General features: G+C 51.7%; 1 protein-coding gene, 6 non-coding genes and 1 pseudogene across 7 annotated transcripts; 4 read left to right on the forward strand and 4 right to left on the reverse strand.

Moving 5' to 3' along the window:
* Positions 1-4,847: 4,847 nt before the first annotated feature.
* Positions 4,848-24,800, forward strand: LOC120375404 (zinc finger protein 345-like; the record flags this gene model as incomplete). The annotated part of the gene is made up of 3 exons (XM_039496024.1): positions 4,848-4,941; positions 17,897-18,557; positions 24,395-24,800. Coding segments are annotated over exons 1-3 (1,161 nt in total), but the record flags the coding sequence as incomplete, so codon positions are not given.
* A 5,489-nt stretch (positions 24,801-30,289) lies between these two features.
* TRNAC-GCA lies at positions 30,290-30,361 on the reverse strand. Its single transcript has one exon. It is a non-coding gene; the product is annotated as a tRNA-Cys (tRNA).
* A 5,261-nt stretch (positions 30,362-35,622) lies between these two features.
* On the forward strand, positions 35,623-35,744 carry LOC120375949 (annotated as a pseudogene).
* Positions 35,745-42,880: 7,136 nt separating this feature from the next.
* Positions 42,881-42,952, forward strand: TRNAI-UAU. The gene has a single exon. It is a non-coding gene; the product is annotated as a tRNA-Ile (tRNA).
* Positions 42,953-43,725: 773 nt separating this feature from the next.
* On the reverse strand, positions 43,726-43,799 carry TRNAN-GUU. Its single transcript has one exon. It is a non-coding gene; the product is annotated as a tRNA-Asn (tRNA).
* Positions 43,800-56,671: 12,872 nt separating this feature from the next.
* On the reverse strand, positions 56,672-56,744 carry TRNAK-CUU. Its single transcript has one exon. It is a non-coding gene; the product is annotated as a tRNA-Lys (tRNA).
* Positions 56,745-63,672: 6,928 nt separating this feature from the next.
* On the reverse strand, positions 63,673-63,746 carry TRNAI-AAU. Its single transcript has one exon. It is a non-coding gene; the product is annotated as a tRNA-Ile (tRNA).
* A 112-nt stretch (positions 63,747-63,858) lies between these two features.
* Positions 63,859-63,931, forward strand: TRNAA-CGC. The gene has a single exon. It is a non-coding gene; the product is annotated as a tRNA-Ala (tRNA).
* Positions 63,932-70,235: the final 6,304 nt, after the last annotated feature.

Consider the following 70,235-nt stretch of genomic DNA (forward strand, 5'->3'; position numbering starts at 1 on the left):
ATGAAATGTGGGCTGCAGAGATGGAGGATTTGGCTCAGTGCACGTTGATGAGGTTTCGGGGAGAAGTGTCCCTCCTGTTGGTGATGTACAGCTCACCCCGGCCCTGATCCCGCCTCCCTTCCTGGGATAAATGAACTTCCCATCCCCCACTGCAAGAGAACTCGTGTTCTGGTAAATGACTCTGCCACCCGCCCCGAGGCGCATTTATGATTTTCCCCAGTTACCGAGCAGGTGAATTTCAGTGTTGATAAATGCAAAATAATGCACATTGGAAAAGATAATACCAAATGGACATAAACTGATGGGGTCTAAATTAGCTGTTACCGCTCAAGAAAGAGATTTTGGAGTCACTGTGGATAGTTCTCTGGAAACATCCATGCAATGTGCAGCGACAGTCAAAAAAGCAAACAGAATGTGGGGAATCATTAGGAAAGGGATAGACGATAAAACAGAAAATATCATATTGCCTGTATATACATCCATGGTATGTCCACACCTTGAATACTGCCTGCAGATCTGGTCACCCCATCTCAAAAAAAAAAAAAAAAAAAAAAAAAAACAACCATTGGAATTGGAAAAGGTTCAGAGAAGGCCAACAAAAATGATGAAGGGTGCGGAACAGCTTCCGTATGAGGAGAGATGAATAAGACTGAGGCTATGGCTACACGCCGCAGCTTTTAGCAACACGGCTGTGCCGCTACAGCCGTGCCGCTAACAGGCGCACAGAGTAGCTGCTGTTTGTTGGCAGGAGAGACGTGCCAGTGTAGACAAAGCCTGAGACTGTTCAGCTTGGACAAGAGACTACTGGGGGGGGCGGGGTGGATTTGGTAGAGGTCTATAAAATCGTGACTTGTGTGGTGAAAGTAAATAAGGAAGTGTTATTTACTCCTCATAACACAAGAACTAGGGGTCACCCAGTGAAATGAATAGGCAGCAGGTTTAAAACAAACAAAAGGAAGTATTTCTTCACACAACGCACAGTCAACCTGTGGAACTCCTTGCCAGGGGATGTTGTGAAGGCCAAGACACTAACAGGGTTCAAAAAAGAACTAGATAAGTTCATGGAGGACAGGTCCATCAGTGGCTATTAGCCAGGATGGGCAGGGATGGTGTCCCTAGCCTCTGTTTGCCAGAAGCTGGGAATGGGTGACAGGGGATGGATCACTTGATCCATGGGACACCTGGCATTGGCCACTGTCGGTAGACAGGATACTGGGCTAGATGGACCTTTGGTCTGACCCAGTCTGGCCGTTCTTATGTTCTATGTTCCCCTGTTACTGAGCCGCCCTCTCCCTGTTGCAGAAACAGACGGCAGCCGAGAGGCAGAAGATCGTCTGGGAGTGGCAGGAGCTGCGAGGGTTTCTGGAGGAGCAGGAGCAGCGGCTGCTGGCCCGGCTGGAAGAGCTAGAGAGAGCCATTGTCCAGAGAAGGGATGAGGGCGTCTGCAGCCTGTCCTGGGAGATTTCCCTGCTCAGCGAGAGGGGAGGAGAGAAGGGGCAGCAGCCGCTGAGCCAACCCCTGCAGGTCAGGCTGTCATTGCAATGATCATACGCAGCATTTCTATAGGCACTTCTGAGCCCTGGACCCCAAAGCACTTTACAGAGTGGGGTCAGGGGCATTATCCCTCTGGGACAAATGGGGAAAGTGAGGCAGAGGGAGGGGCAGAGCCCTGCCCAAGGTCACACAGTGAGTCTGGCAGCGGCGCCAGGGATGGGCCCTGGGAGTCCTGGATGCTGCAGCCCCAAGACCTTCTCTCCTGGAAATGTCTCTCTGCATTTGCACTTGGAGGGTGAAATCCCCTCCCCCACCATGCTGAGGTCCCGAGCCAGGCCCAAGGCCCCTGTCACTGCAGGTTAATGGGTTTAGTGGGGCCAGGGGCCTTCTGGGTCTCTCAGCACTGGGGGGAATTTGATTCTCAATGCAGAGAAATATCTTCTGCCCGTAAAGTGCCCGGGGAGAAGATTCCCGCAGTGGCGACCTGCCCGCAGGGATTGCTGGGGCTGCGTAGGGGAAAGTCCCTGGGGGGGGGTCTTCTGCTCTGGGAATGTAAACCTGAAATTCCCCTACTGCCCGAGGCCTCAGTGGTGACCCCTGCAGAGCAGGAGGCCTCCCCACCCAGGGACACTCCCCCTGACGGCCTCCTCTTTCTCCCCCTCTTTAGGGTGCTGGGAGCACTGGGGGCAGGTAAGTCCTGGGCTCCATTTCGCTCCCCCTCATGGGTCGTTAGGTTTGATAACTGCACTGAATAGGAAGCTGCCCCCTGCCCTGGGGGCGTGTGATTCTGGCTCCCCTAGTGGCTGACTCAGGTAGGAGACGAGCCGGTTACTGTCTGATCGCTCATGAGGTCACAGCAGGGCTGCTAGACCCAGGGCCGATGGGACGGACCAGGCCTGTCTCCTGGACTGATGTGGCCGCGTCACGTATTCCGAGGGTGCAGAATCTCAGCTTTCACATTTGTTAAAGTGAGTTGCTGGCCCTCAGCACCTCCCCAGTGTAAACGGAGACAGCGTTGCCTTGCTGGGGCTGCCAGCAGCCTGAAGCCGTAGCTCTGAGAGCGTGAACTCTCCTGTCCCCTGTTAATGTCATCGGGGTGTCAACTGAAATAACAACACTTTGATGTCAACATTGAATGTTCCCTGGTGATCACCTGAGCAGGTGGATCAGGGAGAGGGCGGGAGTGAAACCTTTGCAGGGTGGGAATAGGGGGTTGCTGTAGGGAAGGAAGAACAGAGGAGAGACACAACAACAAGGAAGCAAGAGAGAAATGGAGAAAGGAGGGTGGGAAAGGCAGTAAAACACAGGGAAGAACCAGCAGGGCCCTACAGGGTGTCCGGGAAGGGGCTGTTTTCCTCCTGAGTGACACTGAGTGTGACAGACAAAGACTTGGCAAAATACTAAGAACTAAAATTTTATTTCTGATGCGAAGGGCAGATTCTCCCCTTGTTCCTCGTACGTGGGTGTCCCATGGGGAGCAGTGGGTGTTCTGCTGTGAATGGAACAGGGCACAGAGTCCTAACCTGATGCCCGGGCCACTGGCCGTAACGGACAGGGCAATGTGGCCCCCTCTGCGAATGAGCTGGACACCCCAGGGTTACTGCTTCAGCTGAAGGGTTCGGGGGATTTGGTGTTTAAGGGGCCAGGCTCATTCCCTGCTGGAGCCCTGAGCTCTGTCTGTGGCCACTGTCAGCATGTAGGACCTGCCCACTCTCTGCTCTGTGTCTCCTCCCTTTCCACATGATCCCCGTGCTGGTGCCCCTTGTTCCTGCAGTAACCCAGCGTAGGGGGTGGCTCTGCCCCCCACAGAACCAGTGTGTCCCTGAGAAAGCTCCTGAACAATGTCTCCGTTCCCTGCTCTAGTGTCTCCCCACTTCCCGTCTCTCTGGGGAGCACAGGGCTTAGGTGACTCTCCATGACAACGACCATCTCAGGCTGCAAAGCTCAGATCCAGGTTTCCTGGAGTTTGGGGGTTGCTGGGCTCAAGGTCTGGGGCTCAGGCCTTTTTCTCACCCCTCCTTTCCCCAGCAGGGAGGATGGGACGTTTCGGAAGCCAGAGCCGTCGTTTGTGGAGCTGGAGAAGAGACTCAGTGATTTCTCTCTGCAAAGTGCCATGCTGCAGGAGGTGCTGCTGGGATTCAAAGGTAATTGGAGTCTGCGGGTGGCGTCTCCTCTGGTTAGAGCGACCCTCGCCCTGGGGAGGAGTCGGGGACTCTAGTGATGTCACTGATCCTCGGCTCCATCTCACAGCCCAGCTCAGCGAGTCGCCCTTCCCCATGGAGCAGCCCTGTGGGGCTGGCTCTGTCTGCAGCGGCTGCGTTATCGGCCTCTGATCTCTGTCACCATCTCGTAGTTAACAGCAGTTCCATTAATAAGCAATGGGGATTTCTCCATGAATGCGAGGGACTGAATTCTCACCTCTCCCATCTTCTCCTTCCCTTAGAGACACTGCGACGGGGGCTGGGGAGCGACACAGGTACGTGTCTGTCTCTGACTGGCCATGGAGAGATTTCAGACCAATAACGATGTTAACGACAGGGGATCACAGCCTCCAGCACCTGGAAGCTGTGTAACAATGGGAAGGGATGTTACTTTGTTCTTGCACCACTATATTTTCAACTGACTTGTCTCTTAAATATTTTAGCTCATCAATGTCACGTAAGCTTTTAAAGCGTTTTGCAGGTTTTTTAGTACTCATTAATTGTTTTTCCTTTACTTTCTTTAATTATTGCATTTTTTACTGACTACATTAATTTTAAGAATTTTTTTGCCCTTTTAATTGCAGTAATATTAATAGTGTTTTAATTAAGTTTGCGTAGTCTGATTTTAAAGCTTTTTTTAAAAAGACCACTAAGGTCTTTGACAACTTTTCCTATGTTTGAGTGCCTGCTTGATACTTTTTTTAAAAAAAATACAAAGGCTGAGTATAGTTAGTTTTTTAAAAAATATAGACTTTTTTTGTTGTGACTCTAAATTGGTAATGTAGTCACATTTTTAACTTATTATTATTTTAGTGCACTATTTACCTCTTGTGACACAGGTTGTAGCTGATTTTTACACTTTAAATAAATAAAACAGCTATTAGCATCTAATTTGGTTAAAACAGCAATTCTATCTATATCTATCTATCTATCCATCATATATATATATATATATAATTTTTTTTTTTGCATAACCTGCACTTCTTTAAGAATGCAATGTTTGTTTGGTTCTTTTAATTAACTTTTTGCTCTAAACTTTTTTTTATGCTTACATTATGCCTTAAATTAATTTATATTTCTTGGAATGATTTTATTCATTTAATATAGAATCTTAATTTTTTTTCTCCCCATACATTCCTAGCCATCCCGATGATGATTAATTTCTGGGAAACATCCTCAGCAGAATTATTTGAAGGTGTTGCACCAGACAGTAAAGGCACCGAGGCAGTGGCTTGTGGGAAAGAGGGTAAGTTTCATTACTAATCCTGCTCTTAAAAAGAGGGGTCTTTTTAGAAAACTAGTTTAACGTACAAGCACTGAGAGACTTTAAGAAAGTCACTAATCATGGGAGCAATGGGTCTCTTTGGAACATATTTTAACTGACAAGCCCTTAGAGCCTTTCTGAGAAACAGGACAGAACTATGGTCAAAATGAAGTGCAAATTAATGAACGTGCATCATGAGGAGAAAGAGGAGGGAACACAAATTAAAATATAATGAAAACAAAGCCTCTCAGAAAGGAAACATATCAGTTTAGTAGCAGTGTTGCCATGTCAGGGGCGAGGTGGGAGATGATTTTCTCTCTCCTCCCCCTCCCCCCCCATCTCTTTTTAAAAGTCCCAAAAGGAATAAAAGTAGGTGGCATCGTTAATTTATTATTATTTTGTTTACTAATTAAATCCATGTCCCTAAGGCCAAATTTGGCCTAGGTAACTTTGTTGCCACGTTTTCTTGTTTACCAAGCACAGAGCTTAGTACTGGCCCTGAACGACATTATTAGCCCCCTTTTGTTTGGACTAATTTAATTTTCTGTCGTTGGTTGTCTTGCACCTGTGCATGGCATTCATGGTTGAAAAGAATTTAGCCTGCTTTTCAACAACTTGCTGCTATAGGGTATTGAAAGATCTTATGAACTTTTGTCTTCTTTTTACAGTGAAGTAAGGCAGAGAGTTCAAAACGTGGGTGTTACTGGAATTAACAGTTCCCAGGGTTGGTCCATGTATGTCATTGCACTGGGCTCATTCACACCTTGTAGCACTCTCTTCCCATGCATAGTCAATGCCGATACAAAACAATGATCTAGGCTGGTGTTTCTCAGCTGGTGATTTGTGACCCCCGGGGGCTCAGGAACGGCAGTCAGGAGGCTGTGAGATGTTGAGTCTTTCATTATGATCTAAAGCAAAGAAAATCTCACTCCCCAACTCCTGCACTCCCCTGTTCATTGTGGTCAGTGTTCTCTGTCAGCCTCTAGAAATATACAAGTTGTATATAGACTCAGCACGGATACATGTTGTATTCTTACTTTTTTAGTAAATGTTTGAGGGTCAGAAAATATTTGGCTTCCAATAAGAGGTACTTGCTTACTTATTTCAGCTGTGAAATTAGGCAGTTTGCAGCTGTGCACAGTAACCCTTTCATTGCCTGTATCCCAGCCAGCGAGATTGAAACCCCTGCGGTGGTTAGTAGAAATGGGGTGTGACGGAGCGATTCTGGCGGGACCCAACTGAGAGTGCCAAATCAGAACCAATTGCTCAAACAGGGCAGTCACAGCCCTAGGCTGGGGTTTTTCCACCTCTAAGGCAAACCAAACCAGCCAGACTAAAAGGACTTTGGTCTCACCCCACTGGCTAACCACAAGTCACACAAGCAATTTCCTTAGACACTCCAGTCTCCCAGTATCACCACCAGTGCACTCGTCCTGGGGATAAATGGTTATGAAAACCAACACCCCAATAAAAGAAAAAGGTTCTCTCAATCCCAAAGGACCAAGCCCCAGACCCAGGTCAATATACACATCAGATCTTACCCACAAATCACGCTGTTGCCAATCCTTTAGAATCTAAAATCTAAAGGTTTATTTACAAAGGGAAAAAGGTAGAGAAGAGAGGTAGAATTGGTTAAATGGAATCAATTACATACAGTAATGGCAAAGTTCTTAGTTCAGGCTTGCAGCAGTGATGGAATAAACTGCAGGTTCAATTTAAGTCTCTGGAATGCATCCCCCGCTGGGATGGGTCAACAGTCCCTGGTGTAGAGCTTCAGTTTGTAGCAAAGTCCCTCCAGAGGTCAGAAGCAGGATTGAAGACAAGATGGAGATGAGGCATTGGCCTTATATAGACCTTTCCAGGTGTAAGAATCCCTTTGTCTTCACTGTGGAAATTTACAGCAAAATGGAGCCTAGAGTCACATGGGCCAGTCTCTGCATACTTTGCTGAGTCACAAGGCGTGTCTGCCTTCTCTCCATGGGTCAATTGTGTAGCCGATGGCCCTTTAATGGGCCATCAATCCAGCTATGCCGGGCTAACATCAGCTTGTCTGGGACACTTCCCAGAGGCAGAGCAGAATTACAAACTATAGACATTACAGAGCCAATACTTATAACTTTAACTACAAATGATACAGACATATAGACAGCATAATTATAACCAGCAACCCATAATCTGGTCTTAGACACCTTAGATGACCCCCTTTATCTAAGATTTGGTGCCACTGCAGGACCTTGGTTGCAACCCATGTTCTATATGGTCCCAATTTATATCAATAACGTCACATGGGGACGAAGCAGAAAGTTTTGATTCAAACTGGCATTGAGTGCTGTCAGCGATCGCAGGAGAGCAAAGGAACCCAGGGATCATTGGTCACTAAGTCTCCCAGGCAGAGGGGGGAGGGGGGGAAGAGAAGACAGAAAATGAAGGAGAAATAAGTGGGGGGTGGGAAGGTCACAAGCTCCCAAACCTGCGCACATACAATCATAAAGTCTAAGGCCAGAAGGGACCACTGGATCATCTGGTCTGACCTCCTGTCTAGCACTGGCTGCCAACACCCCCCAGCACCCGCCCACTAAACCCAACAGCTGGAGTGAGACCAAAGTCTTGCAGCCCACAGGAGACTAGACTGTTTTATGCCCCAGGCAGAGAATGGGAGGGACCGAGGTGCCCCAGTGCCCCAGACCCCTGCAGTGGCAGGGTAATGGTTAAGTGAGATATTTCTGGGTGATCCTAGTGAGTGCCCCACACCCCACGCTGCAGAGGAAGATGAAAACCTACAACCTGACCCAGGGGGAAAATTTCTTCCACATCCCACCTATAATAACTCGAAGCATCGGAGCACAAAGAGAGAGAGAGAGATCCACCCTGCCCAATATCCTGTCTTCTTCTCTGGCCGTTCCTGAAGCTTCAGAGGAAAGAGATTAAAAAAACCCTCTAAAAATACATAGAGGGGGAAAAATCCCTTCCTGACCCCTAGCAGTTTTGGCTGAAACCCTGAAGCATGAGGGTGAGGAACATAATACATAAAATGGAAGTGAGCCCCACTTCATGGTCCACTATTTGTCTCTATTGACCAAGCCTTTCAGCTATCACCACTTCATTTAATTTACTGCACCTGCACTGGGCAGACTTTGTCCTGTCCCTGCCTCTGCCTGGTCCCCACCGTTGGGGGAGTTGCTCTCAGGGTTTTAAAAGTAGCACAGTGGGTTTAGTGCAGGTGGAAGGGGCTGGGGCTGGGCTGTGATAAAGTGATGGAATATTTTCCCAGCATGCGAGTCAGAAACATCTTGTGCAGGGAAAGGGCCGGGGGAGATCATGATGTGACAGGAACTAAAGGTCCTTCTGAAATCTTCCCTGTCACCCTTCTCACCCTGACAGGCGGCAGAGTAACGCCCACCTTTGGCTCCAGATTGTCCCAGCCTCCCACGGGACAGGGAAGGGAACTGGCTGTAGTGGAGCCAGTCCAGGTAGGGATTATTGCGGGGTTGCTAGTGGGTTCCTGCTGGAGGGAGAGGGGCAGGAAATACTGAGGGCCTGGGATCTTTGGGGGAGCTCAGTCTGGAGGTGGGATGGGGGCAGGAAACACCCAGGGTGGAGAAAGGGAGGGGGACAAGGAGTGAGACAAACTTGCTGGGAATTGTTTAACCCAAGTCCTGGATTCCGGGAACAGACCCATGGGCCTTGGGGGAGGAAATGACCCTATTTGTGGAATGGGGTTGTGTTGGGGGTGGGGGAGCCCTGGACAGCGCTGGGGAAACGTATCAGGTTCCCAGTGCAAGAACATGAACCTACTGGCCAGAGGCTGCTAGGAGATTCGAAGGAGGGGGTGGGAGGTTACCCACCAGTGGGGCCTAGAGTAGATAACCCCTCCCCTTCCTTCCAGCTGCTGGCAATGGGAAGCCTGTTGGGATTCCTACTGGGGAGCCGACCCTGGAGCCTGCTGGGGGCCCCATCCCCCGTATCAGCCTCTGGCTTGTAGGTGTGTGATGGAGGAGAAGACCCTTCCCCCTCTGTCTGCTGGGGGGTGGGGGTGAGAGGATCTCTAGCTCCCCTCCTGTTTTGCCTCCTGGCTGCTCTGAGCAGTATGGGGGTGGGATCCTGCTGACTGTCTCTCTCTCAGAACATCCATTTGATTGGCTCCTCTCCCCCATGAATAGTGGGGCTGTGAGTGGGGCAGCAGGTTGTGAGTGGGGGGCTCTTGCTCTTTCAGGGGCCGGTGACCTTCGAGGAGGTAGCTGTGTATTTCACCAGGGAAGAGTGGGCTCTGCTGGACCCCCGTCAAAGAGCCCTCTGCAGAGACATCATGCAGGAGAACTATGAGAATGTGACCTCGCTGGGTAAGGATTCCTGTCCCCTTGGTTCTTAGAAGGGGAAATGAAGAGTTAAGGTTCACGCCAGCCCCACAATGCCACCTCTGCTCTGCCCTGTCTCAGCAACAGCCCACTGAGTGCATTGAAATAGGGCAGACTAGGTCCCTCAGGGTTCACATGCACCTCCCTTCATATCGCAGTCACAGCTCTGCCAAGCTGCTCCAACTCCTCCCGCCACCATCCAGTTACAGCTACAGCTGACCCAGTGCACACAGCTGGAGGCATGTGGAGAAATGCTGGGATTCCCATCTCTGAACACAACAGAAACAATGGCACGTTCCTAGTCCTTCATAGCTATATTGGAATAATAGATTTTATGGCCAGAAAGGGCTATTAGGTCATCTAGTCTGACCTCCCGTATAACCAGGTCATAGAATTTCACCCAGTTACTGCTGTACTGAGCTGAATACCTTGTATTGGACTCAATCCGCCCCCAGAAAGGCATCCACTGCAACTTGACGACTTCAAGAAATGGAGAAACCTCCACTTCCTTTGTTAGTTTCTTAACCTTTGCACCAGCCTTACTGAGCCATTCCCAGTGGGTAGTGCCAGCTGCAGGGCTGGGGCAGAGTTAAGGTTGCACTTTAGGGGTGGTGTGTGTATATTAACTCTTCCTCTTCTGGTTTTCAGAGGTTTAAGTTTAGCCACCACCCACCTAGTGGAAAGGCATGCAGCAGAACTGGGCAACCTGTGCTCGGTATTGATGTAGGTTATGGGCATTTAATTTCCTTATTTTCTAATAGACTTTTTCAGCACTGTGTGTCTGCATGAGAGATTTTGCCAGCATAACTATATCAATTAAGGATGTGGTTTTTTGCATCCCTAACAAACAGAGCTATGCTGACAAAACTTTGCAGTTCAGAAGAGGCCAGAGTCTGCAAGTGGATTTTAAAACACTTTAAAATATTGCTCTCAGCCCTGAAATTTTGGAATCAGGGGGAAACATCTAAGAGGAACTCCTTCAGAATGCAAGCAAAACGCACAATACACCTAGTCTGAAAGTTAACAGTGGTACGGCTCCGACTCAGATGAATGAGTGTAGCTCAGAGGCAGTGGCCACGGCATGTCCTCTTGACCCAACCAGCCAATGACTGTGAGAGCAGTGTGAGGTTCCTATTCAGGAGTTCTTGGGGGGTAGGGGGAAGGAGAGCAGGGAGCAGTGGGAGTGGAGAAGATGATGGGGGAGCTAGTGCTTGTGGGGTGCCACAAGGTAGGGAAGGGTGAATGTAGTGGGAGGAAAGAGATAGGGATGTGGAAGACTAGGGGAAATCAGGGAGGGATGGGTACCATGGAAGGAAGAGGAGGTGAGGAATCAGAGACAGAATCTCCTGGGAACAGGGAGTGTGGTGGTTTGGGGGAGTGGGAGCCTGCGAATGGAGAAAGGGGGTGAAGGTCCCAGCAGTGGTGCTGTTGGGGCTGCGGGGATTGGGTAGGAGATCTGGGCTCCTTGGAAGTGGAAAAGACTGAGGATAGTGGGAAGGGGATGGGGAGTGGTTGCTCCAAGGAGCAGGAAGGATCTGGTGGCAGTGGGAAGGGAAGGTTTCAGGGAGGCAGATATTTGGGGCCCTCCACTGCGAATGCTTTTGCCATAGTCTCTAATGACTAAGCTCAGAACCAGTGCTCCATCCTTATTCTTCTTGACCCGTCAGCCGCCTTTAATACCACTGACCATGGTCGTCGTCTTGACATCTTGTCTGCTTCCTGGTTCTCCTCCTACCTCTGTAATCACTTCTTCAGCGTGTCCTTAGGAAGGTCCTCCTCACCCCCACTCGACTCTTCTGTGAGGCTTCCACAGGGCTCGGTCCTTGGTCACTTCCTCTGCACTTTATCTCTGGGAAATCTCACCCCAGACACAAATTCAGCTACTGTCCGTATGCTGATGAGTCACAGATCTACCGCTCTGCTCCAGACCTGTCTCCTTCTGTCCAAACTGAAATCCCCGCCTCCCTCTGATAACTCCTCGTGGATGGCAGCCGTCAACTCAAGCTCAACAGTTCAAATGTTGATAACAGAGCTCTTAATCCCCAAAGCCAGCCCCCCACCTCCTTTCTTGCTGTTCAGCCCAGAATTAGCTGATGGAATCTCAGAGCCTCTGGCAATATTTGCAAACTCAGATGACAGAAGAGGTCCCAGAAGACTGGAGAAGGGTTAACATAGTGCCCATCTTTACAAAGGGGAAAAGGGAGGAGCTGGAGCCTAGTCAGCCTGACCTCAATACCAGGGAAGCTACTAGAGCAATGTATAAAACATTGAGTTTCCGAATACCCGGAGGATGAAGGGGTAATCGGTAGCAGGCAGCATGGATTTACTAAGAACATAGCATGACAAACCAGACCGATATCCTTCTTTGATAGGGTAACTGGTTTGGTGGCTAAAATAGACCTGGACTTCAAAAAGGCTTTTGACACAGTCCCATGAGTAAGCTGGAGAAATGCAGGCTCAACAGAACTCCCATTCAGTGGATATATAATTGGTTACACAGCCGCAAGGAAAGAATAACTATTATTGGAATGATGTCAGATTGGAGGGATTTCTCAAATGGGGTTTCACAGAGATTTGTTTTGGGTCTGTTGCTATTTAACGTCTTCATTAACGACCTGGATGTAGGAATAGAGAGCATACTGATCAAATTTGCAGACGACACAAAGCTGGGGGGGGTTGTCAACACTTTGGAGGCTAGAGCAAAACTTCAAAGGGATCGTGATAAATTGGCAAACTGGGCTATAGACACCAATGAAATTGAACTAAGACAAGTGTAAGGTGCTACAGTTCGGGAAGAAAAACCCAGTGCACAAATGCTGACTGGGGGATAACTGGCATGGCAGCAGCACCGCTGAGAAGGATCTGGGAGTTGTGGTGGATCACAACCTCAACATGAAGTCAACAGCGTGATGATGCTGCAAAAAAGAAGCAAATGCATTAAGAGAAGCATAGCATGCAAATCACAGGTGGTGATAGTACTGCTCTACTCAGCACTGGTTAGGCCTCAGGGGGAGTCCTGGGTCCAGTTTTGGTCACCAGTGACTAGACAGGATGTAGAGAAACTGGAAAGAGTCCAGAGGCAAGTGACAAAGATGGTCAAAGGGGTGGAACACAAGCCAGTGAGCAAAGGCTGATGGAACTGGGTGTGTTTAGTTTGGAAATGAGTTAATGGGGGGGGGGATATGACAGTGGTTTTCAAATACTCGACAGGCCGTGTGAGCGTGCGTGGCCGTCCCTCCTGGTCTGTCCCAGGGCAGAGCTGCAAGGTCTCCAAGCCCAGGCCCTCAGGCAGGGTGGGGCAGCAAACAATGAGGAGCTTCACCCAGGGCGAGCACCAAACAGTCTAGGGCTCAGGCAGGGCCAAGCACCAGTCTAGCGTCCTAGCTCGGCGGGCGGTCGACCAACACAGGCCTCCTGGCCGAAGGTGGGTGGCAGGAGGTAGGGGGACCCCGGCCCACCTGACTCCACCGGGACCCAGTCCTGGGCCCTAGCAGTGGCAGTGTAATCCGTCACTGGATCAGCGGGGATCCGCCCACAACATCCTTACTTAGTGTCAGGCCAACACTCAGCCAGACGATGGTCGAGTTAACTTCCTACAATCCCCAGGGTTTGGTACCTCTGGCCTCCGTTTCCCCAGGGATTGGTGGTCTGTGGCAACCCCATCAGCTCATTGGCACCTCGACTGGCTGGTGACCCTGGGAGCTTTGGCCAGTCCTCTGGCGGCCGCCCCAGCAGGTCCTCGGTGTCCCGCTCCGGCAGCGGGTGATAAGTGTCTGTCTCCTGCGGCAGCTCCAGCCCACCTGAGCTGCAGGGCCCCCTCCTTTTGTACTTCTGCTGCCTGTCCCGCCCCTCAGCTTCCGGAGGGGTGGAGGTGGCTTTCCTGGCTCTGTAGCCCAACGGGCAGGTTGTGGTCCCTGCTGGTCTTCCCTGCTACAGGCTGCCATACAGAGGATGGAGAACAGTTCTCTCTTGTCACAGAGGGCAGGACAAGAGGCAGTGGGTTCAAACTACAGCACAGCAGATTTAGATTAAATCTCAGGGACAACTTCCTAACTGGAAGAACCGTAGGACAATGGAACAGACGCTTAGGGAGGTGGTGGAAGGTTATTCACTGGAGGTTTTCAAAAGGCAGGGGGTTAGACTAGATGACCTTTGTGGTCCTTTTAACTCTATGGTTCTAAGGGGAACCAGGGTTCACCCTTGGAAAAAGCTAAAGCGAGCGTGTCGCCCATTAAGGGTATGTCTGCACTGCGTCTGGAAGCTGCCTCCCAGCCAGAGTCCATGCTGACTCACTACAAATACCAGTGCAGGCGCTGTCTGTTGCGGCTGTAGCTTGGGTTCTAAAGCCAGGGGTTGAGGGGGGTGGGTGGGCTGGATGGTCTGAACTCCAAGCGGAGCCCTAACATCAAAGCAATGTCTCCACAGCCATTTTTAATGCGCTAGCATGAGACTCAGCCTGGAAGGCGGCCGACTCCCTGATGCACCTTAGAGGGTGCATATAAAGAGGGCGGTCCCAAGGGAGACTGTATGAAGGTTGGGTCACCTAACTCCCTGTAAATCCATGACCCAGCCCTCTCCCTTGGCACCCTGTCACCGAGCCTTAGTGGGTCACAACTGAGGATGCCAAATTTAGAACAAACTGCTGAGAAATAGGGCAAACACAACCCCAAACTGGTGGATATTCTTTTATAAGTTTCAGAGTAGCAGCCATGTTAGTCTGTATCCGCAAAAAGAACAGAAGTACTTGTGGTACCTAAGAGACTAACACATTTATTTGAGCATAAGCATGCATCTGATAAAGTGGGCTGTAGCCCACAAAAGCTTATGCTCAAATAAGTGTGTTAGTCTCTTAGGTACCACAAGTACTCCTGTCCTTTTATAAGATAGACCAAACCAGCCACAAAAGTAAACTCCTGTTTCACCACACTGGCTAACAAGAAACATAAAGGCAGTTTTCTCAGGCATTCCGGTTCTTATATCACCACAAAAAATACTGGATTCAGAGATAAGTGGTTCTTTACGACCAGTGTCATTAAATAATAGTTTTTTCTGATCCCAAAGGGCCAGCCACTCCCAGGTGAATATACAACTTAAATCTTACCCCAAAATCATGCTGGTTCCAGTCCTTTAGTATCTAATATCTAAAGGTTTATTCATAAAGAGAAAGAAAGGGGGGAGTTAAAATTGGCTAAGGGAATCAATTACATCCATAATGGCAAAGTTCTTGGTTCAGGCTTGTAGCAGTGATGGAATAAACTGCAGGTTCAAATCAAGTCTCTGGAGTACAGCCACACCTTGGATGGGTCATTCAGTCCTTTACTCAGAGCTTCAGTCTGTAGCAAAGTTCCTCTGGAGGTAAGAAGCAGGATTGAAGACAAAATGGAGGTGTTTCCATGGCCTTTTATAGCTTTTGCCATGTGAAAGGCATCCCATGGTTCTTACTGTGGAAAATTAGAGCAACAGGATGAAGTTTGGAGTCACATGGGAAAGTCACATGTTCATGCCCATTTTCCCTCAGTCATTGCAGAAAGCCATTACCTAGATTCCAGACAGCACATTTACATGACAGTCCACTCAGTGTAGATGGGCTTCTCCCATGATCCACTGTCAACCAAGTGTGTCTTGATGAACCACTTAATTTGAACAGTCCCTCCAAGATGTGCTAGCTAGCTACCTTGAGGGTAGCTTATAAGAAGCACACAGGATCTTTTTCAGGGGAAAAGGCAATACGCCGCATTTATTGAAGATACAACAATTATCATATGCATTCAATCACACACACCCCCCACACACACACACTGTCCCGCCAGTCGATGTTATAGTTACCAGTCCAAAGTCCAGATCAACCTAGTGGCCAGCTAGTTTGATCATGGGTAGGAGGAGCCGGGTTCTGTCAGTTGCAACACGATCCTCTGGGGAAGTCTTGGCAGGATGAACCCAAAGTTTCATAGCAAGGCACCCTGGTTATTTACTGATTTTCCTTCATTGGGACCAATGAGTTTTGCACCGTCATGTTGTAATCAGTTGTCAGATAGGGAGCAGGGCCAGGCTGTTTGGGAGGCACAGCCTTCCCTACCCTAAAGCTCATTCAGCAGTTTGAGGCTTGCAGAAGAGCCAAGCTGTTAGCTTTTCCATTAGGGCTCCCATCCCTTTCACTTCTTAAATGCCAAATTATAGTCTGCATTTAATTTCAGTGCCATAGGGTGATTCGTGTCAGGGGAGGGGAGCTTCATTTAAAATTAGCCACTGGGGGAGGGATCACATGAGAAGAGCAATATCCTTCCCAACCCTACGAAAGGAGACCCCCCTCCCCTGCATTCCCTGAGGCTTCAGAGGGGTTAATTCAGTGGTTCTCAAACTTTTGTCCTGGCGACCCTTTCACACAGCAAACCTCTGAGTGTGATCCCCCCCACTTACAAATGAAAAACACTTTTTTATATATTTAACACTATTATAAATGCTGGAGGCAAAGCGGGGTTTGAGGTGGAGGCTGACAGCTTGCAACCCCCAGTAATAACCTCATGACCGCCTGAGGGGTCCCAACCCCCAGTTTGAGAAGCTCTGGGTTAATTTTATTTAGCACCCTGTGTCCATTCACATGCATGTGCTATTTTGAGCATTTCAGTTTTCACAACATAGGCTCATCCCAGATTCTGGACAAGCTCAAATGCTCAGTTCGTGGAGTATGTACATAAGCTATAGTAAAGACAAACCCACAGTAACCGTCTCCAGTTTGTGAGGGACCCCGTGGAGCCAGTCTCTAGGAAACAGATAAATGCATGGAGGTTAAGTCCATTAATGACTCTTAGCTAGGATGGGTAAAGAATTGTGTCCCTAGCCTCTGTTTGTCAGAGGGTGGAGATGGATGGCAGGAGAGAGATCACTTGATCATTACCTGTTAGGTTCACTCCCTCTGGGGCACTTGGCATTGGCCATTGTCGGTAGACATGATACTGGGCTGGATGGACCTTTGGTTTGCCCCAGTATGGCTGTTCTTATGTTCTAAGGTAAGTGAACCCAAAGTTATGCAGACAGATGTTAGTCAAGGAAGCCAGCAGAGTATCAGAAACCTGGAAAAATCTCTGCCTGGATGGGCTCAGGCATTTGATCGCAAGCTGAGGTGGTTCAAAAGTTTTGGATTTTTTTTTTAGCAGAATTTTTTTATTGTTTCTTTAAGCAATCAAATACAGCAAGCAGCAAATATTTGGCCACACACTTCTGAAGCCCCAAACCATGTTCAGGTTTTGGCGGACTAATTTCAGCTTTTCAATTTAAAAAACCACAACAAAGTTTGAAGGAAAGCAGACATTGTCCGTGATTTTTTTCTGCTTTTTAAAACCCCCTAGTTTTCAATCCAAAAAAAGTTTTGATGGAAAATATTTGTCCAACCCTTTTAATGAGCTTTAGTGCCTTTTAGCACTAGCTGATGCTGAGAACCAGTGATACCTTGTAAAGAAGTTTTCTCAAAACTGGGTTTGTGCCGAGATGTGGAAAGTTCATTTTTCCCAGGGCCGCCCGTGAGGGGAGGAGCAAGTGGGGCAATTTGCCCCCCGTAGGGGCCCCCACGAGAATATAGTGTTGTATAGTATTGCAATTTTTTTATGGAAGGGGCCCCTGAAATTGCTTTGCCCCAGGCCCCCTGAATCCTCTGGGTGGCCCTGCCTGTCTCATCTTTAGAATCATCAGTCTGCCCTCCTCTGACATTTCAGTAGGGGTGTGTTGCAGCCTCCTGGTGCCCTTACATCTTTCTTCAGTTCCTCCCTCGTACATCTGGTTCAGCGATGACCTTCACACTTACCTCTTAACATGTACATTCCTTATTCACACACAAACCAGAATTAATTTACACTGAACATTTTGAACAGGAACATCAAATTGCAACGCAAAAGAAAACAACCATGGCATTCTTTTGCTTATTTTAAAATGCTAAACCTGCAACAAATTGGTGACCCTCAAAGGTCTGTTACTGCCTTGAAATCAGTCCAGACACAGATTCTGGCTGATGTATCTATACCCATTGGCCCATTAGCCATTCCTTTCTGTTATTCAAAAAGGGTGGCTGGCAGGATGTGCTCAGATCATACACCAATACACTTAATACATGCTACATAATTACTCTTTATCCTTCATTCCAAATTATATAAAATACAAACATAAAATCCCACCACTACATTTGGGGGAAGAGTTTGGGGGAGTTCAGTTCCTGATTTGTATTTGACCTCTCTCCAGCACTTGTATTGGTTTGGCCTTCCCCTTTCCATCCCTGTCTGAGGTTTCTGTCTCTATCACAGCAGGTGATGCAATGGTACGTGAGAAAGATGAGCAGAATTCTCAGCAGGGAAATGTTGAGCAAGTGGATAAACACAGAGAATTATCGCAGAGATCGAAAAGGAATGTGTCCTGCAATCATGAGCCGGGAAACTCCTGTGAGATTCAGCACAGACCAGAAAGAGAGCAGGGAAACCATCCAGGGGAGAAAGTGGATAAATGTATTTCCTGTCGGGGAACTCAGACGGACCTCAACGAAACCACAACACAGCAGGAAATCCTCATGGGAAAGAGAAAAAATACATGCACTGAAGGTGGGAAGAAATTATTTGACTACTCAGACCTTATAAAGCATCAAAGAATCCACACAGGAGAAAGGCCCTTTGAATGCCGTGAGTGTGGGAAATGCTTCACTAAGAGCTCATCCCTTTCTGAACATCAGAGAATCCACACAGGGGAGAGGCCCTATGAATGCAGTGAGTGTGGGAAAAACTTCACTCACAGATCAGGCTTTTTTCGCCATCTGAGAATCCACAGAGGGGAGAGGCCCTATGAATGCAGTGAGTGTGGGAAAAGTTTCAATCGCAGCTCACACCTTATTAGGCATCAGATAATCCACACAAGAGAGAGGGCCTATAAATGCAATGATTGTGGGAAAAGCTTCACTAAGAGCTCAGCCCTTTCTGAACATCACAGAATCCACACAGGGGAGAGGCTCTATGAATGCCGTGAGTGCGGGAAAACCTTCAATCACAGCTCACACCTTATTAGGCATCAGAGAATCCACACAGGGGAGAGGCCCTATGAATGCAGTGAGTGTGGGAAAAGCTTCACTAGCAGCTCAACCCTCTCCGAACATCAGAGAATCCACACAGGGGAGAGGCCCTATCAATGCAGTGAGTGTGGGAAAACCTTCAATCGCAGCTCAAACCTTTTTACCCATCAGAGAATCCACACAGGAGAGAGGCCCTATCAATGCAGTGAGTGTGGGAAAACCTTCTCTTGGCTCTCAACTCATGTTAGCCATCAGAGAATCTGCCAAGGAGATCAACACTATAAAAGCCTCTAGGGCTATCAATACTTTATTTTTCTTTAATCATTTTCCTGATTCCCACACAGTAACTTTTGAAGCTGTTTGAACTGTTTGCAGCACCATTATCCCTCAGTTTGACCAGATGAGTGGCCCATTTTTGCCTTTTTACAGTTTGCCCTGTTTTGAGGTAGACCAGTTTGTCCTTTCTATCAACTCCATTGTCTCATGAGTAATTTGAGTGAGCCCTTTCCATAAGAAACAAGGGAGCATCACATTTATAGCATTCCTCCTATTGCAAAGTTATTGTTAGAGTCACCAGTGATTCAGATTGTATCATTGCCAGTTGTTCTCCCATTGCTCTGGGTTGTGCTGAAGAGCAGTTCTATTGGTAACTTTTCAAATTATATCTAAATGAAGAGGAGCAGGGGCAGGAAAAAAAGTGTCATTTCAGCCTCTGTGACACCGGAAGGATACGGGGCGACTCAGAGATTCCCTCCTTCCCCATTGCTGCAGAACGGTTACCTTTTGTCTGAGCCATGTATAGTTTACCTTCACATTCTATCCATCCACTTTTAAAAATGTCATGTGATGAAGCATTCTCCATTATCTGTACTTGGAGATGATGGTTTGACTTTAATCCTATATCAGAGTTGCTATGAGTGCAGATGTAAGTGTCAAAGACCTGGGAGGGGAATCCAAATGGATCCCAAACACAGTGTGATCATTGGGAGTTTAAATCTGAGTGAAGCAGGTTTGAATGGATCAGAGGAGAATGTGATGGGAGCATCTCTTGTCCTGATTATGAATAATCAGATATAACCTGCTCTGGAATTTCACTTAACACTTCCATTGTCATGTATTCTGTCTCTCTGTGGTATGGGTTTCTATCTTTCCTGAAGGCTGTTTGGTCACCCAGTTGGATATTAGTTCAGTTTGATAGGATGTAGCTCAGATTTATTGGAGAATTTAAGACAAATGACCATTTTCTAAAGTCCTCATTTATGATTTCAGCTTTGCTTTTCCCCCATCCCTCCATGATGACAGGGAGACAATTCAAGTGCAATTCTGTCAACAGGAGAGAACTGTCCAATTTACTGGACATACTAACAAAGACACAGCAGTGATTCTCCACTCAGAAATGGTTAACAACAGCAGAACCCCAACTAACTGAAGGAACTTCATATGATCACATTGTAGTTCAGTTGTTGAAGTCAATATTGTCTCAGATGATCTGGGGATAGAACTCCACATTAGGTGATTTTGAACTAGGCAAAATTCCCATGTATTTGGCTCCCAAATGATATGTACCCCAGGCCCAACAAAAGCTCTCTCCTAGCTAATCCTGTGTTACAGGGAATGCTGCCCTTCTTGGCGCAGATGTTGAGGAAATAGAAGTGGGCTTTTTGTTGAATTTATCCTTTGTAGGTGTTGAAAATGTGTATAAAATCACTGTTGGAAATCTAATAGCTGCAGAAAAATAGCTATTTTTGAATAGAATCTCCAGCTCTGGTAACAAACAAAGATTATGATCCAGCCCTGTATCCAGTCCCTTGCCTGGAACTGTGCCACCAAATTAAAGAAAAGCTGAGCATGTTTCGGGAAGCCAGTGCTTACTAACACTGCTGAAATTTGGAGTGGTTTTGTAAAGGATTCTACTTCAGAGAAGTGTAAATTTACCCTAACCAAGGCCAAGGATTCGGAAAGAACTGGGGTGGAAAGAGCACACACTCCGTTCTTGGTTTCCACCCCAGTAAAGGAAGCTATGGTGACTAACGGCCCAAGGAAAATTGTTTGTACAACTCCACTTACTAGTTCAGTGTCACTGGTTACAGTTCCAGAGTTCAGCCAAGGTTAGATTGAGAAGAGTAACTAGGAGTCTGGACTCAAAAATCCAGAGGGCAGCTTAAAAATCATGAGATGTTTAAAAATGCTCCCTTTGGGGGGGGTAGTGTTATTACTTCCTTGGTTTTTCTGAGACTCTTGGGCCCTGTTTTCTGGCTGAACTTGAAGGCTAAAAATGGACTTTTTAAAATAAACAAATGAAAAGGGAGATTTTTGTATCCTCATTAGGCTCCTAGATTGGGGTCTCATTGGGTTGGGCACTGCAGATACCTATCCAAGAGTGGGTGCCCTAGTTGGGCCAAGCACTGCAGAGACCCTGACCGAGAGTGGGGGCCCTGATTCTGCCAGGTGTTATACAACTCAGAGTGAGAGAGAGAGTCCTTGCTGCCAACACTCACAGGTGAAATAGACAAAAGTGTGGGAGGGCGGTTCCCATTTTACAGATAGGGAAACTGAGGCCTGAAGATGTGCTGTAATTTGTCCATGTTTGCACAGAAAATAATGGGACCAAACTGGGAACTGAATCCAAATTTTCTGAATCACAGCCTGGCCTTTAACCATGAGCCAAGCATCGTTGATTGCATGGCAGAGGCCTCAATGGAAATTTTCAGAATCTCTGTCATTGGAGGATTTTAAGAAGGGGTTATACAAACACCTGTCAGGGATGGCCTAGGGATACTTGGTCCTGACTCTCGGGATCCCTCCCTGCCCCACCTTTCTATATGATTCAATGGATCATCCTATTTATAATGACCAAACTTTTCTCTCTGGAATTATCCATTAAATGTTTATTATCCCCCCTCTGTTGCCTGGGGTAGAATGGAAGAGGAGAAAAACCTGTCTCAACAGAGGATGCAAACGTCAGTTTGTTCTCTCTTCATGTTTTACAGAAGCTTAGAGAGAGGAAGACACATTACCTGCCTAAGGTGGTAGAGAGGACAGAGAGTTTATTTCATTTTGGGTTGTGAATATAAGTGGAAGAGTGGCTGTCACTACCACCCAATGTGGGGCTTTAATGCACGACCATGGGATTTAAAGTGTTATGTGCTACCAACTGAGCTAGCCAGGTCTGAGTCTGTTCAGCTGCCCAGTCTCTATGTAGAAGGAGCCCTGAGGGTATTTATTTGTGAGCTGAGGTTCCCTTTCTGACATTCGCCTTTTTTCCTGATTATGTCTCCAGCGAGCAAAACGGAGCTGTCACAAGGCTGGTTAGATGCTGCTTTCTAGACCAGAGAGCTGGGGTTGATTTAGCATGCTGTCGCCATCAGCTGGTCAGAGAAACCAGGGTGGGATTTAGGATTCTCCCACAATGGAGAGGTGCTGTTAGACTCATCTAGTGGGAGAGAGTCTGAAAAAGCTCCCAGAGAGGGGGCAGACAAGCTGGTGCCACACACACATTTTCACAGGGAATCAGGCCCCCGTTGGGAAAAACTCAAAAGAAACCCAGGCCCAGGAATGTCAGAGAAGGGAATCAGTTTGCGCTTTAAGAGGTGGGTGAGGTCCTTAGATCCCTCCAGCGCCTGATAGAACCATTTGTGGGGAAGGGCCAGGGAAGCGGAGGCGGACAAGGAGAAGGAAAAAGGGCTTGCAGCTGTTGTGCAATCACCATGCTCCCAGCAGAAGGGTCCGGGGAGTTCAGCACTTTGGCTGCTGGTTGAGGACACAGAACTCACAAGATGGCAAAGCTCAGAGTCCCGAGTCAGAATGTGATCAGCTGACACCCAGGGGGAGCAACACCCCTCCCTTGGTCTCTGTGCCAGAGCTCCTATCAGCTCAGTGTCCTTCCTGCAAGAGTCGGCTGCTGAGAGGGTTGCGATGGGTTAAATGAAGGCAGAGGACAATTGTTCCTCATGGTTTTTCTTTGTATTGCTCTGTGATCCTGCTGGAGGAAGCTGAAGCATCATTTGAGTTTGTTTCAGTGGCTTGGGCTCAGGTTGTGACCCTGAGTACAGGGATTCCTGCACTCTCTGCTCTTAGCCCCTCAGGGAGTGGACAATGGAGCAGCTTCAGAAATTGGACAGAAAGTAGCCTAAGGAAGTGTAGCATAAGTGAGAAGAAGAACAACATCATCACTCCTTGGTGGTCTAGTGGTTTGGATTTTGGCATTTTCACAGCAATGGTCTGGGTTCAATTCCCAGTCAGGGAAAAGTGACTTCACATCAGAAAACCTTCAATTATTTTTCACTTCCAATTTAAACAAATCCATGTTTTTTCCTGGTTCCCCCATCTTCTACATGATGTTGGGAAGGGCTTTGGAGACCATATAAAAATCAAAGCTTCCCACTGACTAGTAACAATATGGGCATGTTTCCCGTGTGCACCTGGAAGTCCAGGCTGCATGCCCTTTTACACAAATAGATGTGCAAATTATTTCCCCCCCCCCCTTGCTAGCTAGCCTAACCAACATTATAATAACAATAATAGACATTCAGGTTGACCCAAGATGAATTTTTTTCCCCAATTTTCTTGCTGAAACAAAACCAAAAAATCATTTTGGGTTAACCAAAATATTTCAGCAAATAAAATATTCAGCCACAAATTTTCATCCCACTCTTTGGAAGTAACTATCCCGGAGAAACTGATCATTAGCCTCTTCCATTCCTGAGGTCTAGCTGCTGAAGTGTTCTAAGCATGGACAATGGGCCTTTCACCTGTTGCCCACTGGGTACTACCTTGCTCAGGTAGCTACTGATGAAAGGGAATGTGATTTAGTGGCAGACCTACTTCTATCTCTCTGCCCAACTAGGGATGTTTGTTTCAAATTGCTTGTAAAAATACAATAAATGCATTTTGTTGGTATCTAAACCTGAGGTCAAGATAAAACATTGTGATTGTAAGTCAGTGAGAAAATCTCTGCTGAGTTCTACAGAAGGAAGGTTTTCTCATCAGGCTCTCACACAAGATAAAAGTTCTGAAGGTTCTTAGAGCTTCCAGACACAGAGCCCAGAGTTTTCAGAAGGTCTCACACTCACCCCTAGAGCCAGAATTTCAGACGAACTCAGCTGCCATTTGGGCAACAAAAATGTTGGCCAGGTTTTCAGAAAGGCTGAACACACTGAGGGCTGAGCTATTTTGAAAACAAAAGGTGGTAGCAGTTTTTAACTCAATCATCAGAAATGCTGCAAGAGCTCCTCCAATTTGCCCATCTCACAAGGAGACAAAACACAGTCAAATCTCCCAACCAACAAAGCTCACATCTACTCCCCTTTTCCATGGATATTTGCCTGACAGCTCCCAGGGACCCATTCAACAAGACAGGAAATCCAAATTCAGTAAAGTCAAGGGAAAGTTTTTCACTGCAGGTTTCACTGACTGGGAAGGGTCATACAGAAAAGTTTGGTCATTTAATGCAAGACTACTAGGCTCTCCCTTATTCCGTTCCTGTCTCTGACATTTCCTTTTTCTCAGGCACAGGGAGTGACTTATGTCTGGATTCTCTCTGTCTCCCATCAGGTGTTGAGATAGTGAGTGAGAAAGAGGAGGAGAATCCCCAGCAGGAAGATGCTGAGCAAGTAGAACCACATGGGACGTTATCAGGAAGACCCAAAGGAAATGTTTCTGGGAGTTGTGCACTGCCAGAAAAAGCAAAAGCCTGTGAGACTCAGCAGAGGCCAGAGGAAAATTTAAGTAGGCTCTCAGACCTTATTACACACGAGAGTATCAACTTGGAAGAGACACGCTACACATGCCATGAGTGTGGGAAAAGCTTCAATGGGAGTTCAGACCTTTTCACACATCAGGGAATCCACAGAGGAGAGAGACCCTACATGTGCTCTGAGTGTGGGAAAAGCTTCAGTCGGAGCTCACACCTTACCTCACATCACATAATCCACACAGGTGAGAAACCTTATGGATGCTCTGAGTGCGGGAAACGCTTCAGTTGGCGCTCACATCTTATCAGACATCAGAGAATCCACACAGGAGAGATGCCCTGCACATGCTCTGAGTGTGGGAAAAGCTTTAATTGGCACTCACAGCTTATCACACATCGTAGAATCCACACAGGAGAGACGCCCTACACGTGCTCTGAGTGCGGGAAACACTTCAGTCGGGGCTCAAGCCTTATCACACATTTGAGAATCCACACAGGAGAAATGCCCTACACATGTGCCGAGTGCGGGAAAAGCTTCAATCAGAACTCGCACCTTATCACACATCAGAGAATCCACACAGGAGAGACGCCCTACACATGCTCCGAGTGCGGGAAAAGCTTCAGTCAGAGCTCTAGCCTGAGCAGACATCAGAGAATCCACACAGGAGAGAGACCCTACACATGCTCTGAGTGTGGGAAAACCTTCATTGAGCGCTCAGACCTTGTCAGACATCGCAGAATCCACAGTGGAGAGAGACCCTACACGTGCTCTGCATTTGGGAAAAGCTTCAATCAGAGGTCATTCCTATTAGACATCAGAAAATCCAAATGGGAGAGAACTGTAAGAAATGCCTTGATTAGGGCTGGCCAAAGATTTGTTTTTTAAAAAAATCACATTTGCTAATTCCAATATAGTGATCTTTGCACCATCTTCACCGTGGTCTCTCAGCTCCCCCAGATGAGTTGCCTCTTTCTGCCTTTTGCAGCTCACCCTTCTTTGGGGTCAGTCCTGTGATCTTTTCTATCAACTCCTTTCCTTTTGACTCATAGGAGCGTGCCCCCCTCCAGCCAGGAATGTTCATCAGCTCCAGGTGGGGGAGAGAGGTTTGATTCCCAACAAGCAACACTGAGGCAAAAGCTACCTGTGCCTTCCATCCACTAGGGCTGCACATGGCGTTGGCTGCTCAAGTTAGTGATCTTGGTGTAAAAAGACAGTTATAGTTGTAGAGTGGATGCAGCCCAGGGGCAGTGGTTGGCATTAGCTTTCCCCTGGACCTGACCTAAACTCCATCACTTTTCCTAGTCTAAACAAACCCTGAGCAGCACGGTTATACTGTTCCCCCATTTCACAGCAATTGTTAGTCATCGAGTTCCCCCTTTGGAAACAAATTGTTTCATTCCCAGTTGCTCTGATGTTGCTTCAGGTTGTGCTGGGGAGCAGATATTTTCCTACCATTTTCCTCACTTAAAATATATTGAACTATAACGAAGAGCAGCAACAGGGCAGGGATAGGGGAAAATGTCATTTCACCCTCTGTAACAACAGAAGAAGATAGGGTAAGTCAGAGGGATTCCGTTATTCCCCATCACCATCCCAATCCCTCTGTTGTTCAATCTGTTAGGTCAGTATTTTTCTAACGGTCTGGGAAGAGGATTCCTAGTAAATGACTTTTAACTAAGCACGATACCCTGCATTGGGCTTCCAAAGCAGTTGTGGCCAGGCCCTGCAGGAGGTTGCTCCTGAAGAGATCTCCTTCCTAATCAGGTGCATGTTGCCTTTTATTTGGGAAATGCAATTCCTATCTAGGTAGAGATGGGAAAATGGAAGTGATGTTTCTGTTCAGCTCACCCCTGGGAGATGCTGCAAATATGTAGAAAATGAAATCCGTGTTGAATGTGACATAGCTGCAGAAAGAGACCTATTTTCCATAGATACCTGACATTTGGTGTTTTACAGGGATTCTAAACCGCACCTGAATTTAGTCCCTAATTTAAATCTGTGCCACCAGATTAAAGAAATGAAAGGGCATATTTGGGGGAGTTGTGCCTCACTATCGCTACTGATCTGTTGTGTGGTTGGTGAAGAATTCTACACCAGAGACGTGTAAAATTACTCCAAGTAAGGTCAAAGATTTGACAAGAACTCAGGTAGAAATTGCAGGTAGTGGTGGTTGATTTTCACCCCAGAGATGGAAGCTATGGTGACCTGTGGCCCAGGTAAACTATTTTTAGAACCCTGCTCCCTAGTTAAGTGACATTGGACACACCCCTAAAGGACACCATGATTAAATTGGGCACAACTGTCTTTTACCACTTGGATCCAAAGTTTCATGAAGCACAGAAACAGCTGATTCCTTCAGAGTCATTCCATGCCTATGGGCCCCAATCTGGCTGTCTTGTTGGACAAGAAGCACTTCCGTGCTGGGCAAACGATGGTAGCCAATGAGGGAATGTATCAGATTCGAAGTTCAGACAGCAGGATACTTGAATGCTGAGTCCAGAGTCTGTGGTTTAGTCCAGGCCTGCACAACTCATAAAGCGGCGAGGGCAATATTACTCCAAAGAAAACAGCTGAGGGTTGAAATCCCCCGGTCCCACTGAACCCCCCCCCCCATGCAGTGCCTCCGAAATACCCCCCCAATGCCACCCAGCCCTCCCAAAACACAACCCCCCAGCACCACCCAGCCTGCGAAAACAACCCCCCCAGCACCGCCCAGCCCCCCCCAAACAACCCCCCCCCAAGCACCGCCCACCCCATGGAAACAAACCCTCCTTCTCCAGCACTGCCCTGCCAAAACAGTTGTATTGAACCTTGGTAATATGTTATAGCAGGCCCCTAAGGTAGTGTAATTAAGGTAAAAGAAAAATGTCTTTTTGCTAGAAGTAGAATAAGATCTTCCCCCCACGTTGTAATCAGTTGCCCTGTTGAATGAATGAGGTGGGACTGAGGAAGCTGTAGAAGGTCAGCCACTGACTCACCACTCGCCTTCTCAGCCCTCCCAGCCCCCGCTCACCCCCTCAGCCCCCCTCCACTGCCGCTGGCTCACCCGCCCCCCCGCTCTGCCTGCCTGCTCGCCGCCTCAGCCCCCCACGGCTCACCTGCCTGCCCGTCCGCCTCCTCAGCTCTCCTCCCCCACCGCCAGCTCACCTGACCCCCCACCAATGCCCTCCCGCTCGCCTCCTCAGACCCCCACTCCTCCGGCTCACCTGCTCCCCCGCTCACCTCAGCTCCTTCCTCCCCAGCTCACATATTCCCCCGCCTGCCACTGCCCTTCCACTCTCCTCCTCAGCCTCCCACCCCCCCGGGCAGTGATGAGCTGCCAAAATCTTAATAACCGGTTCCCCCCTCACCCCACACCGGGGTCATGGCCCACCCCCACCCCCCGGGACTTCTGCCCCATCCAACGCCCCGCATTCCTTGACGCCCTCCCAGGACCCCTACCCCATCCACCCTTCCCTGTCCCCTGACTGCCCCCGTCACCCCATCCAACCCCTTCTCTCATTCCTTGCCCCCTGGGACCCTTCTCCCTGTCCCCTGATGGCCCCTGGAACCCCTGCCCCTGATGGTTCATGTGGGAAGCCTGGGAGGGCCGAGAAGCAAATGGTGGCTCAGGCCCAGGGAGGCAGAGGGGAGGTGGGTGAGCTGGTGTGGGGAGCGGTTCCCCTGTGCGCCCCCCGGGTTACCTGCTGCAGTGCAGGCGGCCCCCCTGCCCCAGCTCACCTTGTCTCTGTCTCCACCTTGCTGGACCTGAGCATGAAGCCGCCACACGGCTTCTCTTCCTGCCAAGGCTTCCTCCATGAACAGCTGATTTGCGGGAAGCAGGGGGGAGGGGGGAAAGTGGGATGGGGCATTCAGGGGGGAGGCGGAGCGGAGGTGAGCTAGGGCCAGCCGCCGGCTCACCTGCCGCCCCACCACTGCCTGCCCGCTTGCCGCCTCAAGCCCTCTACCCCGCCGCTGGCTCACCTGTCCCCCCGCCACTGCCCACCCGCTCACCTCCTCCAACCCCCCTCCCTCACCCGCTATTGTGTCATACAGGAGGCCTGTGATATGCAGGGGGTCAGATTAGATGCTCTAATGGTCTCTTCTGGCCATAAAGTCGACTAATTTCTGAAAAACTGAGTGTAGCATTGGGAGCAGCATCTGATGTTTCCCTGTCTAGCTGGCTTGCTTCCTAGAACGAACGCTCCTTGAGTGGGGTGATCCACAGGGAGTAGCTCAAACCTCCAAAGTGCCTGGCCAGGGGCAGGGCATTAGCACAGCAAGAGAGGGGTGTGGCAGTGACATCACAAAGGCCTTTTGCAGGACCTCAGACTATTGGTCAAAGGTGGTGGGGAGGTGGTGACATCACAGAGAGATGCTGACATCAGCCAGGCAGGACAGGGGCGAGGAGCCAGGGAAACCTCAGAGACCCCTGTGGCTTTGCTTCAGCAAGTCTCCTTCTCCAGGTCTCTCTCTGAGGACTGAGGGAGTATTTGGATTCACATATATGAGCGCCAGGAGGAACCTCTTTCGAGTTTTTTTCTTCCCTTTTCCTGATTTTACTAGAAAACAGCCGTCCCTGTTTAGAAGGTAAGAGCCTCCTCAAGGTTTGAAACCTGTTCAGTCTGATCCATCTGGTGACAGTTGAATTCTAGGCATGGAAAACACGAGCTTAAGGAGGCAGAATTTTATTCCGCACCAGGGATTTTGTCCCCTAGAATTACTGGAGACATTAGGGTTTGTCCTTTGTGTTTCACCTTTTCCTCCATCCATCCCTCCTTTCTCTTCTCTTGCTTCGTTTGTCCTTTCACCTGTTTCCCTCCCAACACCAAGAGCGGGGTGTGTGTATGTGTTGCGGGGGAGTGTTTGGCAGCTCCCACTGTGGGAGGGCCACCCAAAAATGTGGGGCTGAAATAGTGCTTGGGCAGTGATCCCCACCAGTGACCTGAACCATCCTTTGGGCTCTCTGGTGAGAACCCTCAGCTTCCCGTCCTCAGTCTCTACCCTGACTGGCTGAGCAGGGGGTTCTTGACAGGGAGGAGACTCAGGTCCTTGTTGTTCTCTTTGAAGACCAAGGAAATAAGTCATAACCAGTTCTATGTTTGATGAATTTTGCTGCTTCTCTGCATTAATGGTCTCTGAGCAGTTCATGATTCTCTCTAACATTGCAGTTCTCCTCAAATACTTGCTGAATAATTCCTGTGCACTGTTGTTGGTCTGGAGCTCATCTGAGAGCACTTTATTCAGGTCATTCAATGTTTGAAATTCAAGATCTGATGGTTCGTTTGAAAATCAGGGCTCTTGGGTCCTATTCCCAACTCTGCCACTGGCTGGCTGTGTGACCTAAGACAAGTCAATTCTCCTTTCTCAGGCTTAGCTTCTCCCTCTTTCAAGTAGGGATAATAATGATCCGCTCCTACCTACCTCACGGTGGGTGGAGGCAGGGCTGGCTCTAGGTTTTTTGCCTCCCCAAGCAAAAAATTTTTTTGTCTGCCTCCCCCATCCCCCTGCTGCCTGAGCCCTGGGCTCTCCCCTCCCTACACCTGCACCCCCTGCCTCCCCAGCTCTGGGCCTCCGACCACTCGCACCCCCCTGCTGCCCCAGCCCTGGGCTCTACCCCCTGCCCCTCACCCCCCTGCCACCCCAGCCCTAGGCTCTCCCCCACACACACCCTGTGCTGCCCCAGCTCTCGACTATCCCCTTCCCCCCTACCAGTGCTCCCCACCCAGACACCCCTGCTGCCCCAGCCCTGGGCTCCTCCCCCCCACCTGCACCCTCCTTCCGCCCCAGCCCTGAGTCACTGGTAACTTGCTCCCAGTTTAATAGAATAGAAAAAAGAGAGGATTGAATGTGCAACAGGGAGTTTGGTAAATCTTGGTTATTTTAGTTTTGCAACAGGCTCCTGTCCACCTCCAGTAGAGTTTTCAGTCCCAATGGCAACTTACTTACCAAATGTAATACAGACTAGTCCATGCCTCCCAAGTGGATGTGGTTCTTGTTCTTCTGCACATTGTAGCCCATGGAGGCCAAGGACCTGCAAATGTGTCTTTATGGGCCTTTGTTTAGTTGATGAAAACAAATCTAGACACTGAGAGGATTGGAGCTGATTTCATCGGAGGGACATGTTTGCTAGGTTTTTATGCATTTGCACAGGAAAAGGTTGAGTGTTTCCATTCATTTCAGGCATCCCTATTCAGTGGAGCTCCTGAACATAATGGAAATGAATATGCAATTATTTTTGATGAAGGACCAGGCTTATAAGGGGGTACTTGGATTTGAACCAAGGGCCACTTGATCTGCAGTCAAACACTCTACCACTGAGCTATACCCCCTGACAATTACATTGGTAAGTCAGTGATCTTAAGGATCTTGAAACCTGAGAGTGGAGTTTGTTTCTTCCACACCAGTGTTGCTGTCTGTGCATCCCGGAGCTATGGGGTGAGTGGGAAAGGCCCACAACTAGCTTGTCAGTATCAGCAAAGGAGCAGCCGACATCAGGACCAACGAGACATGTTGGTGGCCCATCAGGAAGAATCCACTCTCCCAGAGACTTCTCGGCGAGGGCACGGTACACAATGGGGGCTACCTACCCGCCACGTCCCATCAAGGGTCTTTCTAGTCCCACTTCAGTGTTACCCAATTTCTAATCAGGCTTTGGCCCAGAGTCCCTCCCTGAGCGGCACCAGCACATACCTGGGCCCCCTGCTAGTGTTAAATCTGCCTTGAGCTGAGACCCAGCTTGGCAAAGAGCCTGCAGCCCCCTCTGTGCTGGGGAGTGAGAGCAGCCCTGGCACTGGACAAACAAACAATTTTGCCCTCTGCTCCGGCACACAGGCAGAGCCCAGAGGGACACTCGCCCCCCCGACTCCGCCCCCTCCTTCCCCCATTGGATCCCTCCCCAAATCCTCGCCCTGGCCCTGCCTCTTCCCCAAGCAGGCGGCATTCTCCTCCCTCCCAGGTTTGCACACGGGCCATGGCCATGGCCGGGAGTGCAGCATGGAGGCTGCTCCAGCCCTGGAGCCTGGGGGCAGCGCAGTGGGGCTGGGGGCAGTGCAGAGCGGGCAGGGCCCATGTGGGTGGGGGGCGGAGACACATGTGGGGCAGACACGCTCCTGCCGGGAGGGCCTGGGCCCGGCTGCCTGGTTCGCCCCTTGCCCAGGAGCTGCAGGAGCAACCTGGAGTGCGGCTCGGCTGCAGAGCTGGGAGCCCAGGCTGGGCCCAGGAGCGAGGGGATGGGGGAGGTGGGGGTCAGAGCCGAGAGTTGGGTGGAGACGGGGCTGTGTCACTGCCGCCTAGTGGTGGTGGGGAGCCTCCAGCTTTTTTTTTTTTTGCTCCGCCACCCGCGTCCCGATATTTCATCTTTGACATCTGGTCACCGCAGCCTGATGTGAATGAGGATGTCTGGACCAAGGGGCCAGGGACTGGCCTTTGCTAGAGAAGCCACTGTCAAGTTTTAGCCAATTAGGACAAGTCTGCAAATAAGAACAACCTCAGGTCTCAGTAACTGCTGCAGGTAGCAAAGTCCTACAGGGAGCAGTTTCTGGCACTACACCTGCACAGCTCTGCTCCCCGGCTCTTCTCGGGCTCCTGCTCTCTCCTTAGCTCTGCCCCACTCTGCCCCAGGCAGTTCCAGCTCCCACGGAGGATGGAACCCCCTGGCCTGGTGACTCCCTCATTACACTGCCTGGCCTGGAGCTTTGGCCTCTCCCCATTGCCCCTGGGGACTGTCAGTCTCAGGGTCCTGATTTCCCATTGGCCCTTCCCCCTTCTATTGGTGCTGGGAACTAGCCAACCAACCCCCCCCCACCGCACACACACACACAAAGTTTTAGTAAAGGGCCAAGAGCCCCCTTACACAAGCCAGCCCCGTGAGGGTAACCGATGTGCAGAGAAGGCAGCCTGAGCTGGTCCCATGGTGTAACGGGCCGCACTCAGGACTCTGAATCCTGCAATCTGAGTTCAAATCTCAGTGGGACCCTGTGTTGGCTTGTGGTGAAGCCCGGGAGCTCACAGGCCTCAACTTCCCTGTCTCTAGCTGTGCAAGAGCCAGTCTCACCCCTCCTAGAGCCAGGTCTCTGGCTGCAAGGGCCACAATGGGTTGGGGCTCTAGAACTTGCTACCCTGGTGGTTGGGATTCTTGCTGCTTCACCTGATGCCCACAAGTTTGGCCCTGGTGCTTCCTGCCACACTTTTCCTGGAGCCCACATGGCGCTTGCAGAAAGGAGGGTCAGTGCTGGGATTGATAGTCAGGGCTTGGCAGGAGGGAAGAAGATTCTCAGGCTGGAGCCCCACACACCTTCCCTCCTCCTCTGGGCACCTAGAGCAGAGGCGGCCCAGCTCTGTCTGCTGGACACCTCGGCAGAGTAGGTGAGTTCATGTAAATACAGTCTGGTCCCAAAGCCTCCCCCAACCCTGGCTCATCACTAGCTGTCAGGGCAGAGCTCATCCACACCTTGCTTCCAAATCGTCATTTGAAATTCTGAGCTTGGCCAACATTGCCGAAGCCAATGCACCAACATTGTCAGCAAACACAACAGCTGGGTGAGGAAACCCGGCTTTGTCCAGACTTCTCAAACCTATTTTACTTTCTCAGGTACAAGTATTTTTCATACGTTGGATCTGCTTTTAAAGTGTGTGTTAACGTTTCAATTTCCATTCAAATTTGCAACCAGTGACAACATTGGCAGCGCTGCATGTAACTACCTGACCACTGGTGGGGGGTGTTGGGGAAATTCGGGGGAGGGGTGCACAGCCCCCTGGCTGGGGGGCATATAGGGAATGCCCGGTTTCACTGAATTGAGTCTCCTACTGCAGCACCTCAGTAGGTTACATCAGAGAGGAGCTGCCGTGTCTAGGCAGTGGGATGCCTGTGCCTTTAAGAGCCCAGCCCTGGGAAGCTCATGCTGAGAGGTGCTGCCTGTGGGAGGGGAAATAGAAAAGCCCCTCTGATCCCCCCGCCATGTTTGCAAACACTGGAGTCTCAGCCCCTGGGGTAACTGTTACCCCTCTGCCCCTGCCTGTGCCAGGGTTTAACCCTCTGGCAGCGCCTCCCCCTGGGCTGAATTCCGGCTCCTTCCCCCCTCCCTGACATTGCCCTTCAGCCCCTCTCCTAACTCTGCCTCCAGCTGCTTGACCCCCTGACCAGTCAATTTCCACCCCCTGTTCAGACCCTGGCCACCCCCCTCCTCTGATTTGCCCCCTTTGCCCCTCTTTAATCCCTGTAAAAAGCAGGGGGGGCTGGGTCCCATTCTTGGGAGGGGGAGCTGGGCACCTGGCCCCTGCCTGCCCAATGCTCAAAGCGCCCCCCCACGATCTTGCGGATGTTTGCCGAGTGCTGCAGGGTCACCTGCAGGGAGAGAGAGACGCGGTTAGGAGGTGATGCAGCCAAGGGTGCCTCACCCAACACTGAGATGCAGCCACCTCTGGGGTGGGTTGCACAAGTCAGCAAATGAATTTGGAACAGGAAACGCACTGAAAGGATCGAGGCAGTTGCAGGAGATGGAGAAAACCAGAAAAAGCAGGAGCCCTGGATCCCAGCCCTGCCCCTCCCCCACTCTACCCCCTAACCCCGACTCCCCTCCCACATTTGATGGGAGAACCCAGGAGTCCTGGTCCCCAGCCTTGCCCACTCCCATATTTCAATATGGCTCCATCCAACAGCTGCCCCCACAATTGCAGGGCAGCACCATGGGGCACACCAGGGCCTGCCTGTTTGCACAGGACGGGTGATACCAGTGCCCCAGGGTGGGGAGTGATGATGCTAAGGGAGAAGCAGGCAGCAGACACCCCCACGACAGAGTAAGAAGTGCTAGGGGGCGCCGTGCTGCAAGGAGTGATGGGGGCTGGCAGGGAATGGGAGGATCTCCCCTCACAGCGGGTGCATCTGTCCCCCCCCGCAATTCCTCCCCAGCCCTACCCCGGCCCAGGCTAATCCTGGCCCAGCTACCAGGGTTACATTTGGCCTGGATTCCCCAGCTGCTGGGGGAGGGGTGTGGGGCTGGGGGGCATGAGCCTCTACTCCCCCTTCCCCCGACACAGTTGCATGGACACTAACCAAAGGAGCCTGCAGCACTGCTGCCTAGAGGAAACTGAGGCACCAGCTAGTGACAGACACATCATGGCTCTCCTCATCCTCATCCTCTTTTCCAGATACAACCCGGGGTGGGTGGGGGGGAACTCAGGGCAGTTGCATAGTTAACCTGTGGAACTCCTTGCCAGAGGATGTTGTGAAGACCAAAACTATAACAGGGTTCAAAAAAGAACTAGATAAATGAACAGAGGACAGGTCCATCAGTGGCTATTAGCCAGGGTGGGCAGGGATGGTGCCTGTAGCCTCTGTTTGCCAGAAGCTGGGAATGGGCGGCAGGGGATGGATCACTTGATTATTCCCTGCTCTGCTCATTCCCTCTGGGGCACCTGGCACTGGCCGCTGTCAGAAGACAGGAGGATACTGGGCTAGATGGACTTTGCGTCTGACCCAGTCTGGCCGTTCTTATGTCTCCCTGGGTGCAGCAGTGACACCCAGTGGGCAGTCAGAGTAATGCACAGAAGGTGTCTCCGTTGGCGCAGCAGTGACACCCAGTGGCCAGGTGGCGTAATGCACAGCGTGTGTCTGCCTTCTAGGAGCAGTGACACCCAGGGACCGGTCACGGTAATGCACAGAGTGTGTTTCCCACCAATCTGGGTAATGCACAGAGCATGCTTCCCATGGAGCAGCAGTGACACCCAGTGACCAGCAGGGGTGGCATCAGATTCTTCTCGTTTGGCGGGGGACTGAGATGGGCTAGACAAAAAAAATTGGGGGGCTGTGCCCCCCATCACCTGGCCCCACCCTTTATGGGAGCAATACAACCTTTATTAAAATAAAATAGTAAACGGTTTACTTTAATAATCTAAATCTGTCCAAATTTTAATACTATGAGCTCAGATCAAGTGTGAGTAGTCTCTTGGTCTATCCAAGGATATGATCAAGTGTCTTGATGTTTTTGGTCTTTTGGCCTCGAGATGAAAACCTTGTCTGAGTCTTTGGAACCTTGAGATAAAAATATTATTTAAATCCAAAGTTCTTAAAGATCCCATCAACAACAAAAACCTAAATGAAAAATTGAAACAAAAAACAATGCTTAATTTAAAACCCAAACATTAAGAAAAACTTTGTTTTTAAAAATAAAAACTAACAAATGCCATAAATTAATAATTTCAACATTTTATCAAAAAGGTGTGCTACAGCAGGATGAGCAAATAACATAAAATAAATAAGCCTGACCACTAAAACCTCCCATAAAGGAATCACATCCTTGAATACTGGCCAAATCTGTATAAAATATGCAGAACTATGTCAAAACTGGTGTTGCAGGTCAGTCATTCGAATCCAGCAAATGTCAATTAAAAGCTCCATTCCAATTAAAAAAAACAAAACAACCCAATAAACCAAAACAGTCACAGCCTGAAACAAACCTACACAGAAGCAAAATTAAACCTGTGCCAACACTGGAACAAACTATGTAAATTTCTAATTCTAACTTCTTGTTTCTCCCAGGAGGAAAGTGTTTTGCATCTCAGTAACCAGGCTGTCACTGCAGCTTTCCTTTCACTAAATAAGAAGTGGCAGTATCATAGCCAATGAGGTTAATCCGAGGTGTGATTATTGCTAGTTGAAAACTTTTCCCAATGCCCTCAGTTTTCTTTATGAGAAATTGAAATTGTATCTTTGCACTAATATCCCAAATGTGCAAGTCCATCCCCTCAGAGCAGCCCCACACCCTGAGCCCAGGGGAGAATCTCAACTGGTTTGTGCATTTGTAACCCTGGGGCCTGAAGCTGATGAGAGAAAGGGAAGTGAGCGATCTTGGAGGTTTCCGATACCACCTGCTGGGAGCAGAGGGAATTGACTGAGCAACGTCCTGGTTAATTTTCACCTTGTTCTCTGCCAGCAGGCTCCACTGGAGAGCTCGGGAGTGACTTGACAATGGCAGCACCCTATGTACGTTTTGGAGCCATTGGGGTGAAATGTGAGTACTTTTGGGGTTGGGATCCACATGAGAATGGATGTGCACAAACTGGAGAGAGTCCAGCAGAGGGCAATAAAAATGATTAGGGGGCTGGGGCACATGACTTAAGAGAACCTACAGGCCATATCCTGTATGTTAAGCTAAGGCAAAGTTAGCATCTCTATAGTGTGACCTTTTACACTATAGAGATGCTATAGAGAAAGGAAAATTGACCTTTATCTTGTTAATTACAGAGAGAAGTACCCACGCTTGTCTAAGACCTTTACCTAGACCAATCGTCAATGGAGAATGGCATAAGGGGTTTTTCAGTGTTGTACCCACAGAATTAACACGTACACCACAAGGGAACTTATGTGCATATGTACATGTCATCAACACGCACAAACATACTAGCCTATGAAGTAAGCGTACCCTAACGTTTTGTGGGTAAGGAATGAAATTTGGGCATAGGAGGAAGGATTTCAGGTGCTTGTGCCCTATAAAAGAGGTAACCCACCTCGCTAGAACACGTTGCTCTATCATTCTGACTTACTTCCTCCACTCTCTCTCTATCTACTATCAGTAGGCTGTACTTGTTCTTAAACTTTAAGTTTCAAAGTAACTCGGCTAAGCTTGGTTTCCCTAAGTTTTTATTCTTTATTAGGATTTGATTTTAAGTTTAACTTATTCAAGTAAACCCAAAGTAACATTAGCTTTTTCTAAGCACTGCATCTTTCACTCAAGAATTGAGAAACCTGAACTGCAAGGCTGGTCCCGTGTCTCTTACCACCAGGTTATCAAGGAAGGGTGTGAGTATATTAACCAAAACTTTGTTGCATATAATGCCATATGTATCTTTTGAATAGCAGTAATGCAACTGTAACTTTATAACTCAATTAAATTAAATAAAATGTAAGCTAATAAATTAAATTTTCATCATATTTTCCAAATTAATATTATTAGTATACCCTAAATCAGGCTACATGGGACAGAGAGTTGGAGTGCAGGGGGATGAGAGCACTGGCTAGGGGGTGCAGGCTTTGGGGTGGGGGTGGAATGAGAGGTTCAGGGTGCAGTAGAGGGCTCAATGTTAGGGCAGAGAATTGGGCTGTGCGGGCTCTGGAACAAGGCCAGGAAAAAGAGAATTGAGGCATGCAGGGCCGTCCTTAGGATTTATGGTGCCCTAGGCGAGATTATGAAACTGGTGCCCCTGTGCCTGATCTGCTCTTAGCAACACAAATATAAGCATACAGTATTGGAAAACTTGCCACATTCACGTTATTAAACCAGTTTAACTTAATGAAGCACAATGTAATGCTGATGCACTAGCACTAAAGAAGTGGCACTATAGAAAAAATTCTGATTTGACAGAATGATGCAAATAATATAATTTTTTTAATTTGTCAAAATGTTATTGGAAATTTATATGAAGAGGTATTGAAACAAAGATTTGTTTTTAATTAAAAGCAATCTTTCTGGCTTTTTTGGCTGCAAAATCAGTTTAATAAGCTGGGTCTCCAAACAGTGGGAAAATATAACCCTAGTTTTACTGCTAGGTAAAGGACAAAGTGACCAAAATGAAGTCAGCACAGAATCATCTCATCTAGATTAAGGTAGCACAGAAATGTTACAGAAGTCCTCATGTGCCTTATTTTTGTTTGGAAAGACATTAGCAATAGCAGCACATTCATATGATAAAATACATGATAAATCACTGCCTCTAAAGTTCCATCAAAAACTGACATTTTCACAGCTCTAGCATGATCTGCTGTACAGATTCTTCACAAGGAAGTGTCCCTGGCCTTTTTAACTCATATTAACTATGTAATTACTTTATGAAAGTTGGAGAAAACATTGTGAAAACGTAAAACATTGGCTGCCCAACTTCTGGGCTGGCAAAGGCTATACTGACTCACAGGATAAAAAAAAAAGCAGGAGAATCTTAGTACAACATATGGTCAGTCTATACTAGGGGTCGGCAACCTTTCAGAAGTGGTGTGCCAAGTTCACTGTATTTTAAGGTTTCTCGTGCCAGTAATACATTTTAACATTTGTAGAAGGTCTCTCTCTATCTCTATATTATATAAATAAACTATTGTTATTATCTGAGGTCCTGGCCATCGGTCCTGCTCAGGCCGCTGCCAGCTGAGTAAATGGAACCCCAGACCGGGTGCGGGCTGAGCGGGGACTGGTGGCTGGAACCCTAGACAAGGATCCCAGGCCCTGCTCAGCCCGCTGCTGGTCTGGGGTTCTGACCACCAACTCCTGCCAGCCAGGATCCCGGCCGCCAACCCCCCTCAGCCCGCTACCAGCCTGGGATTCTGCTCACCCAGGCTGGCAGGAGGCAGAGTGGGGCCGGCGGCTGGGCTCCTGACTGGCAAGGGGCCGGCAGCCGGAACCCCGGAGTAGCAGCAGGCTGAGTGCTGCCGGCACCCCAGACTGGCAGCAGACTGAGCCACTCAACCCTCCACCAGCCCTGCTCAGCCCGCCACCAGCCCACTCAGCCCGCTGCCGGCTGAGTGAATGGAACCCCAGGCTGACAGCAGGTTGAGTGGTTCAGCCGGCCTGCTCAGCCCGCTGCCAGCCTGGGGTTCCCTGGGGGTCCCCAGGCCAGCAGCAGGTGCTGAGAGGGGCCGACGGCCGGTATCCCAGCTGGCAATAGGGCAGCAGCCGGAACCCCAGAGCAGTGATGGGCTGAGCCGCTCAGCCTGCCGCTGCGTACCATCAAAAATCAGCTCACCTGCCACCTTTGGCACGTGTGCCGTAGGTTGCCGACCCCTGCTTTATACACTAGTAAGGAGATGAGCATATTACAGTTGTTGGAGGGCTCTTATCAGGAGTAACAGGCTATGGGAAAGTCAGTCAACATTTTTTGTTTCTCTGATGAAAACTGGCCTACTCCCTGCCTCAAACCAAACCTGTCACTAATAATTGTCAACAACTTAATTTTCTGTTTTTGGCTAAGAGATTGACTTTTTTTTTTTAAATATTGAAATTGGATTCAGGATTGTTAGCAAGAATTTTTGGCAAACAAAGTTGTTAAATGACAATCTAAATGGCAACACAGTACTGCTTTCATACTGCTGGTCCAACAGCTGCAGTCGACCCCAAAATCCACCTCTTGGGGTGCAGAGTGGCAACAGCAGCAGCAAACCCTCAGGTCCAATCACACGCCAATGGGCACCACCACCAGCCTTATGGACCATGGTGAAGTTAGCACAGCATCTGATCTCAGGGACAGGTCACCCATGGAGCCACAGCAGCTCATCCTGCCCTGTACAGCTCCCCCCGGATGAGGTGGATCGGTGGCAGCTGCCAGCCCGGGGGAGACACGCTCCCCAGCTAGGTTGACCAGATCCAGATGTCCTGATTTTATAGGGCCAGTCCCGATATTTGGGGCTTTGTCTTATATAGGCACCAATTACCCCCACCCAGAGTGACCAGACAGCAAGTGTGAAAAATCAGGACAGGGGGTGGGGGTGGGGGGTAAAAGGAGCCTATATAAGAAAAAGACCCCAAAATTGGGACTGGCTCTATAAAATAGGGATATCTGCTCACCCTATCCCAACCCCCTGTCCTGAGTTTTCACACATCTGGCTAACCCCAGCCCAGCCCCGTGTGACATTCCAATCCTGGCTCACTGCCCAGGAAGTGAGTTACTTTCACTTTAATTCCTCAGCAGGCAGGGAGCCAGCCTCCTCCCCCCACCTACCCCCCAGCACCTCACCCAACCCATCCCTGAGGGAGGGGAGGGAGGAGAGAGAGGGATGCTCCTGGGGAGGAGGGAGAAAGGAGGGTGCTCCATGGGGCAGGGTGGGAGAAGAATGGATGTTATGGGGGACAACAGAGGATACTGGTTCCAGAGCCGCAGGGCCTGCCTCACCTCACCTCAGCCGGGGGAAAGAGTCACACTCACAGGTGAGCTCCCTCCCCAACCCCTCCCCTTCCCAGAGACCCCAGCAGCCAATCCCCTCCCTCAGACTGTGCTGCATTCGGCTCTCTCTAGGACCCAGCAGCCCTGCTCTTACATGGTCCACTGCTTCCCATCTGTCCAGGCTCCCAGCAGAGCAGTACCCCCACACCTAGTGGTGCCCTAGGCAGCTGGCTATGGGTAAGGACGGCCCTGGACACATAAGAGAGAGATCAGGCTAGAGCAGAAAATGGTTAGAGGTGGGGCTGGAGAATTTGAAATGTAAGGAGAAGAAAAATCTTTCTTCTGCTCCCTCTCATCAGAGCATCTAAAAACCAGGTGAGAGATACCTCTCCCCCACTGCAACATCAACTCTGGTGGGCTTGGGCTGAGGAAGGAACTTCTCTCCCCAGCAGCTCCAGCTCACCTGGGCTGGGCCATGGACATCTGCCCCCACAGATCTGGTACACCTGGCCTGGGACAGGGGAGGGGCTCCTCTCCTCTCCATTGGGGACATGGCGGGATGAGAGATGTGACAGGGCTTTACGGGAAATCATTATTTGCCTGATTCATGTGCCAGTCCTAGTCCTTGCTGACCAAACAAACAGTATCCTGCATGCTGATGCCAGTTTGGAGGGTCTGGGAGCACTCTCCTACCAGGAAGTGGAAGGTAAATGTAAATCTGTAGCCTTTGCCAGCTGAGGACTGTCTGATAGCGAAACTCACTATCCCATCCACCAGCTGCAGTTCTTGGCCTTGAAATGGGCCATCATTGAGAAATTTCGAGACTACTTGTCTGGTGCTCAGTTTCAGGTATGCACAGAGAACAATCCACTGACTTATGTGTTAAGAAGGGCTAAGCTGGATGCTACAGGGCAGAGATGGGTGGCTACTTTTGCTAGCCATAACTTCAGCATTCAATACCAATGAGCTGGTATAATAGGGAGTGTGATTTATCAGGACCACCAACTCTTGGCTGTGGGGAGGATGTAAGCAGGGTCAGAATGAACTCTACCCTGCCATCTGTTGGTGATGTGTTGTAAAGGCTTTTGGTTGCTGATGTGCATGGTCACACCCACCCCGCATTGCATGATGGGGGTGCTTGTCCAAATGGTGATTTTGGCTGCTGTGGGATCCCCAAACACTTTCTTAATAGGGCAGGAGTAATAAAGTGTAGTAATCCCGGTCATATGAATCAAAAACAGTAGAACGGTACTTAGCAGTTCATGATTTCGGGACTCACCCGAACCTACAGAAGAATCGATAGACAAGGGACATGGGTTCCAAAGAATAGTAATTTAAGAGAGATTGAAAATGTGTGTTTAACATCCTGAGATTCTGCTGACCTCTCTAAATACACATTTTATAGTTTTCTTCTCTCTTTAGTTGAAAAATAGAATTAATTATTATTCCACTACAAATAGTGTGTTAAAGCATACACTTAAAAATCTTAAACAGCTAAGTGAAAAATTGAGATATACTGAAGAAAGTGGATTGTGATGCTATTTAAAAGCTTAAGTTCATAGGAATACAGTTCGGAATAAGAACCTGGCAGAAAAGTTTTGCTGGAAGAGTTAGCAGAGCGAGATTGTTAGTCACAGGTCAGTGGGTGGGTTTATGCAAATCCTGGACTCTTGGACGGGGGCAGGGGGGGCACATGACTTCTGTGGCACATGCACCACCTCTGCAACTAACGTTTGTTACCTCACTCCCTAACAACACACCTTTTACCTCTCAGGGCCAAAATACACCGTGAAAGAGATCTAACGGCATAAGCTTAGGGTGAGCAACTGCAGCATTAACAACAATTTGAAGAGATTCAAAACCACCTCTGCCTCTGTCTTTCCACACCAGGGACAGCAGAAAGGACATCAGCAGCACCTGCAAGAGACAAACAAACATCCATTTCTACCTCCCTCCACGCGCTGCCGTTAGGAACCCCTACCCCTTAATGGTGAGTACTTTTCAGGCGAGGGTGACTCTCTCAGGCCTCAAATGCCAGGTACAGTTACTCTGTCCTTGATCCAAAATCAACAGGAAAATACACTGGATTACTCCTGCCCCAATAACAAAGAGACTGGGGATCCCGCAGCAGCTGAAATGACCGTTTGGACAAGCACTCCCATCATGCAATCCGGGGTGGGTGTTACCATGCAAATGACATCAGCCCCAAAAGGCCTTGACGACAGATCACCAACAGATGGCAGGGTTGACTTCATACTGACCCTGCTTCAACTAGATTGTGGCAAAGATTCCCAAACACCGAACGTTAAAACTCACCTAACGCGGGTCAATCCATCCTCATCGTCGTAACCGTTCGTTATACTCCACACCCGAACGTAGCCCTCATATGGACAACATACCCTCCTAACTCAGTGGCTGTACGTTAACCTTTTACCCCCAGTCAGGGCTATTGCAGATTATGTATTCCTTACGCCAACCCATTTTAAACCGAACTTTGCACCCCTTGGGTAAGCTGTATGTTGTTCCCTGAGTACCAGAAACTTCTATGCCGAAACTCTGTCCCGTACACTTTTTTTTTCTTTGAACTTCATCTTAATAAAATGCTGACTTTTGTTCGAGATCCCGGCTCCTCTTCCTTTGCAAGGCGTGTGCGTTCGCTCCGCGTTTTACTCTGCTAATACGGCGGGGGGCGATTGAGCCAGAGGTGCTTGCCTGCTGCAGACACGGATCCAAGGCTGAACCTCGTCCCCCACAAGCGTAACTGAAAACAGTTTAAGAAGTGCTCCCGTCTCTGGCACTCAGCTACCCAGCTCCCAATGGGGTCCAAACCCCAAATAGATCCTTTTTACCCTGTAGAAGCTAGCTGTAAAATCCTGTGACCAGGGCAGCTGCCTAGCAGCCTGCGCATCTGCCTGCCAGCACGAGAGCGCGTAAGGCACTAATCCGGATAGTGGTGGCTAGGTGGCAGGGGGAGAGTGTGAAGAAGCAGCAGAGTGGCGCAGTGGGAGCGTGCTGGGCCTATAACCCAGAGGTCGATGGATCGAAACCATCCTCTGCTACGCGTGCGCTTGTTTCTTTTCCCTCTGGGCCTTCAAGCGAGCGGGTGACCAGCAGAGCCCCAAGAGCCTAGGCCATGAGGCAAGAGGTGGCTGAGGCGAAGTGGCGGCCTGCCAGGGAGCTTCCTGGCACCTCTGGCTGCCTGGGCTGAAGGCAAGAGGCAGGCCTGGGCGTGGCCAGGGCCTCCTGTCCTGGAATGAGGCTGCAGTGCTTCCTGGTCCCCTTTTCCCACCCACACCGGCAGGCGGCTGCTGCGGGAGAACACGAGGGAGGCTCTCGGGGCGCTAGGCAGCGCTGTGTGTGTGGCTGTCAGGGGAAAGAGCCGAGGCTCCCGACTCGACCTGCCATTGACTCGCGTAGCTCTGCGCGCTGTCAGCCAGGGCGGGGCGGGCCAGGCCGCAGACGTGACTCAGGCTTGGGCCGCATGGCCGTGCTTTCCTGACGAGGCATGAGGCAGGCCAAGAGCTTTGCACAGCATACAGGGAAGTGGGAGGGAGGCGTCTTTGAGCCGGCCTGTCTCCTCCGCTTCTCCCTTGCCGCTTGGGCGGAGGCGGGAAGGGAGCGAAATGTTCCCGGCTGAAAGTTTTTGTGCTCGGCTTTGAGGATTAAGCCTGAGCCTCCGGCACGGCTGCTGGCAGATGGGTTTCTGAATGGCATCCAGCCTGCTCTTTGGACCACCAGCTGAAAGCACTGAGGCCAAGAGGCAGCAAAATGGGACCTTTGAGGCTCCCACCACAGGCCTCGGGGAAGCAAGGAAGTAGCACGGGCTTAGCGTCGTCCCTGGGTGGGCTCGACCCACCAGCCTTTCGGTTAACAGCCAAACGCGCTGACCCATTGCGCCACAGAGACATGGAGGGGCAAGGCTGTATTGAGCACAAAAGCCCGGAATCAGCTCAGGGTACAGTATAGCACATGCATGCAGTGGTTAGCCAAGCAACAGCAAGGAACTGGACTGCTATGGAAGGAAAGTTCTGTGGGAAGGAACCGAAAAGAGCACTGGGGCTGTGGTACAGCGCTTGCATACACTTTCTTTGGCCTGTTTTGCTGGAAAAGTTAGCAGAGCGAGATTGTTAGTCACAGGTCAGTGGGTGGGTTTATGCAAATCCTGGACTCTGGGACCAGAGCGGGGGGGGGGGGGGGGGGACAACTTCTGTGGCACACGCACCATCTCTGCAACCAACATTTGCTACCTCACTCCATAACACTACCCCCAGAGCAGCCTTTTACCTCTCAGGGCCAAAATATACCATGAAAGAGATCACATGGCATAAGCTTCGGGCAAGTGATTTTAACACTGCAGCACTAACAACAATTCTAAAAAATTTAAATTTGCCTCTGTCTTTCCATACCTGGAATAGCAAATGTAAGAACAAAACATACATCCATTTCTATCTCCCACAACTTTTTGCCGTTTGGAACCCAGACCCCTTAATGGTGAGTACTTTTCAGGTGAGGGTTAAGCTCTCAGGCCTCAAATGCCAGGTACAGTTACTCTGTCCTTGATGCAAACTAAACAGGAAAATACACTTGATTACCCCTGCTTCCTCTCCCACAATGCTCTGCTCGCACACATGCTCACGTGCCTCTGGCCCTCCAGTCAGGCCCCTCCCGCTGCCTGCCTGCCTGGCCCGGTGCACTCCCCTGGCCAGCCCGGGCTCTTCGGCGCTGAGAGCCCGGCTGCCAGCCCCACCAGGGGCCCTTGCCGAAGAGCCGCCTGGTCCCTGCTGGGGCCTCTGCTGGGCCCGCTGTCCGCGGCAGGCGGGCGGGCGGCTGCGTCAGGGGCTGCAGCCCAGCTCAGAAAAGGAGGGGGGCAGACAAAGCTGGAACCTGATTTCAAGAACACTTCAGTGATGCCCGAGAGTCCTAGCCAGGTCCAGTCCCAGGAATGATCAAACCTGAGATTTAAATCGGTTCAATTAAATGCTCTGGTGGTGCCCCTGACTCCCTGCCCGCAGCCCCTGCTATCCCAGCCCTGAGCTACCAGTCAGCGCTCTGCCTGTGCCTCTCACTCCCAGACCACAGCTCTGGCTTGTCGCTGGGGCGCTGGGCAATGCGGTGGAAGTGCGCTATACACAGCCAGTCCGGATTCTGCGGGAGTTTCCTTTCTCTTAGCAGGCTGTCTGCAGGGCAAGAAGCTTATGAAGCTTCAACCTTCCTAGGTCTGACCCTTGAGCATTCAGTATCCCTGTCCCACCAGCCGCATCCTGCTGTGCGACTGCACATGGCTAAGCAAAGAGAATGAACCCCAAATCCCCCCTGTGCTTTGGGAGCCAGGTTTGCTGTGGGAATTCTGTAGTTCAGATGACTTCACACCTGGGCATTGTGATTCTCTGGCATTAGGGCATTACTGTGCTGATGGCTGAGTGATTAAGGCGTTGGAGTCAAAATCCAATAGGGTTCCCCTGCGCAGGTTGGAATCTTGCTCACAACGAGGCCTGTGTTTTAGCCAGTCTCTCACCCGGGCGATACCTCTGTACAACCCCCTGAGACACTCTCAATTCTCTTCCCACCCCAAGTAAATCCTGTTCTGCTCCTTTCATAGAGATCCCTGGGACACCACCTCACACTGTGTCCCTGAGGGGTCCGGCAAACTCTCAGCACCTGAACCGTCTGCTACTCACCTGGTGCCCTATAGATCAGCCATAGCCCTGGTTCTGCTCCTCTCTCTAGAGTGCGAAAGGAGCCAAGTCAGCGACTCCATGGGAGCCATTTCCCCACAGGAAGTGCATTGAGTGCCCCTGTGGTGCTGGGGGGCTGGTGCTGCTGCTGCCTGTGGGGCTGGCAGGGGGGCCGATGTCTGCACAGACTCTCAACTGCCAGGCCAGAGGGGGCACTTGGGACCTTACCAGACTGGCTCAGTGAAGACGGGGGGTTGACAGAGCAATACAGACGCTCTCCAGAGCAGGGAGCAGGAGCCGCCCATGCAGCCAGGCAATGAGCATTTCCCACAGCCTGGAGCTGAGGGGGAGGCAGCAGCTGCTGTTCCAGCTCCTCGGGGACAGGCCCTGTCAGCCAACAGCCACTTCTTACTCCCCACAGCTAAGGGCGTCGGGTTCCTCCGGTGGGGGTGTGGAGCAGCCGTTCGTTTTCCTGTTCGCACTCCTCTGCGGTGTGAAAACCGGGGAAGGGAGGCAGAAGCCCCACTTCCCTCCCAAAATGACACCCAGTGGGGGAAGCCAGGACAACAGGTGGGGCAGCAAGTGGTGGCCAGACTCTTGCTGCCAGGGTCTAGTCTAGCTCTGGGTCCAGCTCAACTTCCTCCCCGCACCACTGGCCCCCAGTCCTCTTCCACCACCAGGTCAACCCGGGCACTAGGGCAGGAACAGGGTGAGGCAGCAAGTCAAGTCAAGCTGAGCAAGGCAGGCAAAAGCGAGTCTTGTCTTCATGGGCCACTCACAATGACGTCCTTTTTGTGTGCAACTGCTGCAAAAAACTCCCGGAAAGAGAAGCAACAGGCCAAAATACTGCTTTACAGCTGCCAAAGTAGCTCAGTTAGGAGCATATTGGACTGAAGATCTAAAGGCTGTTTGTTCAATCCCAGATTTTGGCAGGCTCTTTCATCCCTTTTTGTACAGTGGTGGTTTGTCTTCTGGGAGCATGAAAAGTCCTCTGTGCAGCTGAGCAAGGGCTGTCCCCTGGAAGGGGCATCTGTGAAAATGGCCATTTGGAAGGTGGCAGGGATTTGGGGGCCCAGGAGGAGGCATTTGATGTTCATTGCCCTGGAGCAGCTGGGCTTGGACATGGTGGGTGTTCAGAAAATGCACATTAACAAGTCTAGGGTAGCTAGATGAGCAGAGGTGATTGGTGGAAGGGCCCATCTCTCTGGTCCTCCAGGCCAGGGAAGAATGATGGGGTTGGAGTCTTGTTCTTCACATTCATGGTGCGAGTACAGAAGGTGCTGGAGCTCAAATCAGGGAGGGCATTACTAGTGGGCTTTGTGCTCTGTAGCACTGGTTATGGCTATATTAATGTGTATGGTCCCCAGTTAAGGCGTGAAAGGAAAGTTCTATGAAGGAACTGGCTCCCTTCCTCTAGACTGTTTGGTGTTGAGCAGGATTTCAATTCCCTGACCCAGGGCAGAGGATATTGGAAGCTGAACATCCAGAGCTTGCAAGATAAAGGAGCAGAGGGGGAGGCCTGGTGGTGTTGGCAGAACGGGAAAGCATCAGAGGGTTCTATGGCAACCAGGGGGATTGGTGGGAGTCGGTGAGGGAGGAGTTGGCGGCTTTGTTGTGGTAGTCGGGCAAACACCACAACATTTAAGAAACCAATGGTGCCAAGTCCTGCAGCGTCACCTGTGGGATTTCCACAAGAGCATCCAGGCAGGGGAGCCAGTCAGCGTGTGACTGTACGACTGGATCAAGCGACAGTTGCCCGAGTTCCAGGAGATGAGGCTGCAGCTGGCCGATATGAGCGGGAGCACCGAGTGAAGGGAACGGTGGCCTCCCCTGACATTTTTGTGACCTGCAGGGAATGGAGACAAAGCAGGGGGATGTGGGGTCTCAGGGCAGGACCCACGGATCTGGTAGAGCAGGACCACAGTCGCTGGAGGAGGAGAGAGAGTCCCACGAGAGGAAGCCGCTGGTGGGAAGCAATAAGTGCAGAGTGCAAACCAGCCAGCTGAGAGTCACAGGGGTCTAGAGAACAAAACAGCAGCAGGTCCCATGGTCTAATGGGCAACACTCAGGGCTCTGAATCCTTGAATCTGAGTTCAAATCTCAGTGGGACCTCCTAGAGATATGTAATTTTGCTGCAAAGCCCTGGAGCTCAATATGTTTGGCTACCTTCTCTCAGGGTGAACTAGAGTGAGTTTTTTTCTCTCACGCTGGGTGACTGATGCCCACTGGAGATAGGTCTCTGGTCTGGCTGGTTCAATGTGCTGGCGGCTATAGGTTGGGGTCCTAGAACTTAACAGTCTGGCTAGAGAGTCCTGTGGATTGACCATATGGTTGTTTCTTGCTGCTTCACCTGATGTCCATAACTTTGGTCCCTGCAGCTGCCACACTTTTCCTCTTGCCCACATGGCATTTAAAGGAAGGAGGGCCAGGGCCAGGCTTCATAGTCAGGGCTAGGCAAGAGGGAGGAAGAGTCCCAGGCCGGAGCCCAGCCCCTCTCCTCCTCTGGGCACCTGGAGCAGAGGCGGCTGGTGCTGACAGCTCCAAGGGAAGGCTTAAAAGCCACAGAGCAACCAAGGGCAGGGCAAGAGGAGGGGAGAACCATGCCTATGCGTGGCCAGCAGACAGCTACAGAGACACCCAGCCAGCCTGCTCCCTGCTCCCTGGCATGACAAACCCCCATTGAAGGCCACCCACAGACCAGCATTCGTTCTATGGCCGGCCAGCATCACAAGGTGGTTGGAAAGCAGGTGGGGCCTCTGACCGTTCCCACTCAAGGGGCTCCTTTTGGCGGTGGGGCAGGAGATATTTCCCCCAAGAGGCTCTTTCCCAGCTGCTGAGAAGCAAAGAAGTACCCGGTCTTTGCTCTTGCGGTGAAAGGGGTTAATAGGTTTAGGTGGCCTGGCTAGCTCAGCTGGCAGCACCTCTGGCTCTTACTCTGAAGGTTGAAGTTACAATTCCCTGTTTGGGTGCTTGGGGCTCCTCTTCAACAATAAAACACACAATCTGCTTAAGCCCCCACCCAGTAACCTGGGGAAACTAACCCTGGCCACTGGGTGCCTCTAAGAGGCGATACTTTCCCCACTCACACGCTCTGAGTGTAGAAAAGAAACTTTAATAAAAAGGAGGAAAATCACCTTTTATTAACTTGGGAAAACACCACAATCAGGATTCATAACACAACACTATGAGCAAAACACCCACCCCCCACAGTGTGCTGGGCAGTGGCCTTTTGCCTCGGGCTCCTAAATCCAGACACCAGAAGCTCTGTGGATGTGCCCCTCCCTTCACTGCACCTCACCCACAGCTGCTGCCCTGGGTCAGTGAAAACCCAGAGTTCACCTCTCACCTCCGTGGGGGAAAGCCCCTTTCTCCCTCCGCTGTCTGGCCACATTGCCGGCCACTTGCCGTTCCACCCTGTCACCGCTCTGCTGGCCACCCTCTCTGCTCTGGGACGTCTTGTGGTCCCACCAGGAGCGGGGCAGGCTCCCTAAAAGGAGCGGCCACCAGAGCCCAAACAGTAGCCCCACCCCTTCCACTCAACCCCACACCCCTGCCCCACCCCTTCTCCCCAAGGCCCCACTCCTATGCTGCCTCTTCCCCCATGATCCCACCTCCTGCTCACTGCTCTCCGCCCCCTCCCCACCCTCACTCGCCCTTACGGTCATTACAAAGTGGCAAGGCAGAGCCCTCCCATTTTTAAAGCCCTGGGGTGTTGTTCCCCCCTGTTCAGGCCCCCCTGGGGCCCTGCACTTCACACAGCTCTCCCTGATTTCAGCTGTTAGTGAGGGAGCCTCACTGCTAGCGCAGACTGGGCAGTTTCTTGCATGAGAGACACTGTCCCAAAGCAGGACTAATGCTTAGAGCTGGTTCTCAGTGATTTCAGATCTGTTGGTCTGCAGCAAGACTCTCCATTGAGTCTTAACCAGCTCTGTTATTACACAGGGAAGAACAAAAGGGTCAAATGGGGCCTGGAACCCTTAAGAAGAATCCACCCCACCAAGTACCAACACTTGTCGCTACCTGCTCTCAACCCCACTGAGAATGTTTTGGGGTCACTCCTCGCCTGTATCAACCTAGGGGGGTCTCAGAAAATCACTATGAAGAGGTGCTCCAGTGGCACAATTGCTTAGTACACAGTACTTATAGGGCAGTGCTGAGAGGAGCTAGGCTGAGGTTGTGAGTTCAAGCCTCACCTGGAGCACTGGTTTTCATTAACCAAGTGGCATCACCCCCTTATCTGGCCCTGTGGAATGTAGAATTCCAGCCCAGTGGAGCAGGAGAAGGGGAAGAGTTAATAATGCCCCCTTCAATTATTTTCTCCTCTCCAGAGCACAGGTCAGGAGCTACAATCCTTTCTCCTCCACCAGCCCCTGTGCCAGGATCCCTCAAGCAGAGCCTGGAGTCCTGCCCCTGGCATCTGTACTATTGACACAGACTAAGTGACAGGGACAAAACACTCAAATCCCGCCTGGTGCGGGGAGCCAGGTTTGCTCTTCAAATTCTGTCGTTGGTACATTTCCAGGCCTGGGAATGTCCCACAACAGCATTGAATGGGAAGCTGCCTGCAGAACAGTTACACTGCACAGAGCTCCTGTGGAGGAGGGGTGGGAATTAGTAACATTTTGAGTATCGTTTGCTGACAAGGTTTGTCTCTGTTCATATTTCACCTTCAGGTGTTATGTTGAGGGATCTTTAGTATATTTTTGTGAGGTTAATAACTATCTCCTCAACTTTATTTACTCAATTTAAAAATTGGTGTCACTTGATTTTTGCATCTCCCTGTGAAAATACAACTGACACGTGTGGCTTTCTACAGGGGGGTCATGATGTTAAAGTTGGGGAATTCAGTCTCTGTACTTCTGGGGGGGGGGTTGCTTTTTTACAGCTGCCTCACGGCCAGGCACACTGGGCTGTTAGCTGCACTCACTGTCCTTGCCAGGGGCCCCTGCTGAACCCTGGGCGGCTGCACTGCCGTGCTGGGGTGACTCTGCAGGGGGAGAAGCTGCTGTGCAGCAATGTAGAGCAGGTGTAGGAAGGAGACGAGGTCACTATTCACATTCTGAACTGCACAATTTTCCAAATTTGGGAAAAGATTAATAGATTCACAGACTTAAGGTCAGAAGGGATCATTATGATCATCTAGTCTGACCTCCTGCACAATGCAGGCCACAGAATCTCACTCACCCACTCCTGTAACAAACCCCTAACCTATGTGTGAGTTATTGAAGTCCTCAAATCATGGCTTAAAGACCTCAAGGTGCAGGGAATCCTCCAGCAAGTGACCCGAGCCCCATGCCGCAGAGTAAGTCGTATGTCCGAGAACAATTCTAGGGGAAGGTGAACGCAGAGCAATGACACTGGAGATGCCCAGACCTCCAATGGGGGCAGCGTGGAAATTAATAATGGGAAGATCATTTGTGAAATTAGTCGTCACTGACAAGATTTGTCTCTGTTCCTCTTTCACGCTATGGTGTTAGTTAGAGGAATCAGTACAGATTTTTACTATATTAATTAAACACTTAATTTTATTTAATCAAGCCAAAAACTTTTATTTTTTCTCTGTCCTAGCAAGAATGAATTGAATTTTGTGAGTTTCTGGAAAGTGCAGCGAGATTAAATGTGGGAAATTCAGTCTCTGTGTTTGTGAGCTGATGTTTTCCTCTCACAGGTCAGTGCCTGCATTGAAATACCAAGAGGGATCTAAGGGCTGGTGTACGCTGGGCACTGAACTGACAAAGTGATGTCTCCCAGGGTGTGACCCCCCCCCCCAACCCCATATAGTTAAGGTGACCTAAGCCTGGGTTAGATCATGCTAAAGAAAAGGAAGAATTGTTCTCTCCATGCAGCTATTACAGGGATGGGAAAATCCCTCCAGTCACTGTCTACTCCAAAGTGCTATAGCAGTGCCACAGCAGCATTCTAAGTGTCAACACAGTGAAACTAGATTTATCTCCAGTTCGCACTGTGGATGCTCAGGCACTAAGACTACAATAATAACAACAGCAGCACAGCACTTGCACAGTTGGCAGGATTTGAACCTGCACAGGTAGACCTCAATGGATTTCTAGTCCATCGCCTTAACCACTCAACCACAACTCCTTAACGTACATCCATTTCACTGCATGATGATTCTGTTCTCACTGAATTGTCACTTCAAATTGTTTGCCCAGACCAGCTTCCCCAGCACACTCACAGCTGCGCATCAGAGTAAGTGTGTCCTGGGCTGAACAGCGAGAATTCCTGCCCATTTCCCTTCCGGCTGGAGCAGGATGAGAGTGTGTTTGTGTGATCGACATTGCTGTAGATTGTTGTTCATTCCCCACTCTGACAATTCAGACAGTCCCTTTCCTAGTCAAATCTCCAGCACATCGTTCCAATAGCAGGGGTCAGGATTTCTCTGGGGCACTGAAATTTTTCAGAGGGCTGGCGCGTGAATTCAGCCTTGCATTCTATCCCTGATGTTTCCTGGACTAACAGCAGCAGCAGAAAGAAAGAGCCGAGCCAATATCTCCCTGGCAGGGATGCAGGTGCCATGACCCCTCTGTCTGACCGTCGCCATTGCAGGAGAAAAAGGTTCACTGGTATCGAATGCCCTGGCTCAGACCGGAGACACAGGGAGGTTTTGCTGTTTATGGATCTGTGCAAAGGAAATTTTGTCTCTGTGTGAAACTGAGGTCGGAAATGAAACGTCCACATGGTGGCCCAATGCTCTAGGGAATGTGGGTGAAGGACTCGGGCTGAGAAATGATTTAACAGGGGTTTGTTTCAATTTATTGCCCCGATTAAAACCTATGGCTAAAAGGCAGCCACTGTTGTTAGTACTTGTACCTGTGTAGGGACACCCCAGTGGGTGTCAAGTCCATTGTCTTCACCAGGGGCAGTCGATTATTTTAGCAAAGTACAAATTTCTTGGTCAAGGCCTAGGCTCCAGAGAAAACAATACACTGCTGATAAGAAGAAGTACATCAAAAGATTTTGCAGCCACCATGGGCATAACTATAATGTGTCGTGTTTCAATATCTGGCATCACCTCCTTTCCCTTTAGCCTTGTAGTTGACCAAGGGCAAAGCTGAACATCTCCTCAGATACCAGGGAGTGTTTATGTCCATTCCTGCGAGCTACACAGGGGTTTGATGTTGCTGCTTTCAGTCCTCTGGCTCTGGCGGGATAAGGAACAATTCAGGCTGTCACTGAACTGAAGGAGGAAGATCAGTTTTTGACAGGGAGAGGGACGCCTCCTCTTAAAGGTGTTTGTCTGACTTGCAGTCCTGGTCCCCAGGTCTCGCCAGTGGGGCTCCAGCAGTTTTGGGACCGGGTCACTCCCTTGGCCCCACCTGCCGCCCCCAGGCGCTCCCCCCCAAGGGCCCCATCAGTGCAGCAGAGCTGAGCAGCATCTGCCTGCTCGCTCCAGTGGCTGCCGGCCCCTCCCAGAGTCTGCACGCCCTCCTTCCCCACCCCCAGCCCCCAAACTCCCTCCCACAGCCTGCACCCCCACCCCTCCTCCTGTTTCCCCCACCCCTGCCCCAGCCCAGAGCCTGCACCCAGCACCCAAACTCCCAGAGCCAGAACAAGGAATTTTTGTGCCCGAGGCAAGGGCCGGCTCCAGGATCTTTGGCGGCAGGTCCCTGAGTCCCTCTCGGAGGGAAGGACCTGCTACCCAATTGCCGCCGCTGCTTCATTCATCCGCGGTAGAGCTGCCACCGAAGCGCCGCTGATCGGGGTAGAGCTGCGCACCCGAGGCAAGTGCCTCACTCGCCTCGCCCATGTTACGGCGCTGCAAACTCCATCCCAGAGCCTGCACCCCAGCACCCCTCCCCCACCCAAACTCCCTCCCAGAGACCAGCCTCTCACCCCTTCTGCACCCAAACTCCCCCCAGAGCCTGCACCCCTGCTGCACCCCAATCCCCAGCAGGGGGGCAGGGGTTTGAAATGAATTTAAACACTCAGCATTTTCCTGTGCAAATGAATAAAGACCTAGCAGAGCTGTCCAGCAGCTGAAATCAGTTCCAGTCCTCGGCGTCTCTAAGAGGGACACTCGGTAGCTGAGGCATGTGGGACACCTCTGTGGTGAGGACAGGTGAAAAAATGCTGGATTCAATGAAAGCTGAGCCCATAGGAGGGGAAGGTGAACGGCAGCACCACACAGGGCCATAACACTCAGACACGGGGCTTCACTGTCACTACCCCTGTGTTTTCCATTATTTATTTCCCCCTCCCCCACACACTGTCACACACAACCTTCTCCCCTTGAGCCTAATCCACCCCTACCCCTCTCCCCCTCACTCGCCATGGGACACAGCCTCTCAGTGAGGCACTCAGATGGGAGCTTGTCTCTGCATCTCCCCAACAGGGGAGCAGAGAGCCGAAAGGGCCACAGGAGACCAATGGAGCTAGGCAGGGATAGAAAAGACTTCGCCTCTCTTCTCCTTTCAAGAGTCTTGTTAATCTCACCCATGGGACGTTCCAGCACCGGGTGGGCTCAAAGCACCAACCTTCCCCTCAGCAACGGAAAGGGAACCAGCTCTATCACATGGGAGGAGGCTCCCCACCTCTGCTGCTGCCATCCTGCAGCCTTTAATATGGATTTGTTTTAGCTAATGCAACCCCCTCAACCCCTAATTCATCCATGAATCAAGGAGAAAAAACCTTTAGTCAAGCACCAGAGGGGCAGTGGGTTAATGTACAGGACTTATAATAGCAGTGCTCAGTGGAGTGATGCTGAAGTTGTGAGTTCAAACCTCACCTACAGCACTAGTTTTCTTTAAGCAAATGGCTTCTGCCAATCATTTTGCCCTGCAGAAAATACAATTGCAGCTCAGAAGACACCGAGGTCCCTTTGCTTTACAGAGAGCAGGGCAGATTCCACAGATCTCCCAGGCTCTGCTCTCCACCAGCCGCCTGTGTCAGGAGGGGTCGAGCAGAGCCCAAAGCACTGCCCCTGACTCCCCCTCAGTCTTTGCTCCCCAAACCACCTGTGTGCTCACCCTCTTCGCTGTGAGACTCAAACCCTGTCTGGCTTTCTGTATGTTGGTGTGGTTTTCATCTGTTGTGTTGATGTGCATGTGGGTCCTGTGTGATTTTGGTGGATGCCTTGCATAGTTTTGTGGGTGTGTGTATGATTTTTGCATGAATATTGTTTTTTGCTTAGTATTCTTTTGGCATGTGGGTTTTGTGTTTCCTGTTGTGGGCTTTTGCTGTATTTTTGGTGTGGATTTGTTCTTTCTATGTTTTGTGAGGTTTTCCTTTTTGTGTATATGGCTCTGTGTGCTGTGTGGGTTTGGTTTTTGTTTATGTCTGTGTGGGCCTGTGCAGTGTGTGATTTTCTCATTCTCTTTGTGTGTGTTTGTCTCTCTGTTTGTATCTTCATGTGTAAATTCACTGGAACTTTTCAAAATCTGCACAACTTTGCCAATTTTCACCAGGGATTTTTCTCCATTAACAAATTCTCACTTGTTCCCTACCAGTTGGTGACCATTGCCCCAGGGGACTGTCAGTCTCCGGGTCCTGATTTCCCATTGACCCTTCCCCCTTCTATTGGGACTGGGAACGAGCCAACCAAAACCCCCACTAAGTTTTAGTAAAGGGCCAACAGTCCCTTACACAAGCCAGCCCTATAAGAGTCACCAATGTCTGGAGAAGGCAGCACAAGCTGGTCCCATGGTGTAACAGGCAGCACTCAGGACTCTGAATCCTGCAATCTGAATTCAAACCTCAGTAGGACCTTGTGTTAGCAGGTGATAAAGATCTGGTGCCCAAGGTGCTTTCCTGTCTCCAGCTATAGAAGAGTGAGTCATTTCCCTCCTGCTGGGTGACTCCTCCCCACTGGAGCCAGGTCTTTGGTGGGGGTCTAGAAATGGCTGTGGTTGGGATTCTCACTGCTTCACCTGATGCCCACAAGTTTGGTGCTTGTGGCCACACTTTTCCTCTTGCTCACATGGCACTTGAAGAAAGCAGAGCCAGGACCAGGCTTGATAGGCAGGAGGGAGGCAGAGTCCCAGGCGGGAGCCCAGCACCTCTTCTCCTCTGGGCACCTAGAGCAGAGGCGGCTGGTGCTGACAGCTCCGAGGGAAGGCTTATAAACCACAGAACAACCGAGGGCAGGGCTAGATGAGGGCAGGACCATGCCTATGTGTGGCCTTCAGACAGCCACAGAGACACCCAGCCAGCCTGCTCTCTGCCATGCCAAACCCCCACTGAAGGCCACCCACAGACCAGCATGTGGGGCGGCTGCTGATGCTCTGTGGCTAACACCAGAAGACGGTAGGAAAGCAGGGCCAGCCCCCATGGTGGGCCTCTGACCGTTCGTACTACAGGTGCTCACTTTGGCAGTGGGGCAGGAGATTTTACCCCAAGAGGCTTTTCCCCAGCTGGCGAGAAGCAGAGAAACACCCAGGCTCCCAAGGTGCTATGTAGCAACCCCCCTCCAGCACAGGGACAGGCGCACACTTGGAAGAGGGAAATTGCTCCACACGCTAGCCCGGGCAGCTGCCCATTGTCTTTGGCAAGTCAGGAAGGGCAAAGGCGAGACTGGAAGCACCTGGGGCTCATGCCCCAGCCTTTGTGACACCCAACCCCCAACTCCTTCCCGGGGCTCTAGCTGAAGCCAGAGCATTGGCCTGAGCAGCCAAGAAGAGGTTCCAGCCCTGAAGGGAGCAGGACTTTCAGCACGAAGGTAAAACTGCAGCAACAAAACCACAAAGGGACTTGACCCCGCAAGTTCTTGATTCAAAGTCAGAAACCTTATCTGTTAAGCCATGTGGATGCCTTCTGCATGCACTTCTTTGGAAAAGGTGGACACTGTGTTTCTTGGGTCACCTATTGAGGGGGAGCGAGATGCTGGGCACAAGAAGTCGAGTTCCCAGTGAGATGTAATTCTATGGAGCCAAGTACAGGGCTTTGGCAGGGAGGCTCAGGCATGGGGGATTATCCGTATCTAAGCACCATTGTAGAGAATGCTTTCTACCCCTGCTCCTGTGGATGTGGCCTCTCTCCTGATTCCTCAGGAAAGGAACTTTTCCAGGAAATGGCCACAGCTTCTGGGAATCCGCACATTGCTGTAAACAGAATTTGGCTCCTGGCACACAAGGCAACTTAAAAGCTGAGTGCCCAGACAGGGGCTTGAACCCTGGATCCTCAGATTAAGAGCCTGATGCTCAACCAACTGAGCTACCTGGGCTTGTTGGGACCATCTTCACCATTCACCACAAGAGCGAGCAGGCAGGCAAAAGAGAAGCAAAAAAAGTCCCCAGAACCCCTCCTCTTTCTGCACAGCCACTGCCTATCAGCAGGATTCCTCGTCCTCCTCCGTCCTGTGCCTCAGTGCGACTAAATCTCCACACCTAGACAGCCGGTCCGTCCGCTGCACCCCAGTCCCCCATGCCTGAGCCTCCCTGCCAAAGCCCTGCACCTGGCCCCAGAGAATTAAGTCTCACGTGTTGCTGGGAACTCGACTTCTTGTGCCCAGAGAGTCTCAGGCCCCCTCAGTAGCTGACCTGAGAAACACAGTGTCTGCAAAAGCAGCAAAGAGTCGTGTGGCACCTTATAGACTAACAGACGTACTGGAGCATGAGCTTTCGTGGGTGAATCCCCACTTCATCGGATGCATCAGTGTCGGCCTTTCCCAAAGAAGTGCCTGGAGGGCCTTTTTCTGTGTGACCATGTGGCCTAATGGATAAGGCGTCTGACTTCAGATCAAGGGTTCGAGTCCCTTCGTGGTTGTGCTTGTGCAGTTTTACCTTTGGGCTGAACGTCCTGCTCCCTTCAGGGCTGGAACCTCTTCTTGGCCGCTCAGGCCAATGCTCTGGCTTCAGCTAGAGCCCCGGGAAGGAGTTGGGGGTTGGGCGTCACAAAGGCTGGGGCATGAGCCCCAGGTGCTTCCAGTCTCGCCTTTGCCCTTCCTGACTTGCCAGAGAAAATGGGCGGCTGCCCGGGCTAGCGTGTGGAGCAGTTTCCCTCTTCCAAGTGTGCGCCTGTCCCTGTGCTGGAGGGTACTTGCTACATAGCCCCTTGGGAGCCTGGGTGTTTCTCTGCTTCTCGCCAGCTGGGGAAAAGCCTCTTGGGGTAAAATCTCCTGCCCCACTGCCAAAGTCAGCACGAAGAGTGGGAACGGTAAGAGGCCCCACCAGGGGGGCTGGCCCTGCTTTCCTACCATCGTCTGATGTTGGCCACAGAGCATCAGCAGCCGCCCCGCATGCTGGTCTGCGGGTGGCCTTCAGTGGGGTTTGGCATGGCAGGGAGCAGCCTGGCTGGGTGTTTTTGTGCCTGTCTGAAGGCCACACCTAGGCATGGTCCTGCCCTCCTCTGGCCCTGACCTCATTTGCTCTGTGGCTTTTAAGCCTTCCCTTGGAGCCATCAGTGCCAGCCACCTCTGCTCCAGGTGCCCAGAGGAGGAGAGGGGCTGGGCTGCAGCCTGGGAAGCCTGGCCCTGGCCCTGCTTCCTTTAAATGCCATGTGGGCAAGAGGAAGAGCTGCAGCGACAGGGACCAAAGCTGAGGACATCAGGTGAAGCAGCAAGAAACCCAACATCAGGTCAACCCGCAGGAATCTCTAGCCAGACTGTTCAGTTCTAGGACCCCACCCTATGGCGGCCCAGCTGGACCAGAGACCCATCTCCAATGGGCACCAGTGACCCAGGAGGAGGAGGAAAAAGCATCCCCTCTAGTTCAGCCAGGGAGAGGGTAACAAAGCACATGGAGCTCCAAGGCTTTGCAGCAAACCACTGTACCTGCCAGAGGTCCCACTGAGATTTGAACTCAGATTTGAGGATTCAGAGTCCTGAGTGCTGCCCATTACACCATGGGACCTGCTGCTGTTTTGCTTTCTAGACCCCTGTGACTCTCAGCTGGGTGGCTTCCACTCTGCACTTATTGCTTCCCACCAGCAGCTTCCTCTCGCGGGACTCTCTCTCCTCCTCCAGCGACTATAGTCCTGCTCTTCCGGATCCGCGGGTCCTGCCCTGAGTCCCTGCATCCCCCTGCTTTGTCTCCATTCCCTGCAGGCTGCAAAAATGTCAGGGGAGGCTGCTCCTCCCTTCACTCGGTGCTCCCGCTCATATCGGCCAGCTGCAGCCTCATCTCCTGGAACTCGGGCAGCTGTCGCTTGATCCGATCGTACAGTCACACGCTGACTGGCTCCCCTGCCTGGATGCTCTTGTGGAAATCCCACAGGCGACACTGCAGGACTTGGCACTGTTGGTTTCTTTAATGTTGTGGTGTTTGCACGACTGCCAGAACAAAGCCGCCAACTCCTCCCTCACCGACTCCCACCAATCCCCCTGGTTGCCATAGAACCCTCTGATGCTTTCCCGTTCTGCCAGCACCGCCAGGCCTCACCCCTGCTCCTTTATCTTGGAAGCTCTGGATGTTCAGCTTCACTATCCTCTGCCCTGGGCCAGGGATGGGGCGGCTCCAGGCACCAGTGCAGCAAGCTGCGGGGGGCGGCCTGCCGGTCGCTGTGAGGGTGGCAGGAGGTCCCCTGGTGATGCGGATTAGGTGGCATGCCTGCGGGAGCTCTGCCAGTGCCCCAGCTGCAGCCGCAATTCGGTGGTGGTACGCTGAAGGCACAGGACCGGCGGACCTGCCACAGGCATGCGGCCGAATCCGCGTTACCAGAGGACCTCCGGCAGGTGTTGGGATAGATCTGTATGACATTATACACTAATGTTAGATGTGTAGAAAGTGTGACTAGAAAGGAGCAGTGTGACGGTGCTGCCCGTGGGAGCCAGCTGAGGTCACTCAATCAGGGTGAACTCCAAACAAAACGGGGCAGACAAACCCCAAACGCTGGTGGTTATTCCAATACTTAGATTTACCAACCAGCACAAAACAGCTTCTGTAGCACCTCACTGGTTACTCAGAATCCAAACCACGCAGTTCCCTTGAAGTGCCCAGCCTCAGGCCTCCGTCCAGACATACACGTCAGATATGATGATGATTCCTGAAAATCTGATCTCATCACATCAAAGAAAAGGTTCTTCCAATCCCAAAGGATCAGCCACATACCCAGGTTCAATTATAACTTAGATCTTACCCAAAATACACGCTACAGCCAATTCTTATTAACTAAGATAAAATTTATTAAAAAAGAAAAGAGAGAGAGAGAGTGTTGGTTAAAAGATCAATATACAGACAGACTTGAATTCAATTCTTGAGGTTCAGATGCATAGCACAGATGAGCTTGTAGTTGCCAAAAGTCCTTTTAGAAATAGTCCAGAGCTGATAGTCCAATGTCCATATTCAGGGTGACTCCAGTTATTGACTCGGGATCTCAATCCTTATGGCTTAAGGTTTCCCCCTCTTAAATCCCAAAGCAGATCTGAGATGAAGCAGGATCATGTCCCAGGGTTCTTATATATTTCCAGCAGCCTTTCAGCCTGAGAAAACAACAGGCTTAACTTCTTCTCCCAAACATCCTGGCAATTAACACAGGGTAATTTACCCATTAAACAGTTCGGATCCAGGTTAGCACAACCTTCAAAGAGACACAGAGACAATAATACTATATCACTCAAGTATCATCATAAATGTTAATATTCCTTTTTTGATCTTTGAATTAAAACTACAGCAATAGACAAGACTTGTTTGCTGACATCACAAGCCCTGAGCAAACATCTCCCCTTCTACCTCTAACAATGCAGACTTGCATTTCAAAGCTCTGTTCATTTACAGATCTTCCTAACCAGTCCTTAAGGTTCACCCATGGGTCAGGTCAGTGGGTGAAGTGAGTTAATTAACTCTTTCTGGCCCTGTCACCTTTCAATGAAATATTATATTACACTCATAACGTCACTGGAGGTCAGGACTGGGATAGCAGGGGCTGCAGGTCAGGAGTGAGGGGCACCAGCAGAGCTGTGAGTCTGGAGGTCAGGACTGGAATGGCAGGGGCTGCGGGTCAGGAGTGAGGGGCACCGTCAGAGCTGGAGGGAGCACAGGGGGCTGCGGGTCGGGAGTGAGGGGCACCGTCAGAGCTGGAGGGAGCACAGGGGGCTGCGGGTCGGGAGTGAGAGGCACCAGCAGAACTGTGAGTCTGGAGGTCAGGACTGGGATAGCAGGGGCTGCAGGTCAGGAGTGAGGGGCACCAGCAGAGCTGTGAGTCTGGAGGTCAGGACTGGAATGGCAGGGGCTGCGGGTCGGGAGTGAGGGGCACCGTCAGAGCTGGAGGGAGCTCACCAACACCTTCAGCTGGCACCTTTGCAGGGCAGGGCCCAGGCCATCTGTTGCCTGGAGACAGGGTGTCGGCCATTCTCTGTGCAGACGGCATCACACTGTCCCTCTCGGGCTCTACAACAATCACACCCCCTTATCCCACCATCTAGAGCCTTGAGAAATGCATAGGGGAAACTGAGGCACCCACACAGTATTCAGAGAAAACATTAAGCACATTCCCACTTCGTAACACCTGTATACGACCAGTTACATACTTTGAAGGGTGTAAAATAATCAAATATTGTGCTAAATAAAATGATACTCCAAACTGACCAAATTTAAGTTGCACGTTTTTCCCCTCAGGTGAGGGTTCTGGAGTGGGGCTGGGGATGAGGGGTTCACAGTGCAGGAGAATGCTCGGTGCTGGGGGTGCAGGCTTTGGGGTGGGGCAGGGCTGAGGATGAGGAACTTGGGGTGCAGACAGGCTGCCCCAGGGCTAGGGCCAGAGAGGACTCCCCATCACCACCACTGGCAGCAGCAAGCTCCAGGGGAGGGACCCCTCCTCTCCCCCCTGCCCCCCACAGCACACTCACTCTGCACCACAGTCACTGCACATGCTCCTAGGGCCCCTCTCAGGTCCAGAAAGCTCACTCACCTCCTCTATGATGGGTACTAGGGGGTGGGGGTTGCCATCACAGGTGGCCTTCCATGTTGCTGCCCCTCACCATAACTTCACTGTGGATGGGGGATGGGGCTGCCCCTTGCCCAGCATGGGGCAGAAGTGGGGTCTGCAGGGTGGTGGCTATGGCGGGGGGGGGGAGCAGGGTGTCATAAAATTCACCCAAGCCCCAGCTGCTCAGGTCTAGGAAGCCTCCCTCTCCCATCCCCCCTGTGGTGGGTGGGTTGGTGGGTGCTGGGGGAGGGGGCATTGCCTTCCCATGTGGCTTCCTGCCTCCCCTGTGCAGCCTGCTGCGCCTCACTGGGGGTAGGGGATGGGGCTTCTCCATCCCCAGTGTGGGGCAGGAGGGGGGGCTGCAGGGTGGTGGCTGGGGGGGACAGGGAGGGCAAGTTGGCACAAAATACACCCACGCCCCAGCTGCTCAGGTAGGCCTATGAACCGCCTCCCCCATCTGCCCTGTGGAGGGGAGGGGCACTGCCTTCACATGTGGCTTCCTGCCTCCCTGACCCCTGCTGCAGCCTGCTGCCCCTCACCACAGCCTCACTGGGGGACGGTGGGAGGGGATGGGGCTGCCCCCCTTCCCCACCGTTGGGCAGGAGTGGGGGCTGGGGCTGGGGCAGGGGGGGAATCATAGGGTCAAACACTCACGGAAGCCCCAGCAGCTGCTAAGGTGAGTGAGGTCCGTCTCCTGGCCAGAAGTCCCCTTCGCGTCTCCTCCAGGTAGGGGCAGGGGAGGGGAGGGCTGCCAAGCACGGCACGGCCCCCTCCACTCCCCTCCCCCTCCTGAGGTGCTACAGCACCAGCAGCTTGCACTGCTGTTATGCTGTAGCCCTTAGGCGGCGGCAGCAGCAGCAGCAAGGGAGAGAGACGCGCTGCACTCTTTACGTTCAGGCAGGAAGCTCCAGGGTGGGAGCGGGGAAGCTCGAGCCCTGGCAGCGGCGGCGGCAGGGGAAATGAGAGGCGGGGGCGCTCCAAGCAGGGGAGAAACCTAGCTCCAAATATTGGTGGAGCAGAGCCCCTGACTGTGAATATTCCTGGGGCTTTAGCCCCAGGAGCCCATATAAGTTGGTGCCCCTGGCCTCCACGAGTGCCGCACTCTGACCAGCTGAACCAGGCAAGCCACGGGAAGCTTCTCAAGGTCTTCCCCTGGTGTGGGCTTGGATGCGAAAACCACCTGGCCGTTCATCAGCTGTTGCAAGAAGTGTCCAGAGTAGGAGTAGCGATGGGGCTGTAGCTTTCCACAGCATCTCAATTTGGGCAGCTTTCCATTCACCTTTTATGTGTAATGTCCCTCGCACGGGTTTCACTTGTGGAGCTGTACGACTCTGGCAGGGTGGCCATTTAGAAATCTTTTCCTTGCTTTTCTTTTTCGCCTGGCCCCAGCATTAGGACCGTTTGGGTGTTTCAGTGTGTGTGTTTTCCCATTTGGAAGTTTGGAAGGGGAGCCGAAAAAGGAGTCTTTTTCACAAGCAAGTTGGCTTTCTGCACAGGTAGGGCCCTTGGCCATAAAGCTTAGCTCCATCAGTGCGTCTGCATGGGGTTCCTCCAGTGCCTCAAGAGCCCGTGCTAAACTCTCGGTGTGGGCGTTTGGCTTGCGCCAGTCAGAGTGCCGTGCCTGCGTCTTCCCAGGCCCAGCTCCCGTGAGGCACGCATAACTTGGGAGGAAAGGGGTAGAAGAGAAAGCAAGTGAAGCTGACTTTGAGTGGTGGTGCCCCTGGGCGGAGTGGTCCTCCTGCTCCTTCCTGTCGGAGGGGTGGGCTCCAGTGTGGGCTTGGGGGGTCTGGCTGTGAGCAGTGGGAGGATGGTGTCCAGGGAAGTCCCAAAGGTCACCCTGCGCCGGCGGAGTGTGAAGCCTCTCCCCTAGGTTGGGGTGCCGAGTGTTAAGCCTTCCTCTGTGGCTTGGGCTGGGGAGCGTGATCCGTCGGGTCCATTTGGGTGGAGCTGGCGGCCGGCAGAATTCGGGCCATCAGGTCAACCCTCTGTGGACAATGGGGGCGAGCCGGCAGGCCTGTGATTTTGGCTTCGCTGGGCGGGCAGCTCAAGCCTGGCCTCCTATGAGCCTGGAAGGCAGCTGGCCGGGCTCACCCGTCTCCTCCCCGGGCCCAAGTTCCTTTCAGGCAGCAGGTGGAGCGAGGCCCAGGAGGGAGACCAAGGAGGTGTCCGGGCCTCGTCCTGCCCGGTGCCCAGCAGGGCTCTTGCCCGCTCCCGGCCCACCTGGTTTTGGCCTCTGCCACCCCTAGCAGTCAGCCAAAAGAGCAGAAGCCACCCTCTCCCTCCCGCAGTGGCCAGCATGGGGCTTGAACCCATGACCTTGGTGTTATTAGCACCATGCTCTAACCAGCTGAGCTAGCCGGCCTACGGGAAGCCCTCCCTTGCCTGATCCTTTTCGAAGGAGTCACCGGCTGGCGCGGGGAACGATGTGGCCTCCATTATCGAATGGATGGATCAAGACGCCATCAGCCAAGGTAGGGGAATTAGCTCAAGTGGTAGAGCGCTCGCTTCGCATGCGAGAGGCAGCGGGATCAATGCCCGCATTCTCCAGCGGCAAGGCAGCCGCAGGACCTTCTCTCGCCCTTCTTTTAAAAGCCATGGTCAGTCAGCCGGCTCAGCTCCTCCAGTGGCCTCCATCCCTCTCCCCGCTTGGCCTCCCAAAAAGCCAGCCCTTGCGGAGCACAAAGCTCTTCCTCCCCGGCCCTTCTCCCCCTTGCGCTGACTGGGAGGCTGGAGACAGCTGGGGGAAGTTAGCTCAAATGGAAGAGCATGGGAGAAGTAGTCAGACCCATAGACACATTCTCCAGCCTGCTCTGCTCTGCTCTGCTGGGCTGGGCTCTAGTGGGGGACCTGCACCTTTCTTTCTGAGCTCTCACTGGAGCACAATCCCTTTCCTCCTCCCTCCCTGCTAGTCTACGCCAAGCTCATTGGCCGGGAGGGAGAGCCACTCAAATACAGAATTACTCACATCCCAGGGGTCCATGAAGGGAATGAGGAGATGGGCGGGGTGGCACGCGATACCAGCTCAGCTGAGACCGTGAGACCTCGCAGCCTCCTGATCTCAGGCAGCATGGCAGCCGTGGAGCAGAGCAGAGCAGAGCACGCAGACAGCTTGGAGACAGCCAAAGCGGGGAAGGGCTGCATTGGTCTGGAAGAGGGAGTCGGTGGCTGTCTATCCTGGCGGAGGCAGGGTCGTTTTGCTGTATGCTGGGCCAGGGGCCAGGGAGCCTGCTAGAGTTGCTGAGCTGGGCCTGCTCCTGGCTTTGCTTGGGTTAGAGGAAAGTGGTGAAGATAGGAACGGCCCTCCTGGGTGAGACCGATGGTCCATCTAGGCCACTATCACGTCTTCTGACAGTAACCGATGCCAGGCGCTTCAGAGGCAATGGCCAGAGCAGGCAATCGTCAAGTGATCTATCCCTGCGTTGTCTTCTGAAGTTTGGTGCTTGTTTCATGGGCTAACTCTCACCCCAGACACACTCCAGGGAGGGAGCGTTGGTGTTTGTGCCGAGGAGCGTGGCTGGGACTCGGACCCCCTTCCCCAGCTCTGGGTAGCGCCTCGCCCCCACCTCCCCATTTCAGGCTGTGTTCTGCTTAAGGCCACAGAGCCCTTGCCTTTTTTTGCCCGGTGCCTGAGAGTCAGGCCAGCTGCGGGGAATTAGCTCAAGCGGCAGAGCGCTCGCTTTGCATGCGAGAGGTAGTGGGGGGCGATGCCCGCATTCTCCGAGCCTGTCGACTAAGGGCTCCTGATGAGCGTGGTGGACGGGAGAGCCGGCCATCTGACTTTTGGCCTTGCTGCCCGTAGCGGTCAGGCCGAAAAATCAAAAGCCACCCTCCCCAGGCCCACAGCCACCCAGGGGCTCCTCTGCACCAGGGCCGGCTTTAGGAAGTGCGGGGCTTGTACTCACCGGGCGGTGCTCCGAGTCTTCGGCGGCAGGTCCTTCACTCACTCCAGGTCTTTGGCGGCACTGAAGGACCCGCCGCCAAAGTGCCACCGAAGACCCAGAGTGCCGCCAGGTGAGTAAAAATTAAAAAGGCGCCTCTAGCCAGGGAAGGGATTCTCACTGGACGTGGGGCCCTCTTAGGCGCGGGGCCCGATTCGGAGGAATTGGTGGAATAGGCCTAAAGCCGGCCCTGCTCTGCACCATCTTGCCTGAGCGAGTGGAAGTGGAGCCTGGAACTGAGCTGAGGCGCTGAGGGTTATTTGCTCTGCGCGCTTCACACGGAGGTGAAAACATGGGGCACAGATCTTTGAGCACAACCCTCGTCCTGAGGAATGGAGGGGGCTGCACAAAGAGAGACCGGCTCTCCCTGGCGGGGCTGCAGCAGCTCTTCACAGGGTCAGTCCCACTGCCAATTGGTACCAGAGTTTTGAAAGCCTCCTTTTCTGGCCTGGTTCCCCTCTCTTTAGGGAGACTGGCGGCCCCAAACTTCCCAGAAACCATCATAGCGAGGCCAACCTGAGCACAGACACCTGCTCAGCACCCCGGGGTGCAGCCCTGAACTCCGGCAATCAGCTACGCTCAGCTGCCCACCCAACAAGCGTTACACGCAGGAGCCTTCGTGCCCCGCGTGTTCAGGTCCCTCCCAGCGCCAGCTTTAAACTCCGCTGCTCAGTTCTAAGCTTTGGCCACACGGGGGCAGCCTGGAGCTCAGCCAACGCCTCCCGGTGCTGGTTGCGTTTCCCGCTCCTCGTGGCAGGTTCACACCCCGCAGGCAGATCTCTGAATCGGAGCCGAACCGTTCCCCAAATCCAGCGCTTTAGCAGCAGCTTTGCTAGGAAAGCGCTGACGTCCCCAAGTAACGTAAGAGCCAGAGCGCTGTGTCCAGGATCTTCTATTGGGCCCCTCACCGTGGTGTCTGTCAGGCGCAAGGAGAAACCAGGGAAATGTTTTCATGGTGTTTAAGGGCAGAAGGGGCCATTAGCTCAGCTAGTCTGACCCCCGAATAACACAGAATTACACCATGACACGTATTGATCCCACAGACCTTAGACAGATCAAAGCGTCTCAGCCCTCAGGAAGGAGGCTAAACTGGGTACCAGAGGCAGCGAACAAGGGGCCCCCAAGGCAATGGCAGGGAATTGACGAGGTGAAATATGCCCAGATGATCTCAGCAGGCGACCCACCCCCATGCTACAGAGGTGGGAGTCCCTGTTCCTCCTGCCCTTAAGAATCTCTGGTGGTAAGTGGGTCCCCCCAGTTCCCCAGATAAGAATCCTCCATGTGGTTTCCCTGGCTTCACCTCCAAATAAGAACATTGTGTGGAGGGAGTGGGAGGAAGGTTGTCTGGCAGATCTGTAAAGGGGGACTGTGTCTCCCTGTCTGGCCCAGGCTCCTGGGAGGAAGTGATCTCAGTGTGTCTGGCTGTCTCCATTCCTCCCACCCATAAGAATCCCTGGTGTGTGGGTGCACCCTAGACCATTAAGGATCTCTGGTGGGTGGGTGTCTCTCTCCCCCTAGTCAGGATCTCTGGGACGTGCCTGTATAAAAGGAGACTTTGACTCACCCAGGCTGGGCTGCCATCATGGAACAGACCAGGTCCTTCTCTGGAGGGTTTGCGTTCCTCCAAGGACGTGATCTCAGTGTGTGTGGGTGTCCCTGTCCCTTCAACCCTTAACAATCCCTGGTGCGTGGGTGCGCTGGGCCCCATTACAATCCCCTCTGTCTTACCCCCCATGAGGGATCCGGTGGATATGGGGGTTCTCCACGCTACCGGGGGTGTCTGGTGCCCCTGTCCCTCCGGGTTAATAGTGGAGTGTGTGGGTGTCCCCCCGCCCGTTAAGGATCCGTGTTGTGTGGATGCCCCCGTTCTTCTCATTAAGAATGGTGCAACGGAGCATATGGGTGTGTCCCCCACCCCATGAACTAGCTCCCATGTATGGTTCCCCTGCTCCCATCCAGGCTCTGTGGTGTGTGGGTGTCTCTGTTCCCCTTTTCAAGATCCGTGTGCAGGGGGGCGTCCCTCCCCCCAAGTCAGAATCCCCAGCATGTGGGTGCTCCCATCCCCCCTCCAGGCTCTGCGGGGGGGGGGGGGTCTTAAAAGAGACTGTGTCTCACTGTCTTGCCCAGGCTATGCTGCAGGGGCTACTCACAGGCACAACCCCACTACTGATCGGCACAGGAGTTTTGAAATGCTCTGTTTCCGACCTGGGCCGGTTCACCCCTCCTTAGTCAACCTGGATACCCCAAGCTTCCCCGGGATCACCATATTGATGCCGAGCTTAGTGCGGACACTCAATCTGCACAGCCCCCTGCAGCCCAGATCTCCTGAGCTCAAGCGATCCGCTGGCTTCAGCCTCCCCAGGAACTGGGATCAAAGGCACCAGCCAGGGAGCCCGGCTTATTTTGCTGCCTGGCAGCTGGAGCTTTAAACCCTGCTTGTGAGCTCTGTGCCTTGGCCAGATGGGGACAGCCTGGAACTGGGAAATGCTCCTGCTCCCCCCGCCCCCATCTCATGTCAGGGTGCAGGATCCTCTCTCCTCTCATGTAAGACCCCGGATGTTTCGGTGTCCCCCATTCCCCATCCAGGAGCCCAGGTGTCCGGGTACCTCTGCCCCCCATACAGAATCCTGGATGTGTGGGTGTCTGTCCCTCTGCAGAGGATCCCGGAGTGTGGATGCCCTTGTCCCTCTCTAGAAGATCCTAGGTGTGTGGGTGCCACTCTCCCTCCCCCAGAAGATCTCTGGTGGGTAGGTCCCCAGGGTGTGAGAGCTCCCATTCCCCGATACAGGCTGGGAGAGGGGGGGGGCGTATAACTGGCTCTCCCTGTCCTGCCCAGGCGGTGCTACAGCAGCTGTTCACAGGGGCAGCAACCCCACTGTCACCCTGCAGCTTTGACCTGCTCCAGGGGTGACCTGCTTCACCCTCCTGTGGGAGCCTGGGGACCCCGAACTGCCCAGAATCACCTGATTGATGCCGAGCTTAGCACAGACACCGGCTCAGCCTGGCAGGGAGCTGCCCTGAGCCCTGACAACCAGCTTCCCTCCGCCTCCTGCTGCACAGGGAGGATCCCACGTGAGAGCCTTTGTGCCCCACGTGTCCAGCCAGGTCCGTTCCAGCTCCAGCTTTCAACTCTGCTTGTGAGCTCCCATCTCCGGCCACACGGGGGCAGCACTAACGGCCTCATCTAAATTTGACCCTTCAGACCGCAGATTATAACCCAGCGGGCAGATTATAGCCCAGGAAGCCAAATCCTTCCCCAAACTGACAGCTGAAGCAGAAGATCCCCTTGGAAAGATCAGGAATTTTGCCTTTAAAAACAAGGAAAATGTGCATTGGTCTCTTCTGTCTACAGCGAGAGATTGAAGAAACTCAATTGATTTCATTGACTGGAGGTTAAGAGGGGATTTAGTCACTGATTTTAAATACACAGTTTTAAAAATTCCCAGAGGGGGGAATATCTGATTTGAAAGGGTTCTTTAATTCACCAGACAAAGGTTGAACACGACCCCCTTGGTTTGCAGTCAATGTCACAAAACGCCAACTGGAAATTACCATTTTTTAACTGTGAGGCTAATTATCTAGTGGAAAAAGCTCTGCAAGGGACGTGGTTAAATCCCCATCACTGCCGGGTGTAAATGAAGACCGCAGCTCTTGCTGCAAGACACCTGGTGTGTGGGTGTCCCTGTTCCCCCTTCAGAACCTCTGGTACATGGTGCTTCCCTCCTCCCAGTTCAAGATCCCCATCATGTGGGTGCTCCCATCCAGGATCTCCGGTGGGTGTCTCTGTCCCCCACCCCATGAACTAGCTCCAGTGTGTGGTTTCCCCTGCCTGCCCCCATCCAGGATCTGTGGGTGTCTCTGTTCCTCTTTTCAAGATCCGTGTTGCAGGGGGGCGTCCCTCCCCCCAAGTCAGAATCCCCAGCGTGTGGGTGCTCCCGTCCCCCTCTGCAGGCTCTGTGGGGGATGTCTGTATAAAAAGAGACTGTGTCTCACTGTCTTGCCCAGGCTATGCTGCAGGGGCTATTCACAGGTGCGATCCCACTACTGATCAGCAGGGGAGTTTTGACCTGCTCCATTTCTGGGCCGGTTTACCCCTCCTTAGGCAACCTGGGGACCCCAAGCTTCCCCAGGATCACCATATTGATGCCGAACTTAGTGTGGACACCCGATCGGCACAGCCCCCTGCAGCCCAGAACTCCTGAGCTCAAGTGATCTACCAGCCTCAGCCTCCCCAGGCGCTGGGATCACAGGCACCAGCCACGGGGCCCAGCTTAGTTTACTGCCTGGCAGCTCGAGCTTTAAACTCTGCTTGTGAGCTCTGTGCCTTGGCCAGATGGGGACAGCCTGGAACTGGGAAATGCTCCTGCTCCCCCCGCCCATGTCTCATGTCGAGCTGCAGGCGCCGCTGTCCTCCCGGGTAAGATCCCGGATGTTTTGGTGCCCCCCATCCCCTGTCCAGGAGCCCAGGTGTCCGGGTACCTCTGCCCCCAATACAGAATCTTGGATGTGTGGGTGTCTGTCCCTCTGCAGAGGATCCCGGAGTGTGGATGCCCTTGTCCCCCCCTACAAGATCCTGAGTGTGTGGGTGCCACTCTCCCCTCCTTGAAGATCTCGGGTGCGTGGGTGGGTGCCCCTGTTCACCCTTACAGCATCCCTGGTGCACGGGGGCCTCCCTCCGTCCCAACTCATGGGCCCCAGGGTGTGAGCGCTCCCATCCCCCGATACAGGCTGGGGCGGGGGAGGGGTATAACTGGCTCTCCCTGTCCTGCCCAGGCGGTGCTACAGCAGCTGTTCACAGGGGCAGCAACCTCACTGTCAACCTGCAGCTTTAACCTGCTCCAGGGGTGACCCATGCGGGTCGGGAGTGAGGGGCACCAGCAGAGCTGAGAGTCTGGAGGTCAGGACTGGGATAG

This window comes from Mauremys reevesii, linkage group 12, assembly GCF_016161935.1.
Source record: "Mauremys reevesii isolate NIE-2019 linkage group 12, ASM1616193v1, whole genome shotgun sequence".
NCBI lineage: Eukaryota > Metazoa > Chordata > Testudines > Geoemydidae > Mauremys > Mauremys reevesii.